Genomic DNA, 64,755 nt, shown 5'->3' with positions numbered 1-64,755 from the left:
CGGAGCCAACGTGCCGTGACGTCCACCAGCGCTTACCGTGTTTAGAAACATGGAGTAGGTCTATACAATGTGTTTTTGACGTTGGGCCGCGAATTCCCGCGTACTCAACTCCAGAACAACAGCTTGTGAGTGTTGCCGGTGTGCCGAGCGAGAGTGCTTTCGCGATGCCTTTCATTCATAGCAGAAAGAGATTGTGTGGTCTGGAACGCTTTTATTCTTCATGGTCATGTTGTGTAGTTGGTACGAAAAGGAACGGGCCCAACGAGGAAGTGCAGCGACGGTGCACGAGGAGTCACCCGAGTGCACGCGCACCATCCACGTACATGCAAAAGATTGGTCGGAGAAAGGCTCGTGGCACGCGCCCGAGAAGAAAAATTCCAGAGGGTGAGTTTGCACTGTCTGTTAGGACGCCGAGCTGTGAAGACGTGGGAAACGAGCGTCGCTACTGCGATGGTATGTCCGCCCGGTTCTGAGGATGTCGGCACGAAGAGCTCGGGAAGTGGCGGTTGGTCTCGGAGATAGTCCCGAGTGAGGCTGCCCGGACTTGCCGCATACTGCCCAACAGTTCCTGGTGGAGTTGCAGCTTCCCTACCTCACATTAGGAAGGGAGCAGCACACACCAATGAGCAGAGTGGACGCGTCGGCGGGAGTGTTCCTGACGAGTGGGGCCTAGAAAGCTCGAAGATTGAGACTAAGACCGGGACGCCGGTAATGAGAAAAAGCGGTTCGCGCGGCGGGAGCAACAGACAGTGACTGTAAGAAGTAGACCAGCCCGTCTCTCGTCTGTCTCAAATCTATCCTTCGGAAGCGTTCCCGATCCCGAGATAAAATCGTGACAGTACTACAATGTGTTATATAGAAGCTCCTAGTACATGTAATCGGCACCTTGTATCTGCTGTGCCAATATGTCATCGTTATCGGGTATCTTGCATGCTTGAACGTGCCTGTTTACATCGTCATGGCGTATAGTGGGTACCTTGCGTGTGGTGTGCCACGATGACAGCGTCATTGCGTATTTTGCATGCTATAATGCGCACATTCTTCATCGTCATGACGTGCAATGGGTACTTTGCATGTGCTGTTCCATGATGACAGCGTCATCCATATCGGGTACCTTGCGCGCTCTAACGCGCCCATTCTTCATCGTCATGGCGTACAGTGAGTACTTTGAATGTGCTGTGCCATGATGGCAGCGTCATCGTTATTGGGCACCGGGCGTGATTTAACGCGCCCATTCATCATCGTCATGGCGCACAAGGAGTACCTTGTATGTGCTTTGCCATGATGACAGCGTCATCGTTATCGGGTACCTTGCATGCTCTATCGCGCTCTTTCTTCCTCGTCATGGCGTACAATGAGTACCTTGCATGTGCTGTGCCATGTTACGCCTGGTAGTCTAGACCGAACGTCATTGCCTCTTCTCAACAAAGGCAATCTGTGTCAAGGTCAGTGGGCGAGCCTGCTTGATGCCACAACTTCAACGGCGTCATCTAACCCGACAGCGGCGGTGTGTCTTACGCAACGCACAGCGAGCTCCCTCAACCCACGGGCCCCATAGCAGCCCGATGATGCAATCGGCGCAATCCAGCCTGGCGAGTTTTACGCAATGCGTGGCAACATCACTCGTCCATGGGTTCAACCCAGCGCCGGTTCTTGACTGGAGGATTCCGACATCACGACCAGCGGCGGTTCTGATTGGATGTTCCTGACGTAAATAATCACACGGGGCCTATAAAAAAAGCCAAGCGGCGCGTCGCTTAGCAGCCGACCTATGCGTGAGTTAGAAAACAGAGTTAGTGCGTCCGAAGACGCCTCGGCTCTTCGAGTCCCTAAGCTTCCCAGTCACAGTTCTGCTCGTAGCAAAGAGCTCTCGGTATCCATTTCAGAACGGAATGCATACGCTCTACCGGATTAAATTGCGGGTGATGTATCGAGCTGTGCACTACTTTAATTCCGCATTTATCCAAGAAGGTAACGGTAAGGCAGCTGGTGGAGACACTACCGTTGTCGCATTGGATTTCAGAAGGAAATTCGACGCGTGCGAATATAGAGAGCAGATGTCAGCATCCACGACATGAAGAGAACTGAACTCCTCAAGTGGTATTGCTTCTGGAACTTTCGTGGCTACACAGAAGGCTGTAAGGATGTACCGACAACCTTGCCTTCACTCTGGTAATGGCCCGAGGATATCGATTACTAACCGCCGAAAAGGTTCTGTGATAATTGGCACAAACTTCATGGGTGCTTTCCACTTGTCCATGAATTTCTACGCTGTCTGACAAGTGTCGCATGAGCGTACAAAGTCTAGCTTCGATATCCTTCCAGCAATTTGGCCAATAAAACTCAAAGGAAACACTAGCCTTGGTTGTCTTCATGCTGAAATGCCCCGCCGACGCGTTTTGATGCGCCAGTTCCAATAGTTGGCGACGATACTTACGTGGCACCAAGAGCTGCTCATACTTGCGACCTTGCACATTTGTGTACCTCCTATACAGGAGCCCGGCTTTTGGTCCAAATCCTGTGCTTTCCATTAGAGAATTAATCGAGAGGTCCTCACGATGCTCTCGAATGAGCGTTTCTCTATCAACGCTCGACAGCTCACTCCACTTTCCGCTACAGGCGAGAGCGTTTAGGAGCCTCGTCAAGCTGCTAATATAGCAGCTTTTTGCTCCTATCCTTGCGTTTTCTTTTTCGCAACTCCGTGAAGAAAATGCTCAATAAAACTGAAACTGAAACTGAAACCCTCCCGCTCTCACTCAATGGCGCCATGTCGTCTCCTCCGGCGACAGAAACAGCGACAGTCGCTTCGGCGGCCGCTCGAGTGACTGCTCGAGTAACTCACCCAGAAAATTTCATGCCCGAGGTTCCGTTGACTCGCCGCCAAGGTCACACAAATCAGCAGCTTTTGCAGGTTGTGTTTCACTACATTGAACGAGGTCAAGTTTCTGCGAAAGCTTCCGCGCTTGTGATCGCGTGAGGGTCATGTGTGTGTTTGATGCCTGGGTGTGTGCGTGTGTGAGTGATCGTGTCGTGTCGTGTGTTCGCGCTCGAAATAACTTTTAGACATGTACGCTAAGTTGGTAGAGAACGATTTACCGTGCTCTTTGAGAAGCTGCTCAGAGTTATTCGAAAAAAAAAAAGGAAAACGATCGGGAAGCGCGGCAGACACAGCCGCTTCGGTGCAAAGCTTACCGAACGGGCCTTCAATGACAACTGCAGCGATTGGTAAGCAAGCACTCGGCGACTTGCCGGATTCACGCGCACTCTCATGTAGGGTCGTCTGGAGACACATACGAAGAATGAACAACATCCATGGTTGCCGCTGAGTCTCGAAGTACTCGACACGTTTTCCCATTCACACTAATTTCCTGGACGTGCGGCTCTAACAACCGCATGTTCTTTTCTGATTCTGGGATCGTTGCGAAAGCGAACATCTGTTTACAGCTTACCGCGAGGTGCCCTTCCTTTTTGCAGTTATAGCAGATAAGCGGCTTCCGTGACTCAAACGCCCGTGTGGTATCAGTGCGCTGTTTGGGAACCTCACTCGATTTCTGCGCTTCCGTTTGCCGTTCCCCTCAGTGTCCTTCGTAAGAGGCGGGTCCTTTCTGAAATTACGGTGCTCAGTGGGTTTACATTCATCATGTTTCTCTGAAAAGCTATCTTTTACCCTTTTCAACGCGCATTGCCCTGATATGCAACTTTCGGCGAGTACAATACTCCTCAGCTAACTCTGCTGCCTTGTTTAGCTCTACTTCGCCAGGCTTGTCTTGCAGCCAAAACTTGACGTCATCCTCGATGCAGCGGCACTGCGCCGAGCTGATAGACGAGCGGACAAGACGACGGTGAGTTAAGGCAAGATTTATGTACAGCATAGAATACAGGCGTTACATGTTCGGCACTGGGGCCTTCGGACGCTCTAACTCAGTCTTTTCACTGACCCATGGATTGGTTGCTCGGCGACGCGCCGCTTAGCCTTTTTCATAGGCCCCGGGTGATTTCTTACGTCAGCAACGTCCAAGCAGAACCGCCGCTAGCCGTGATGTCTGAACCCTCCAGTCAGGAACCGCCGCTAGGTTTCACCCATGGACGAGCACATGTTGCCACCCATTGCGTAAGACTCGCCAGACTGGATGACGCTGACTGCATCATCGGGCTGCTATCGGGCTCGTGGGCTGAGGATGCATGGTCACCGTGCGTTGCGTAAGACACCCCGGCGCCCTGGGTGAGTTGTCGCCGTTGAGGTGATGGCGTGAGGTGGGCTCACTCGCTGGCCTTGACACAGATTGCATTTGCCGAGGAGAGGCAATGACGTTCGGTCTGGACTCCCAGGCGTAACAGCCATGATGACAGCGTCATCGTTATCGGGTAGCTTGCATGCTCTAATGCGCCCATACTTCAGCGTCATGGCGTATAGTGGGTACCTTGCATGTGCTGTGCTATGATGACAGCGTCGTCGTTATCGGGTTCCTTGCATGCTTTAACGCGCCCATTCTTTATGGCGTATAGTGAGTACCTTGCATGTGCTGTGCCGGGCAACGAACAAACCTACCCCCTAAGGGTCATCACTCCTAATATTACGATTGCTTAGTGATAGTGGTACTACTGATAGTTTCATTACGCTATCCATAGTTTTACAAGAATGACTGGTGATATCGATAGTTCGTTTATCGACAGTTTTGCACCACTACCGTATACTCACTGCCGTGTAAGTCAGGCGGCCTGGTGTGATCAAGTTCCTGACGTAGCAGGTGGCTTGGACGGCCCGCTTGTAGCCCAAGGCACATCCATGAAAAGAGCTTGAGGTGGGCTTTCCGCACTGGCGTAGAACAAGAGCTCGAAGCGCCCGCCAAGTGAGCGCCTTGGCACACGTATGCCTCTCCTAGTTACTTAGTACTTACACAGTCCCTTAAAAAAAAAGCATTGAAGGACTCTGGTACTTACATGGCATATCCAGTAAGGTTAGTTATTTTGACACCAAAATGCTTTCAATTTTAGTTCTCCACTGGGCATGACTTTTATGAGCGCGTGTGATTGGCGCAAGCCAATAAACATTGTACTGAGATAACATCTCCCAATCTCCCAGCTTTTCTGAAACTTTTAGAGAGTAGAAGTCGCGAAGATCCTGCAAGGTGATCGCCTCACACCTACTTCATTAACAGTGTGTTCTCACGAGAAACGCACAGCGAAAACGAATTGCTTTTTTTTTAATTCTCAATGCCACAAGCTCTTTAAAGACTGACTGATTGTTATTCTTCGACATACTTTTAACTTTTTTTGTTACGCTTGCAAGCTGAGGTTGTAGCACGTGTCGTTTTTTTTTATGTAAGCACATGTACACGACGAGAACGAAAGGAATGGCTTTCACGAGGAGTCATGTGTATGCAGTGAGTAGTATGCACAAAATGGTCGGCAGTAATGCAGTGAGATGATTATGAAGACAGTTCAGACGACGTGTGCGTCGTCAGCTTCACTTGAGGTTGTACTTTTTGGTTCCTCTGCTGTACTGCACTATGGAAATGACGATCCAAATGAGGGCGATGAGAAAGCTGTAGGCTCCCAGCAGGAAGTAGAGGCCGTCGTAGGTGCCTATCCGGTCCCGGAAATAACCTGCGCAGACAGTAACCAACTTTGAAGCTTCTTCGCGATGGACAGTAGGCATTCGCTTGTATTTCCGAACGTAGCTGTTGTCCAAGCCAAATATTCGCGTGACGTATAACACCGTAACAGCACCACAACGAAGGAGAACGCAGCATTCTCAGGAATAGGTTATAAATGGCATACATTCTTGCTTAGTGCATCGTTCTGTGTCATTAGGTTGCGCATGCGCGCTGCCGGAATAGTCCTATTCGATTAGTATGATCACCGCAACACTTTCCTGTCTGGAATATACATATAATCGACTGAAACGCTCTTCTTGTTTTCTATATGCACTGCATGGAACAGCTTCCACTTGGTTATGACCAACGGCACGCAAAGGCCGAGAATATTAGGGCATTTCACATTATAATAAAACTGTTATTGTCGACATGAATCTACAAGGTCAAGCCAAGTGATACACCATTATAAGCGCGTGCACCATTAAAGGGCCACTCACCAGGTTTGACAATTTTAAGCTGACAAGCGCAATGCGTAGACGAGCCGTTCATGATCACGCCTACCAAAATTTGCAACGCTACGCGCCGCGGGAACGGGTCAAATTTCAAGATGAACGCTGCTCCCCCTCCCTTCAGCCGGCGCGCGCTCAGAGAATGAGTGCATGACGTGCGCGTATGAATGACCCAACGTGCACGGCAGTGCAGTGACGTTGCTCCTCTACGTAGACTACTCTGTTCTGACGTTGCAAACAGTGGCACGTGACATGGCGAAAATTAATTACTTAACACGGCATGCGTAGCTTATGTAATTTGTTGCCTGAAGAGATTAGTAAAGCTCTAGGTAAATGATGAGACGCAATAAGGGAATGTGAGCGTCTTTTTTCCATTTTTTCCCGTGAATTGGAGCGAGATGTGGGGCTAATCACGGCCGGACTCGACGCTCCTTCTCCGGCGCTCCCCTTACGCTCTTCGCATTGGGGCGTTTTGCTGCCTGCCGCCACAAGTTCGGGGTGGCACTGCTAGACCACTGTTGCTCCGCCGCCTCCAAGCGCGTTCACGGGCGCAGTGTGCGCGCCACAGCGCTATGGCCATCATAACAGCGCTGAGTACGAGGAACAGAACCAACTGCGGCGCCTGAATTCTTGAAGATGAACGTTTTATCCACACAATACAGCTCGGTCGTTGCATGTGATGAGGTTAAAATGGTATAGTCGACCTCTGAGAGCACCGCTTACCCAGTCGCAACCATTCCGGCAGCTTTCCCGGATTTTCGCACACACGTGTTGTCACAAGCAACAGTAATCCATTACAGCGCACAAAATTCAAAGAGAAAAAGCAATATTTATTTTGTCGTAAGGTGGACTAGAACTTCCCGTAGGTAGACGGCGATGGCTTCGCTTTCCGTTTCGTCGGCTGTCGAGGAGCCGAGGTGGCCGAGGAACCACGCGCTGCAGGTTCTTTACGCGGCCTCTTCGTAGCCGGGACCATATACGAAGGATACTGATCGAAGACCGTGGGCACGGCTCCTAGACGCAGTTTCCGGATACGATATCCGGGAACATAGTCATTTTCCGTGAAGTGTTTGCTGCACACTACAGTCGATACGGACTTGTCATTGATGACGAGGTTTTCACGTGAAACATTCACGGCACGTCTTTACGTCGCCCTTCTAAATAACCCATGAGTGGTAACGGCTCAGGGTCACTGCGCTGCTCTCGCACAACAGTGGCCGTATGTTGACAACTCCCAAGAATGCCGTGTCAATGATCTTGTCATCAGGAGCAACAGGCTCGACTGGTGACCGTGAGAAACAGGAGATGTCGGTGTGCCTCTTCCCAGATTTATAGATGATGGCCATGTCAAACTGTTGAAGCTTAAGACTCCAGCGCGCCAAACGGCCAGCTGGATCATTAAAGTTGGTGAGCAAGAATAGAGGGCGATGATAGCTAATAACTTTGAATGAGCGGCCGTTCAAATATGAATAAATTTGATGGCCGCCCATACCATGGCGAGGCACTCCTTCTTGGTAATCGAGTAGTTCTCCTCCATGCGAGAAAGAGTTCTGCTGGCGCAGGTTATTACTTTTTCACGGTTATCTTGCCACTGCACCAGAACGGAACCCAAATCTACATTGCTGGCATCAGTGTTAAGTGCTGTAGGGGCTTCCTGGTCGAAGTGCGCAAGGGCTGTAGGTGTTTCCAGGCGTTGCCGTAGTTCATTGAATTCCATTTGCTCCTGTTCACCCCGAAAAAAGGGGACGTTTTCACGTGTGAGTCGTGTCAATGGCGCCGCAATGGGCGAAAAGTCCTCGCGATAGATTGTCGGTAATAGGCGCAAAACGCTAAGAAGCGCCTCACGGCCTTTTTGTCGCGTGGTGTAGAACATTTCGCTGCGGCGTCTATTTTGGCCGGTTAGGTTGACCACCCTCGTAACTGACAACGTGGTAAGCATGTTCGTTGAAACCAAAATGAATTTCCGATGGAGGCGGAAATGTTGTAGGCCCGTGTGCTCAGATTTGGGTGCACGTTAAAGAACCCCAGGTGGTCTAAATTTCCGGAGCCCTCCACTACGCCGTCTCTCATAATCATAGAGTGGTTTTGGGACGTTAAACCCCACTTATCAATCAATCAATGAAACCAAAATAACATTTTTCCAGTTTTAAAGTAAGGGCGGACGAGCGTATGGCTTCGTGGACAGTGATTAAACGGTTTAGATGTTGCTCGAATGTTGCCGAGAATACAATAACATCGTCCAGATAGACCATGCATTTTTGCCACTTCAGGCCTGATAGCACGGTGTACATGAGATGCTGAAAAGTGGCTGGCGCCGACCACGACGCAAAAGGAAGCACCTTAAATTCGTGAAGACCAGCGGGTGTCGCAATGATCGTTTTTTCACTATCTCTCTCGTCGACTTCTTATCTGCCAGTAGCCGCTTCGTAGGCCCGATGTTGAGAAATAGCGCGCATGACGCAGCCGATCGAGCGAATCGTGTATGCGAGGAAGTGGATAGACGTCTTTAGGTCGACTTGCGATAATCTATAAAGAAGCGTGAGCTGTCGCCTTTTTTTTTTTTACCAAAACCACGGGGGACGCCCAAGGACTGTTTCGAATGTTGTATGACGTCGTTCTCGAGCATCTCCTGCACTTGTTTCTGAATATCTTCGCGGTCTTTTGGAGCCACATGATAGGGATTCTGCCGAATCGGTCGGGTGTTGTCTTCAGTAATTATTCAGTGCTTGGTCAATGGATTTTGCTGGACCTTCGACGTACACGAATAAAAGTCCCAGCTTTGTTACAAAGGCGATACAATGAACGCAATAGCAACAAATCGGAAGATCACGCGCATAATGGCAAGCAGATCGAAACATGCCTCGCGTTTCTCACGCACAAATGACGCACGAAACGTGCTCACAAGTATAGATGAATGCAAATAAGTGTCTTCATTCGTTACTTCGCTGTGTCCTAAAAGCGAGCTCTTTTCGCAAACAGAGACTGTGCAACAATTGCAGTGAAGTTTGGGTGCCCGGTAACTATAACAGAAGCGCCGCGGTGGTCTAGTGGCTACTCGGCTACTGACTCGCAGGTCACGGGATCGAATCCGGCTGCGGCGGCTGTATTTCCGATGGAGGCGGAATTGCTGTAGGCCCGTGTGCTCAGATTTGCGTGCACGTCAAAGAACTCCAGGTGGTCGAACTTTCTGGAGCCCTCCACTACGGCATCTCTCATAATCATATGTTGTTTCGGGACATTAAACCCCACATATCAATAGACTACAACAGAAGCGCTCCGGCGAAACCTCAAGGCCAGCCAAGACGTACGATTGTCTACACCGCGAGATAAGCGCGCATTAGCGTCCACCCTGCTCCCTCACCGCGTGGATAAGTACACGTAGGAGATGAGAGCGCGTGGCGCCGCGTCGTGACGATGTGGCGACGCGCACTCGTTGTCATCTTGCTGGTAATTCTGGAAACAAGATTGTTCTCCTCGAGGTGCCCGTCACCAGCGCTAAGTCGTAGATATGAATAGCTTGCCGTTTGAACGTTGAACGTGGTGCTCCTTCGTGACTTGGTGGTTAACGCCTCGCGCTCACAATTCAGATGTCCCACGTTTGATCCCGCGCTCCTGAGTTTTTTTCTGAATTATTTTTTCTTGCGTTTTGATATAAATTGTAAACGGCGCCCAGGACCGTCAAGACTCTTTATTGTCTCGAGTATGTGCCCCACAACCCAAACTGGAGTGGTGGTGATGAGTATGTGGAGATGAGATGGGACGCATAAATAATGTTCTCACTTACTTTCCCCGCGCACTTGAGCGGCCGGCACGGCCGAGACTCAGGCGGGAAAGGTACGGCGAACAAAGGGTTTCAGACGTGAAACGTAGAGTATCTCGGAGGCATGGTAACGACGGTACGAGGAAGCCTTGACGGGAGCGACAAGGTATACTGACAGTAGATGTTCGTTCGCAAACAACGTAAGGTCCGAGAAAGCGTGACTGAAACTTTTCCGGGTGTACGAAGATCCGGGTGTACGAAGAGGTGTCCAAAGTAGTATCTCCAGGACGGAAGGTGACGTCTTGACGAAAGCTGTCATAGAGTTGCTTGCGGTCTTGTTGACTGGCCTCCATGTTGAGTGGAGCACGTTGTCGTGCACATGTGCCAGCGAGCCTGGAGACGAAATGTTCTGGTGTAGTTGTGGACGTTTTTGTCGTTACATTGAAGAGAGAGGTGTAAATGTCGGCGCATGACCGTAGATGAGAAAGAAAGGTGAACATCCGGTGGTTCGTTGAACAGCAGTGTTGTGTGCAAGTGTTATGAACGGCAAGATTTTGTCCCAGTTATCGTGGTTCGGTCCGATGTACATGTATATCATGTAGATTAGAGTCCGGTGAAATCGCTCTGTGAGGCCATTTGTGGGTGGTAAGCTGATGTCGTCCTATGAACTGTGCCGCAAGTTTTTAGAATTTCATCAATAATTGTGGACAGGAAGGCCTTGCCTCGGTCACTTTGACAAAGTTTTTTTTTGCTCTAAACCACAGTGGAGTATTACTGGCGCAATGACTTTTCGAGCTGCTAATTTCAAAAAGAAACACGGCAGCCACACGCGCGTACTTTCCCCTCGGTCCGGTCGTTGTCACGACTTTCTGGCAAATACTGTTGTATTGTGGTATCCGTTGTATGAGCAGTCTGGGCGGGATTTTACCGCCGGCGTCACCGTCATTCCCAGTATATGTATACGTATTTATATATATGAACATGGAAAAAAGAAAATAATCCGGAGAAAGATTCTGGCGCGCGCGGAAGCGAACGTCCGTCCTTTCGTTCGCAAGCGCGCGGCGTTAGGCACTGACCACGGTATTCTAGAACGCCCTTTCACTCAACGCGCCACCTTCACTTGAGAAAGCCGATGGAGCGCCATCTCTAGGCAGGGTAAGTCATTGCATATCAGGGATAATTTGCAGCTATTGTTGAGTAGCCCAGCGTATTTCTGCCGAGCAGCGGCGCAGTGCGCAACTCTGTCAAGTGAAGGGTGAAGGTTGAGTCGAGGAGCGTTTGTGAATACGGGGGTGAGACACGAAAAAGCACCTACCTCGATGTTGGAATGGCAAGATATTTTATGTTCTACCACTTAGCGCTGACAGCGCCTGTCTCGGGGGAAATAGCGTGTTTTCAGCATAGAGATAGTGCGATAAGCGCGCTCGGCGTCCAGCTCAATTGGCATCCCGGGTCTTTTCACTCAAACATGCACTATGCGGCAACTTTCTCGTATATTATCTGTAATAAAATGTTTCCTACCACCATTAGTTCATCGCAATGCGGCGATGCGTGTTTTGCTGCGCGCGGGGAAGCGGCCTTATCGTGTGGTGGGGGAGAATGGCGCGCTTTCGGCGAGTGACCGGAGGAATCGCGTTTAGTTGCCGGGCGCACAAAAATCACATCGCTCGCTCGACAGGCCCCGTTTGCGAAAAAAGCGCGCGTTTCAAACACAGCGAAGTAACATATCTGGTACACTTCTTAGTTCGCCCTCATATTTCTACCCGTGATTACGTTTCGTGAGCCGTTTTAGTTTAAACAGCGCGTTAAGTGTCGAGCTGTAAACGCTCTTAGCTCTTGTCCTGTGTGTGTTGTTTGCGTGCGTTATTCGCGCGTGAGCAGTACGCTGCACGTTTCGATATGCTTGCAATTTTCAATGCTACATTTCAAGTTGTTGCTATCGCGTTCATTGCTTCGCCTTCGCGGCGAAATCGACTATTTTAGGCGCTCCACTTATCAAGCGCTGACACGTGCCGCCGCGGCTCAGAAGCGGGCTCGGGCGCGCAGTGTTCCCGTGAGCGCACAGGCGAGTGCACCAAAGCTTGTGTTTTTTTGTCCTGATTTGATGGTTATTTCAGCCTTCGGTGATGTTGAGAAATGACTACAGCGTTTTTGGCTGCTGAAACACGTACAAGAACTGGCCAGGAACGCACTTTTACAAGTTTTCTGTGCTTTTTCAAGAGCAGAAGCAACTGCGGTGGTGGATTGCGGCTGCCCGGCGCAGAAGGTAAGCTATGGCGCTTTGTTTAGGGAAGTCTTAGAACGATTACCGCGCTTTCATTTCTTCATTTATGTCAGTACCTCTTCAGCGAAAGCTACCACGTTTACCCTAGGTCACAGTGAACGCGAAGTTGTTGTTACTGATGAGAGGCGATGCCTCTCTTGAAAAACAAATGGTGTGAAACCAGAGAATGTGGAGCAGGTGATGGCTGCTTTACAAAAGCGCCGTGCAATGACACGTGTAATGCATGGAATCGGCAGTATTCTATACCTATTCATGGCACTGCAATGCGATCATCGGTTCAGAATATTTGCTGTGCACTCGTCTCGGCTATATACATATTGGCGGTACAACATGGCATTCTGAAAGTACATTCAAGCTCCTTCTGAATGGATCGTACTTGATTCTAACGCCCGGACCAGATGTCGAGTTATTGATGTCTCCCACTAATGCTCATTCGCTTCACACATCGTGTGTTAAGAATGGGGCTGTAGGCATTCCCACAGCGCCAGGGGGTGCCCTCTCTCTCTTGCGCATTGACCCTGCGCACACCTATGAGTGTTTTCTTTATTCTTGTTGGTCACGCCGCGTGACATGTTTCTTATATTATCACGTGATTGTTCTCACTGAACCACGTACAGTTATCTATCTCTCTTGATTTTCTACACTGTCTCACTGAATGTGCCTGTTTTCATCACATCACCGCAACCGAGCATTAACCGATCCTTCGGAAGGATGCCGTTCATGTTCACCCCACCGTCGACACGAATGCTTTTTTTTTCTTCTGCGGGCCTGTTTACACACGATACAATGAGTCCTGCTAACTCACCGATGAAGAAAGGCCGGATGAGAGAGATGATGCCCAGCACCATGCGGTACATGGCGAACGTTGTTGGCATGACCCGCACGCCCAGGTAGTCTGCCAGCAGCACCGTGTTGAAGATGCCTCCGCTGCCGACGGCCATGCCCAGTGCCACCGTGACGGCGAAAGTGAGCTCGTAGCTGTTGCACACGGGCAGCGCGAAGAAGGCGGCACTCCAGACGGCGTACGTAAGCACCATCATGTGGTCCTTGCGCAGCAGCTTGCGGTCGGTTAGCACGCCACTGAACAGGCGGCCCACCAGGTCGCCCGTCGAGAAGCTGGTGAGCAGCAGGGCGGCGCGATGCCTGGCCACGCCGCGGCTGATGGCGAAGTCCACGATGGTCACCGGGAACACGACGAACGAGAAGGAGAAGGTGATGCCCGTGAAGACGATCACGTAGAAGATGGGCCGCCGCAGGAACGCGAACACGGCCAGCTGGCTGCGGAACCAGCGCTCGAGCTTCTCCTCGACGTTGCTGTTGCCGGCGCGCTCCACGGGCAACTTGATCTTCTCGGGCGTGCACTCGTTGTCGACGGCGACGAGCCGCAGCTTCTTGTGGCGGTCGATGCGCCGCATGCGGCTGTACGGCGACTCGAGCAGCATCGAGCCCGGGATGGCGTTCAGCGAGATGGCGCCCAGGAAGAGGAGCGTGGTTCGCAGCCCGTACGTGTTGATGATGCTGAAGAGCATGGGCGGGAAGAAGAACGAGCTGAGCGTGCCTCCGGCAAAGTAGATGCCGTTGCCCGATGCTCGGTGTCGCTTGAAGTACTGGTTGATCACGATCGTGTTGCAGAAGTACATCATGCCTTGGCCAATGCCTGCGCGAAGGCGGTGCAACAGATACCTAAGCAAGTATCATACAATCGGCTTCTAATCATTCATTTTAATATGCCCTACAATACACGGCGATATGTGGTGACGCGACGTGCGTGACTTTATGCAGGTGGACCCAAGCACCCTTTGGCTCAACAGAACTCGGTGTGATGTTAATCCAGCTTTTTCCGAATGGCGTCAAACGAAACAAATGTGCGAGATATGACGAACTAGTGAAAGGAATCCGTAAACAGGGCTTTGTGTGCTCGAGCCGACGTTTGCGGACTTGGATTCCTGCAACAGAACGTTTGCTCATTATGTCCGTGCCCCAGTTGTAAATAAAACTGCTTTTATAGATTGACACTTTCTCACTACGTCTGTACAAAACGTGCAATAAATAGTTTCGCCTCTTCAGAAAACGGGAGCAAAATAAAAAAAATAGGTTAACAAAATTTCATGGCCGCATTGCCCAAGCGGCCAGCGGACATGAAACAAGGCACGAGCGCATTCCGCTTGCACATGCGAAGAGGGAAAGAAGGGAGGAACCATCCTCTTTTCGATTTCTCGTCTTTCCTCTCTGATACGGGATGTCATGAAAGAAATTTTCTGTTGACGATTTATTTCTAGTAGGCCCGGCAACCGCCAGTGGTACGCTTTCAATTAATTAAAATGTACGCTTTCAATTATGTGTTGCCTGTTTCTTTATAAGCGGCCTTTTAAATGATACATGCATGGTGGTACACATGGTAAGCGCGAAGAAGAAGAAGTGTGACAAACCTATGATGGTTCCCAGAACGACTGTAATTACCTGGACCCGAAAGGCCAGGAAGCAGAGCATGCAGGCTCCGGACACTATGAGCGATCCGATGATGGACAGCTCTCGCGTGTCCACCACCTTGTACACCACGCTGCACACAATGACTGCGTAGGAGAACGTGTCTCTTTAAGGTACGCATCACGGCGCAAAACACTTTTGTTCCAAACTCTTGGTAAAATGAGGACAAAATTAAAGAACTACGCATAAACAAACGATAGGCAGCTCTAGAATAAAATACATAAACTGCGTCAGCGTTTGTGGCCACTGGACATGCGTCATACGCTACTCTCTTGGATGGGAAATGATGCATTGCCTAACGCTGCCCTCTTGGTTAGATTACGAAAATAGCATGCGCACGCAACTAACGCTATCTTTTAGTACCTTATTTTTTAAAGGATGCTTAGTTTACGAGGCTTCTTAGCTGAGTTCATGAACATTTGCGGCAGAACAGCGCACAAAACGGGACACAAAAGACATGACAATCAACCGCCCCAATGTGCTTAGCTGCTGGCCGCGTGCATGCAGTGCGCCCGATCACTCCTGATGACTCGCAACAAATGTATTTTTTTCTAGTACGCTCTTGCAGAAGTGCGTCATTATGCAGAGTGACGTGACACTTACGTGGCATAAAAGTAAGCTCGGAATAGTCATGCCTATCTTAGTTACAGAATGAGTCGATTCTAACCAGCCAAAACCTGATTTGTTTGCGCCCCGCCGCGGTGGTGTAGTGGCTAAGGTACGCGGCTGCTGACCCGCAGGTCGCGGGATCGAATGCCGGCTGCGGCGACTGCATTTTCATAGGAGGCGCAGCCCGTGTGCTCAGATTTGGGTGCACGTTAAAGAACCCCAGGTGGTCGAAATTTCCAGAGCCCTCCACTACGGCGTCTCTTATATACATATGGTGGCTTTAGGACATTAAAGCCCATATATCAATCAATCAATCTGACTTGTTGGCAGTCGCATAAAACTTTGCAAGAAATCTGAGTATACGACACCTATTAATGTGACCAACGAATAATGGTAAACTTATAAACGCTCACTCATGTTGGATCTTTGCGATCGTGCTACATTCTGAAAAAAAAAAATGGCCGCGTATCTGTTTCAGTGCAAACATTACCGAAATACGAGAGTGTTTCGTCCGGAGGGAGTGAATAAAACGATGTTCTTCGCGAAAAAATCGATGAATGGGATCATGAAGGCGCTGCGTGAGACATGAGCTCATCTCGCAGTAACCTTGGAAAAACGGAAGTATCTGTACATGGGCTCCGATAAGGCGAGCGCCATATCGGAGTCAATAATTTGTAGAATACAAGGCCACGGTTAGGTGGCAGCACCGTGTCGTCTTAACAAAGCGTAAAAAACACCCGCCTTTTCATTCATAGATGCTACGGTCTTTAGAAATACTTATCTGTGCTTTTCTAGCATGAAGAAACACACCACAAAATAATGACGTGTTGATATTGCGCATCAGATATACGCAATATGTTTGCTTTTTAATTGGCAATAAGCACAAGTACAAAGATGTTGAACGTTAGCCTAGTAGCTGAACCGCCACGGTGGGCAGACAAGTCGAACGGCAGACAGGCTAAAATATTTGCGTTGAAGCACCCTAAGGAAAAAGTTCCAACTTGCCACGTATAACCTTTTTGAAAGAGTCGCCGCAACACTCCTTGGGGGTCACTATACTTCCTTCGGAGAGTCGTGTGAACGCGCAAAAGAGAGTTAACGTGGTTCCTTTCTAAAACGGTCATATACTACCCCGAAGGAGTCGCACGTACTTTCTTGGAGTGTACTAGAAATTACCGCGGTTTTTGTGGCACACGGACAGCGAAAGACGTGACACACACAGGCACTGCCTTGCAAGAGTGTCGAGAACAGGGAACCACATATATATGGGCAGCATAGCTTTTTATGTGTTATAAGCGTACTGCAACTGCAGCTATCTTTACGTAGATATCCCAAAGAAAAGGGCAGCCGACAGTGTGGAGATCCTTTTACTGCCAGGTTATCAACAACGTCAGCCTCGATAATTTCGCAGGTTTGCTGACATCTGCTAAATAAAGATAGGACAACGTGCGAGCATGAAAGTATTATTTTCGGCTCCCACAAAATCGCAGAGCTTGTGCAGACCTGCCTCATCGGAGAAGCACGGGTGCCAAAAGAAATACAAGATCACTTTACGGAGGTGTTCTGCCATACTGGGTCTTTATTTTCTGCACCTTTAACAAATAAACAAAAAGTGTCACGGTACACGCAGACACATGAAAGCGGTTGGGTTGGTGCATACACGATGTTTCATGACCTTATTATTACAAGAACAAGGAAACATCGGCAGCCCAAAATAGCGGCGCCCATATGCCATAGGTAAAGTAGTCTATATAATGCATTGATGTAGTAGTGTATAAGGTTCATTTAGCATGTGGATAGAATTCCGTGGGTCGAATCGGATGGTGCGTCGACGAGCGTTTCGCAACGTGAACGAAAAAAGATGCGGGTTCTTCGATTTTCACTGCAGCGGATACAATTGACGATGTTCGTAGCACGTGCATGTCCATTTTTCAGGTATGTTCAATTATCAGAACCAGCAGGTATCAGCTGACCCGCGAAATTATCGAGCCTGAATTTATTGATAGGTTGGCAGATAAATGTGTCTCCACACGGTCGGTTGCCTTTTCCTTTAAAGAGTTTGTCTATCTATGCAAAGGTAGCTGCATTCGCAGAGGGCTTGTAATGACGTTGGTTGAAAAGCGATGCTGCTTATGTTTTCAAAACGCACATTGTTGCAAACTGTGTGTCTTTCTTTGTCCGTGTGTTTTCGTGCGCTACAGTATATGGACAAAGCAACCCGCCCAGAACACTACGCGAACAGTTTTCTAAAACTGAAATGACATTTTATTTTTAGCTAGGAAGCCAATGTAAATTGCAGTTTCAATCTTGAGCATATTGTCGCGTCGTGGTGAAGTACGTAGGCCGGTAAGAATTGAGCGCTTATTGCACCCAGCAGAAGAAGTAGCACTCAACGACAGCAGCGACGGCAATCGTCGGCTGCTCATAAAACCGATCATTCGTGAAACGCGTCGGCTTGAACGCATTCCTAATGGATAACCTCAACGCTTCCTGCGCGCATTCTTAGCAGGACACAATCGCACATACGCTTGCTAACAGTTCTGGTACAAGGGGCAGGAAGGTATAGAACGGATGCATATCACCGAGTTGAGCTCTTGAAATGCTCACTGGTGAAGCTGGCCAGCGTGTCTATGAGGCTGAAAGACCAGGCGGCCTCCTGGCGGCTCACGTTGAACACGTCCAGGATGGCCACGAAGAGGATGCCACTAGAGCGGTTCACCAGCGTCAGCCAGAAGAAGTTCCAGGCGCATGCCACGCCCACCACCCAACTGCGGAACGTGTCCTGGTAGGGGTTCGCCTGCTGGCCGGGCGCCGCCGACGAGCCCTTCTTCTCCAGGAGCCCGGTCGTCATGGCTGCCGGGGGGCCGCGCGCGTGCCAATCTGTAAAACAGTGGCCGCCAGGAATTACTACGCTGCGAATACTAACGTATCTTTGAAATAGTTGTCCCACCAAGAACGCGACGCGCCTGCCGCAATGAAATCAGCGCGCGCTTGAGCCGCCGCCAAACCGCATGTGTATACGCACGCGGAGAACATGCGTCGGGTACAGCGTCTCTGTCAACAATTATAGGCGCAATTTTTTGTACTTCGAAAGTGTTCATACGTCCAACCATGACACTGCTGACGTCCATACTTTCTACCAGTCGCGTTCAACGGAAGTGCCAGGCAGAAAGTAGGAAGAAAGCAAAGCGTATAGGCGCCGCGTAACAAGCTTAGTCAGAAGTAAAAAAGAAAGATGTTTGCGTACTCGCCACGCGATGAGCAAGCTTAGCAAGGGTTTGAAAAATAAATAAAGGCCCGCCATATGGTCCATTCCCTCGTCGACAGCGTTACTATAACGTTAGCTTCAGTCGCAGACGCTTTCGTTTACAACAGGTCCATAAAGTACGGTTAATATGAACAAAAGTCAAATCATTTTTTGCTTCACATCAGCCTGATGGAAACGAGGAAATGCTGGGAGATCTTCTTTGTTTCTTTATTTTATATTTTCTTCTGCGTTTATTTGTTATATTTTGACCTGTCTTTGTTTCATTTCTTTCTTTCCCGCTCTATGTATTCCTTTCTATTTCCCTCTCTTTTTACTTATCTCTATCCTCATTTATAATTACATCTGTTTGATTATCACTTCACGTCTTTCTGCTTTCCTCTCTGTTTGTCTTTTTATCTGTCTTTTTGTCTCTCTCCCGTCCTCACTTGGCATACTATACTAAACAAAGCTATGTTGTGCGCAGTTATGCGTGGATAGCGGTGAGTGTGCTCACCGTCTGATTGCGGGTACGCGGGTTCGAGTAGTCGCGATTTCTTTTTCGCCAACAACTTCTGTCTCTCTCTCCATACTCGATCTCTCGTACGTCTGCGGAGTCCGACTAATTGGCGCACGGGAGCGAAGATACCTGATGAAAACCGTTTTCTGTTCGCCTATATTACAGCCGACGGTCGGAGTATAACAGTTCTGCTCTAAATGAACGGAACAGCTTGCGATATCTTAGCGTTGAACTACGTGTACACAATAATGATATTGTGAAGCTCGGAACACCCGAAGTACTGCGGCAGCCCGGATCTTGCATTCTTGTTTGCAGCGTAGATAATACCGGCATTTTCAATCGCGATTAGTACCGATCTGGATTAACTGCGATCCGGATTACGTTCTGCTACGTGGTCGCTTTTAATTGCGAACAGGCCTGATCGAAATCAAGACTATCGCGATCTGGCGAAGAGATCGCGATTTTGTGTCGTCTGCACTCTCGGCCGAGCTGGTTGAAAGCAAAAGAAATAAGAAAAGCAAGCATAGTTTTGTAAAAACAGATTTTAAAAGCTAGACTTTTATTTTTAAAAGAAATTTTAAACTGTTTTATTTGGAAAATATTTATAATATTGCATATAGAGATTCGTATTGACTGCATGTAGTTATGGAATAAGTATACGATAAGCAGACGATGAGTTCTACTCTCGCACCGTCGGAGCAGTTGGAGCTGTTCGACTACCTCGCAGCGCACGCGCACTTCGTGGTCGAATGAAGACACTCTGACTGACCACTGGTATAGAAGCAACTGGGAGACTTGAGGAGCCAGAAGTGTAACTCTGGGGTACGATCTTTGCCGTTTCGCGGCGACTGCACGGCTGGCTACGGGCCATAAAAATAAAAGTGAAGACTCTCGCACAGCAATACAGTTAAGTGCAAAGAAAACTCTACCGAATGATGGATTCATGAAATTACTTTTCTAGTGGCAGCAAAGTTGTTAACGTTCAAGTGGTTCTTGCACGAATACCATATTGCTGATAAATGGCTCTATTGAAATATCGTACGCTGAGTTTTGTCAATGACATGTTTTACGGCACGCAAGAACCACCTGGTGCATTTGATCTAACCGAAGGTCAAACCAATTAGCTTGGGCCGTGAAGCCATAAAGTTGATCGCGATCAAGAAGAACGATTCGCGTCACCCTGATCGCGATTAAAAGCGCCCGAGTGACACCGGTACAAAGGTTTTCTCGGAGGGAGAAAAACGATGCAGCTATAGAAGCTATTTTTCAGGAGTCCCTCTCTTACACGAGTTCGTAGGTGTCCGTGCGTGTAAAATATGCGTACAAAATAAACAAATTAAGGGGAGAAAATAAACGTGGAGCCAAGGAGAGGTCTAGCTTGAGTCTCGTCGTAGGCCCTCTATCGAGATTGCAGCTTTGGCTGATTGTCGAAGGTGGCCCCCTTGTGGCCAACGGGCCAAGTATTCTTTTGAACCTACGCCGCAGACATGGATGCGAGTTTCGCTCGGCTATGCCATGGCTGCAGTGACCGGGCCATGCGGGAAGTGCAGTGCAGCGCCATTGGTGTTGATTTGCTTTACAACAGGGCGCGGCTGTAACGCTCAGTGTTCGACGAACCTGGCTTCAAACTAAAAATGACAGTTATATTCAAAGGAGGTGACAGAAATACTATGAAAACTACAGACCAATTTCGATAGTGTGTTTTCATAAGTTTTTGAACAAACTATTAGTGCAAGAACTACTACATTCTGCACATAAACAGTGACCGCTTTCAGAAAGGTAAGTCTAGCGAAAGGGCGCCTTATAACTATCAAAGAAAAAAATTATTCTGAATTTTGAAGACAAAATGCATACACGATCAGTCACGGGTTCCTGCGTGTTGCATGAACCACGTTTCGTCTCCTGCGCTTATTCAATCCCACTGACGTGTAAAAAAGGCTATACTGGTCAAATGGACGAATCCCTAAATGAACACCATAACGTACGGTGCTGGTTTGCATCGGCATTCATTGTCATGACTATGGGTGTGCAGCCTGCTTCAATCAGAGCAAAGCGATGGCAAGGCATAGAGTTCAGCTAACTAGCGAAGTTACGGAAGCTCATTTGATACATAAGTCATAAAATAGGTGATGAGTATAATATCTATAGCGCTTTTAAATCAAGAATATGATTACCTGGCTGGCTTTCGGGGCACATGTGGTGTCGAAGTATGTGAAAAAGATGAAGCAATAATTGCGGAACCTGTACATTCTTTATTTTTGTCAAGTACCCTCTGCTTTACATTGCATATATGCTGTAGTTATCGAAATGATACTAGTTGAAAATCAGCTCTCTTTGCCTCTATTGTGTCGTTAGTTTCCAATTGTTCCCGCCAACTTGCCCAAGCGTCAACCTTAACAGATTACGACACCAAGGAAAGTATAGAGGGTGTTATTAGAAGTAAATGTGAAAAAACAGGAAGACGAAGCTTGGTTCAATCGGCTGGCATTTCGACTTTCTTTGATATGTGGAGTTTAACGTCCCCAAACCGCCATATGATTATGAGAGACGCCGTAGTGGAAGGGTCCTGAAATTTTGACCAGCTGGGGTTCTTTAACGTGCACCAAATCTGAGCACACGGGCCTACAACATTTCCACCTCCATCGGAAATGCAGCCGCCGCAGCCGCGATTCGATCCCGCGACCTGCGGGTCAGCAGCCGAGTACCTTAGCCACTAGACCACCGCGGCGGGGCATTTGGACTTTTTTTTCCAAACCTAGAAATAAAAAAAGCGTTATCGCGATATATGGGATCTCGCAAACTCCTGCCGTCTCCAGCAAATTATGACAGGTAATTGTTGGAACAAATAAAGTGACGTCTGAAGTGTCAAACGCGATTACAAATTTACCCTCGTCAGTTCCTGATGGTATAACAATTCCTCTCATTAAAATTTTATTCAAGTTTTCACCTGATGACGTCCTCAATCTTGTAAACTGTTCTTTGCCTGGATATCGCTTGACTGGAAAATAGCCCGAGTAGTTTCCATATAAAAAAAAGAAACAAGGGTCAGGATTTAACATCGAAAATATCAGACACATTTCTAACAGCTCACTTGATTAAAATTACAGGGAGAATTTAAAATAACAAAATAAACGTTTGTATGGCAGACAAGCCAAAGCAAATTGGTTTTTGTAGTGAGTGTGTGCTGATGTTGAGAGCCGAATACAGTTGTCCAAAAAAGACGACACTACGCGGTGCTAGTAACACTTGACGTAGCTGAAGCTTATAAAATCGTTGGGCGCTCAATTTTACTGAATGTGCTACAGGGATTAAATATTCCGCGATATGTGATTGTGTGGTTAGCAGAATTTGTAAAATCAAGAAAATTTTATTGTGTAAAGGATGAATGTCGCTCATCTAAATTCAAACAGAAACTTAGACTTTCTGAGGGGGCTGTCCTATCTCAAGTATTATTCAGTGTTCTGATGAGCTCTATTCCCATTGACCAAGATATCACTTTCTACGTTTATGCAGACGATATCGCGTTTTTTTGGGGGGGGGGGGAGGGGGGGTAGAGTGCCATTTATTCTTTACATCAAAAATGGTGCAGGCAGAGTGCGACACCCGAAACGAATGACGATGTGCCGACAAGGTGCAGGTCTTATCTCTGTTCGCTTAGTTTATACCGTTCAGCCAACACCGATCGATGGCAAACCACACATGCGTACAGTTTATTAGGCGCAAACATCTTGGCGAAACACATCGCGTTAGGAGAGGCAGGTACGGCGCCTACGCCAAAGTGCTACGTCGTCTGCCCAGCTGCGCGCGCGGCTGCACCAAGCCGGCACCGTAGGAGGTGCAGGAAAATTGTGAACCAGCGCTGCATTTCTTCTGCACCTTTTAAAACGAATGGCAGGGTTCAGAGGTCACCAATGCTACACCGCTGAAACAAATGGCAAGGTGCAGCACCTCATGAACTGGTTCATGTGGTGCAGGTGAATCAAACGGACCTCACATCAGCAGTTCCCGCACCCAAGCTACACCGGTGCTCTCCCCCTCCGCCAGCCGCGATGCTAGACTGGTTTGCACCCACGGCGCAATAGTGCTGACACTCGAGGCTGGGGCGTAGCCAAGGGTTGGCACACCGCCCCCCTTCCCCAATATTTTTCTCGCAATGGTATAGAAAGCGAAAAAAAAAAGGAATCGCAGCATATCCACGGGTGTCACAGCTCCCGTTAATTAGGGAGGCGATCGCCGCGCTAATTCCAAGGGCCGAAGTATCGGCCCCCTGAACCGCACCACGAAAGCGTGGAAAATTTAGAAGTGGTCCTATTTGGCGCACCAGCGGACGCCGGCTGTGGCCCAAAGAACAAGTCAGAGCCGAGAGTTGAAAAACAAAACAAAATTATATTCTCAACTATGGCAGATCAAGACGATACACAAGTATGCACACTCGACAATAGTTGAATACCATATGTCACCAATCAAACAATGTACTACACAGTACAATCAGCCACACTCGAAACAATGGACACAGACAACAATACACACTACAATGCAGTCGCATGCATCGAACAACCAAGACACTTAAAGACTAAAGAGTTAGAAAACTTATTCAGTCCAAAGTTCTTGGAACAAAAGTCTGAATGATACTCTTCCGAGAATCACTCACTCAAAGTCCAGCGTTGTTGTCGTTCCGCTGCCCCCGAAGTTTCTCTTCCAGGAAACCTCGCGTCTTCACTTGGCCGCTCTCCAGGCTCCAAACTTCTTCGCCGGAAACACGTCGGCTTCACACACGCAGCTGTTGCCACGCGTCTTCGCTCGATAGCGGTAGACACACACTTTTGCCTGTAGCTCGAGTCTTCACCCCTCAGGTGGAAATCCTCTTCTTCTCCCCCTTTGTCACGGAAGACAAAAGGCTTCGCCCACAAGGCGGAACACCCTACGCACTCTGGCGCATACTTTCTTCTTCTCCTGCTTTGTCACTAAGGACAAAACCTTCACCGACAGACGCGGCGGAATACCCCACGCACACTGGCGCTAACTTCCTTCTTGGTGGTTTTGGGACGTTAAACCCCACAAATCAATCAAACTTCCTTCTTCTCCTGATCTCCCATCTCGGCTGCTCGATTAAATACCTTCCGCGCGAGATTCCAGAAAATTCTCATCATTTCGTCGGCGCGATCCGCAGCGAAGGCTGGGGGAAAAGGCGAGACGGTACGAGGGCCGTCCGCGAAAGATGACGCAACCCTGCATCACCACGCCCCTTTCCATCGAGAACTTTCTAGGGCTTGCTCGGCCACCGATGCGAGGAGGTTCGTTGGCGAACCTACGCTTCCGAGGGGAGAGGGACGCGCGCCCGGGGAGTCTTTGGATGCTTGTTTTCTTTTTTTATCGTTGACCTCGCGGCGTAACTCCTGCTTCGTCGCGAAAATTTGGCGGCGCGCCCTTTTTGAGCGCTCGTTTTGTGACAACGGGGTGAATGATGAGTAGGCGAAGCTCCGGAGGGAATCATCGGCAAACCGTGAATCTTCCGTGTAATTCACCGAGTCGATCATCATTTAGAGACGTGAGAAACGCTGTGTGTGTATGCCGTGCCGCTTGGGCTTCCCGCTCTCGTACGGCAGGATCTTTGTAGCGGTGTCGCGCATCTTCACGGCGCGCCAACAGCGAACGAATTTTATTACAACGCTAGCCCTAGCGTACGTCACCGCACTAAATCGAACGATTGCCTCCCACCAATGAGACGTGCCTTATGTGACATCATTCCTATTATAACATCCCGCATACTTCATTATCAGCTACAAGTACCGCTATATAGTGAACACTCCAAGTACCGCCACCTAGTTTTCTAACATCTCGCATCGTAATCGTAATCTACCGTAATCTAGTGAACACTGCAAGAACTAAACTAGAAGTGACTGCCTACTACTACTACTACGTACCTCAGAGGATGTACAGACCCACGGCTTAAGGAGTTTCGCCGCTAAAATAATCATTTCAAGGGTTTCCCCCTCTTCACAGAAAAACCAACGCTTTCCTCCTCTCTGGTATGCGGGCGACTGCTGTGAGTATATGTGTTGATGCTGGTATATGTGGCGTTATCGAGTAATTTGCCGTGTATGAGGCCATCCCGTGGATATTGTTTTTTTCTCGTTGATATGACGGCCAATAATTGGCCGTCAAGCAACCACTGCGCTGTTTTGGGGTGCAGTAACAACTACAGAAAAGGGAAACTGCTGTCGGAGGAAATATGCCATGTGCATCACCAAACGTGAAGTTTTTGTGACTGTGGACTCAAGTTGCATCGTTTTCTTGTTGACGATGAGCAGCGGCTTGTATTGCAAGCAAACTTAAACAAGAAAAACTGTGTAGTTTTTGTGGGTACTTGGGTATGTTCAGAGCACTTCCTCTCAGGCGAACGAGCCGCAACGACTTCGACACCGATGCTCAACTTGCTCGGCTATGAACGGAAGGTACGCAGCCTACAACTATTCGAACGATGACAATACTTTCCCGATAAACAGCCCCACGTAATATTTCTCTATATCGCAGGTCGAAGTACCACGGCACGAGAGTCACTCAAGTATCGCAAAAAAAAAGAAGACTAAAAAGGGACGCGCAGGCACGTCAGCGTCGTTTGATGTAAGGGCTGTATCAAGTGCACACCTGTAAAAACAAACGAGCGAGTAAGATACTGTCCCTCCTTCAGAGTTGAGGAACAATTTATGCACCAGTTAGTGTGCAATTAACAAAAGTCATCAGTGCCGCGAAACAAAGACGAACCACTACACTCGATCAAACGGCTTCATGCAAGAGCGGTAGACGATACGACGGCGTGGCGTGAAGAAATGTTGTCATAAAGCGGATGAATACATCTCAAGAGAGAGAAAGATATTCAATATGTTCTCAAAGGGTTGTTGCTCTTTCTGGAAAAGCAAGACCTGAAAATACTGCGCATTGTTCGAGCATAAAGTCGGTGCTGTGAATATGCTGCATCAACAGAGGCGGACTCGTTCGTGGCACTGTAGAATAACAACTGGAACCTTGTCAGAACGTCTCATAGACTCATTTTCTAAAGAATCTGCATCACTTCAGTCGAAACTCACCACGTAAGGACTAAAAAAGAACGATAAAGCCGAAGCCGCACGCTTGCATTCCATGCAAACAGCGAGCTTCTCGCACGCCAGATGGGTTGCCAGACCAAAGTATCTCTAAACGTTGTCCGTGACTGCGGCTGCGTGCCCCTCTTTGGGCGATGCTAGGAAATAGGCAAGCACCCCTCGCAGGCCACGCATGGGATAATTGAGGCCTATCACATAAGTAACTTTGACGGTATACGTGTGTAAGTTCCCTATCAGTTGCGCTATTGCAAAAAAGAAGGCGTATCTCGATAATTTTTAAGCCATGGACTGGTTTCCAACTGAATCAACAAGTGACAAGAGTTTTGTTCACATTGTATTGCAGTGGTTGTTAACTGCACCCTTCTCCGCATGTCCATTTTTCACCTATACACGCACACCACTCCGCTATCAAATCGCTGTTGAAAGTCAGTGCTCTTTCCTGCCATTGTTTCTTGTTTCCGTAGTTACGTTGTAACTGCTACTAGGGTCGTATTTTCAGCTTCAAGCCATGCGAAGTCAAACGGAACGTAAAGTACGAAGATTCGGCAAATCATGCCACGCGCTGCGGCTCCCATAGCGCCAGAGTTCCGTCTAGTGTATTAACAGGACACAACCGAGTGCGCCTTCCCAGGGTTTGGAAGGAGAAAGCGTCCTTGCATCTCGTCCCCATTCTCTCAAGCTCGTTGCGCGGCAGCGAGCGCGATAACAGCTCGCGCAACACTGGCGGCGTGCAGTAATAAAGGAGGGAAAACGTGGGGTGTTGGCCTCGGATAATGGACGGGCGCCAAGGAAGATAGGTGACTCACCGTCCTTCGCGAGTGTTTCGGAAGCCGAAAAAACATTTAACGCGTTATCCGCGGAAGTTATCTGCCGCGCAGTGATGGAGACCAATTGCGCGCCGCTCGGTCGGCATCGTGCCAAGGACATTGGCTCATCATCCCGAAACGGATTCTGCCAGGGCAAATCCTAAAAAAGAAGCGCCCACTTTATCTCGCACGCGTTGGTCCCAGAAAGTATACATTCTAGGCACTATATACTGAGAGACACAACGATAGCTGTCCGCAGAAAAGTACTGTTGCATCAGCGTACAGGGTACGTCACAAGTTCACAGGCCACGGTGTACACGGCATGGCAAAACTTTTGACGGGCCCTGTATGACGCAGCTAGCTCATTGATGTGTATTGGGCTCCAGTCTTGCTGTAACATGTGTGGAAAGAAGGCAAGCAAGTCGCGGACCTATATGTTTGAACCCTTCCATTATTGTTTAACCTGAGGACATTGCTCTATCGGTTGTTATCAAAAGCACCAGACAATACCTCTCAATATATTCAAGCGCGACTCTTTGGTCATGTTGGTGGCCTGCGCAGCCGCCAATTTTCACTCCAGAATACGCAAGGCTCACTTCCAACGCCACCTACCGTCACGGCTTGTTGGAAAACGCGCGAATATAGGAAAAAATGCAGTAGTGGACTCATATTGTCAACTATGTCCTGATTAGTATCATTATAAGCACGTACATATTTTGCTATTCTGTAGGATGAATGCATTTTTTCTACTGCGTCTTTCGCGCGGCGTCACAAACCAAAATACACTAACCTATCGCGTTCACCTGTTAAGCGGGGCAGTGCAGGGAGTTTTACTTAATTCTTATCATGTGTGCTTGTTTCTTCCAAGGGGAGGCCGCCGTGGGAGGAAAAGACACTGCAATACTCAGCTGGGGAAGTTTCTCGTAAGAAGCTCACAGTCGGGGCATTTTTGTCTCGACCCTAACAAGAACTCCTGAAATGCAGAGCAGGAAGAGCGACTCCTCGCCTGCAGGGCAAATTTTTCTTGAACGCCGGTTATCTTGCACGCCAGCAGGACGACGGCGAAAAGGGAGTGCGGGAGACATTTGAAAGTGGCGTGAATCCTTCGAAAGCGCAGGGCACCTCAGTGATATCCCCGCAGAGTACGGCTGTAGCGGCCTCTTCGAAGCTAAGGCTCTCACCTCGTCCGGCCGGTGCTCGCGTGCAATAGCAGCGCCGAGCGGTCGAGGAGGAATTCAGTGGGTCAATGCGGCCGTACCAAGAACTTAGTATTGCGACTACGCGCCTCCCGTGCAATGCGTGGAACTAAGGCCTCTTTGTAGACACAAGACAGACTGATGATAGGCGCTATACAACTTGAATGAAAAATTCATCAACTTAATGCTGTTCTAACATTTGCAAATGTGGAGCAACGGTATTTATACAACCTCACTCTACACATTCGTCTACCACGACACGAGGAATATATTGGAGTGTATGTTTTAAAGCTCAGATTGAGGATGCTTGTCAGGAAGGCCTCTCCAGTGGACTTGAGCGAGGTATTGAGGAAACTGCGCCGACGGCACATTGATATGCTCTACGAGGAGTTTATCCTAGAATTGGAAGGACTTGGTGCAGCCTGTCGTCGTCGTGCCGAAAGACCCACCAACATACAGAAGATACAAAGCCACATCGATCAATTAGTGATGGATGATATGTTTTGCGTCGTTGGATTCTGCTTTGTCTGAAATACGGAGAACTGCTGTGCGACGCCTACATTCCGTTTCGAAACGGAACTCTCTGTTCAAGGTCGCCACACAGCTGCCAGCGTCGATTGCGCTACCATTGCTGGCTAATCAACGTACACATTTAGGCATGCATACTTGAAACAATATTCCAAACTCGGGGTATTCAGGCGTGGGTACACCGTTCACGGCAAAAGAACTTGGTGCGGCTTTCGCTCTATTTTACAGGTCGTATCCAGTAGGAAAAAAGAAAACTGCGCTCAAAGGCGGGACGACCACGGCGCTGTTCCTTTTCTTCGTCCCGTCTTTCTTTCTACTAGAGATCATGAAGCAACCAGCAAACGTGCGTAGCCTACCGCAGCGCCGGGCCAGGATGACAGATCTTACTTTGATAAAAGAGCTCATTGCGCGCTCCTTCTACAACGAGTCCTGGCATAACCAAAATTACGACTCCTATGTGCAGAGATCCGCAAACTTCGACCTTCGGGAGTTTTTTAAGGTGTGCTGACATTGCACAATACACACATTTCATCGGAATGCTATTGCCACGGCTGGGATTGAACCCGTGATTTTCGCTTTGACCACTGTTCTATCTGAGCGAGCCCTGGTAGGACGGCAAAGTGAAAGGTCAGCCGCTGGTAATTCTTAAGCCTGGTAAGTCTGCCATAGAGATTACTTACTTCCGAACAGTCACGCTGGCAAGTTTTGTTCGGGAGGCAATTGAGCGAAGGGTCCTTCCTCGCCAGACTTGAATGGTACTTACTTGAGTGGAGTGTGTGACGTTCTGTCTACCGTTCTTAATCGATCGTGTTGACGTTTGATGAGGCATCTAAGGCTGTTGCATGGTAATCGTGATTACTCGATACGTGGTAATCGTCGCGAACTGCAATGAAGCTAATTAAGACATAAACGAAGATTTCCTTATTCCGCCTTACAGTGTTCACGCTAAAGTTCACATGGCGAAAATGTTCATAAAACTGGAGAAATAGTTCCACCTGTAACATCAGCAAGTAAGTATCGGCATTCTCAATGGCCGCCGAATGAGAAGTGATGTCCAGATATATAATGGGCTCCGGAATGTGTTTTCAGGGTTCCTTATAATAATCGCATTGCACGGCAATCGTAGTACGACCGTTATAAGCACGGGGGCAGGGGGGGGGGGAGCGCAAAGTTAGCCACACACATTTACATGATAAGGTGGAGTGTCACTGCGACGAATAAGGCGACCATCGTCGACACGGCCTTCAAAGCGCTAGTTTTCTTTGTTCCCTTCGAGTACGGAGGATGCGTCGCGATTTTGCGCTATGAAACGGTACGGAAAGGTGCGCAGTCCGTTTACATTTACGAGGTGGAAGATGCAGTTATGTCGGGATTCCGGGTTAGCAATCTCGCGCCAAATGGACTTCCTTATACCACCCCATCTGGCGACGAAAGCTCCAGTCTGACTGCATGGCTGCTTTCTGGGTGTACGCGTTGCACTTGTAATTCAGCGCACAGCCACATTTATATGTTTTTACCGACACAATACAAGCTTCTCTGGCGTGTTGGCAGATAGCACGAAATGTCACAACCTTTTTGCATATCCAGAATCGTAATATTTCGTTCAAGATTAAAAAGTATTGACATGTCGCCTTAGAAGACGACATTAACGAAGTGCGCGCGGGGCACTGGCGCTGTGGCACGAGCGCGAGCCTGGCGTCGAACGCTGGCCAGGAGTGACTCCAACGCCTGGGCTACGCTTTTGAACTTGTTCACGTTTCCTGTCCTTTAATAAATCGTCTACAGTCACAAGCGGCTGTACAGACGTAACAGTTGGCGACGAGGATGGGATGGATCGACTCATCGGCACTCCACCGACGTCAAGGAAATAACATGGCGACGCCCGACTTCGGTCGGCTACCCGAATTCAGCGGCAGCCCCAGCTCCTGGAGATCCTGGTATGGGAGGCTACAGTTCTTCTTCGAGGCTAACGAGATTACGGACGCATCGAAGAAACGTGCTCATCTGCTAACGCTGTGCGGGGAACAGACTTATGACATCGTCTGCGCCCTCGTTCAACCCAAGCAGCCCAACCAAGTGAGCTACGAGGACATAGTCAAGATGCTCAAGGCTCACTTCGATCCACAACCGTCTGAGGTCTTCTGCAGGGCACGATTCCAGCGACGTGACCAAAAGCACGACGAAACGGTCAGTGATTACGTCACGGCGCTCAAGAAGCTAGCAGCAGATTGCAATTTCGGGACAAGCGCAGACACTGCAGCGAATCCGACAATGCTGCCTATGGACGTCATGCTGCGTGATCGTTTCGTTTGCGGTCTTCGGAACGAGCAGGTCCAGCAACGGCTCTTCGCAGAAAAGGACTTGACGTTCAAGAAAGCTTTCGACCTTGCACTGCGAGCCGAAAACGCCATCGAAGACCAGAAACGCGTGAAAACCGAATTTAAAGAGTTTCACGAATCCTGCATAAGCACATGCAAGATAGACAACCAAGGTCACTCTAGTGCCTCTGCCCAAAAGAAGAAACAACGCTGTTGGCGTTGTAACGCGCTACATAATCCGGACACTTGCAAGTTCCAGACAGTCTCCTGCAACTACTGCAAGAAACGCGGACACATTGAAAAAGCCTGTCTGAAAAAGCGGAAAGAAGCAAAAACGAGCAACAGCATCGAATATCCCCAACAAGGAACTTCGACAGCTGCCTCAGCACCAGTGTCGACTCAGCAGGACTCATCAGACGTGGCCCTTTACGAGCTCAACACCGTAACCAACGCGTTCAGCACACAGAAGGTCATGACTCGGCTACGCGTACATGGCAAGTTCTTGGATTTTGAAGTCGACTCGGGTGCAGCCTGCACACTCATCAGTGAGGTCACGTTCAAAGCTACGTGGACAGATGATCGACCACGGCTTCAGACCGACAACATGCTCCTACGCACATGGTCAGGACAGTCTCTTCGAGTTCTCGGATGTGCAACGGTGATTGTTACGCACGGAAACAAAACCATGACACTACCACTTGTTGTCATCAAGGGAGCAGGTTGTAACCTCCTTGGACGAAACTGGTTTCCTCACCTGGGTATACAGATCACGGGCATCAATGATGTATCCGGCGATGAACTTGTTTCGAAGCTTCTCGACAAGTACCAATCTGTATTCGACGAGGACATATCAGGACACATCGGTCCAGCGGTACAACTAGACCTCGTGGAAGGAGCGAAACCAAAGTTCCTAAAAGCACGGCCGGTTCCTTTCGCGCTCCGGTCAGCTGTAGAAGCAGAATTGGATCGACTGCAAAGTCAAGGCATAATCGAGCCAGCACAGCATTCGGATTGGGCAACGCCTCTCGTACTGGTTCGAAAGAAGAATGGCTCGTTGCGAATATGCGGCGACTACCGTTGCACAGTGAACCAGGTATCAAAGAAGGCAGACTACCCACTTCCCTCAACTGATGAAGTGCTCAGCCACTTGAGGGGAGGCAAGGTCTTCAGCACCCTGGATTTAGCACAAGCGTACCAGCAACTTCACGTGACGCCAGAGACAGCAGAGATATTGACCCTGAACACGCTGAAGGGACTATACAGGGTCAAGAGGTTGCCTTTCGGAATTTCTGCAGCCCCAGCCATTTTTCAACGTTTTATGGAGACAATGCTGTCAGGCATCACAGGCGTGTGCGCATACCTAGATGACGTGATCATCAGTGGGAAAGACGCCACGGAACACGCCGAGAGACTGGAAGAAGTGCTGAAGAGGCTACGAAACTACAATCTGCGCCTCGGAAAAAACAAGTGCTGCTTTGCGGTGCGACAAGTCTTCTTTCTGGGACACCGAATCGACGAGACAGGCGTCCACACAAACGAAGAGAAAGTTCGAGCCATAACGGACGCTCCAGCACCAAACTGCAAACAAGCGCTTCAATCATTTCTCGGAATGCTGGCTTTCTACGACAGATTCTTGAAGAACAGGGCAACAGTTGCCAGCTGCCTATACCAGCTTCTTCAGAAGGACGCCACGTGGAGATGGGAGACAAAGCATCAAGAAGCCTTTGACAAGCTTAAGGCATTGCTGCTCAGTCAGACCGTACTGGCACACTACGACGAACAGAAGGAGCTTCTTGTCTCTTGTGATGCTTCACCATATGGCATAGGAGCTGTTCTGTCTCAACGTGATGACCAGAATAGAGAGGCGCCAATCGCTTTTGCATCTCGGACGCTAGGGCCGGCAGAACGCAAATATGCTCAATTGGACAGAGAAGGCCTTGCTGTGGTGTTTGCAGCCCACAAGTTCCACAAGTATATTGCGGGAAGAAAGGTGACTTTCGTCACTGACCACCAACCACTGCTCGGCATACTGGGTCCACAAAAGCCAACGGCTCAAGTCCTTTCTCCACGGATGACCAGATGGTGCATCAAGTTATCGGCGTATGACTACAGCATAATCTACAGGCGTGGCAAGAACCATCAAAACGCGGATGCGTTGAGCCGTTTGCCATTACAAGAACGTCTCGATGAACCCTGGCCTCCAGGTGACGTACTATTGTTCGAAGCGTTATCGAGACCTCCGTTGACTGCTGCCGAGATAGCACGCCTGACACAACAAGACAGCATCATGCAGAGGTTGTACAAGGCAGTGCAGGATGGTACAGTGGAGAAACTCACTGGAGATGAGTTTGCTCCTTACCGACGACGAGCGACCGCACTAGCACTACAGCGCGAGTGCATCACACTTGGATCCCGAGTGATCATACCGAGCTCAGCACGATCCCGTGTTCTGGCACTTCTGCATGCGGGTCACAGAGGCATGGTAGCCATGAAGAAGTGCGCAAGGAGCTACGTATGGTGGCCCGGAATGGACAAGGTGATCGAGGAAACGGTGCGACAGTGCCGTGAATGCCAAGCAACGCAAAAGAGCCCACCCAAAGCTCCTATTCCTACGTGGGACCGTCCCCAGACAGCATGGAACACGGTGCACGTTGACTTCGCGGGGCCACTACTCGGACGCACCTACTTAGTTGTTGTGGACGCATACACAAAGTGGGTGGAAGTCCGGCACGTGACACAAGCAACATCCGCGGCTGTAATCGACGTGCTCCGAAGCCTCTTTGCAACGTTCGGCATTCCCCGAAAGATCATCTCCGACAACGGAAAAGCATTCATCTCCAACGAGATCAAGCAGTTCTATGCGTCGAACGGCATACAGGCTGCAACCTCACCAGCATATCATCCGGCAACAAACGGCCAGGCAGAACGCTATGTGGCGGAGCTGAAAAGAGCGCTGTTGAAAGATGCAGACAAGTCCATACAGTGCCGACTTGCAAGATTTCTGTATCGGCAGCACACGACAATACACACTACCACAGGTATGACACCGGCGAGAGCGATGTTCGGACGAGAATTGCTCTGCCCTCTCGATCTTCTTAAGCGGGAGACGGATAAGCGAAGTCCTGAGAGCCAGGAGGCATTGCAAAAATCACGCCGCTTCGCTATAGGGGATAGAGTGCTTATCCGGCAGTTTTTGAAAAAGCCAGATTGGATTGAAGGCGAAATACTGCGCCGCGTCGGACCACGATCCTGGCTTGTAAAAAGCGACCAAGGAAAGGTTCGGCGTCACCTCAATCACATGAGGAAAACGAGTCAGACCAGACAAACAACCCAATCGCGGACAGATTGGAGCGCAGCGGACGATCTCTTGGACGCAACGCCAGAAGAGACGCCATCGAGCTCAGCTGCTCAACCGCCTGAATCGCCCGAGATGCAAGATCACACTCCCTCGCAACCGTCGACGTCACAGGCAGTGGCCACTCGGCAACTGCGACCACCAGAGGTTAGGCGACCTCCAGACCGCTATGGAGACTTCGTCTAAGGGAGGAAGAGTGACATGTCGCCTTAGAAGACGACATTAACGAAGTGCGCGCGGGGCACTGGCGCTGTGGCACGAGCGCGAGCCTGGCGTCGAACGCTGGCCAGGAGTGACTCCAACGCCTGGGCTACGCTTTTGAACTTGTTCACGTTTCCTGTCCTTTAATAAATCGTCTACAGTCACAAGCGGCTGTACAGACGTAACAAGTATATACATGATGCGCTTCTTATCTACAAATTTTTCAGTAAAATGAAAGGGCATGGCTACTTATGGCTACTTTTAGCCGAAGTTTCTACTCGTACACAAATCTGCTTTCAGGGCCTCTGGCTAAACCACCCCGAGTTAAAAGGCAAGAGAGCACTTTATTTCTCGACAATCCTCTCTTCATGAAGCACGGGGAATGTCAAGCGTTGAGCCAGTCATGATGTCGCGCTTGCGACTGCACGCTGCCGTCTCCACTTGAAAGCGAAGTGAAACCGGTTTATCGAGCACGGTATGCGAGACAAGGCAGAACGAGCATGCGACTGCATGGCAAAGAAACATTTATCTCTCGTATAATGTTGACAGTGGGGGCAACCTTACCTAATTCGTTGCCGAAATAATTATATATATAAATATATATATATATATATATATATATATATATATACGGGAACTTGTATTATTTCGCTCAGATCCTCCGAAGAAGGCTGGTCCACCAGCTAAAACTGTTAGGAATAAATAAATATTTTATTGTTTTGTTTCCTATACTGCACCATTCTCGAAGTTCATAAATTTTATTACATTAGCCGGAGAAAAAACTCTGATCATCTATTTCATATATATATATATATATATATATATATATATATATATATATATATATATATATATATATATAGTCAAGTAGATCCTCCGTGTGAGCAGTCACAACGTGGTTTATTTCGACGTTTCAGCCACGACAAGAACGCTGCATATCAACATATTCCAGGAGCCCCGCATCCACCCAACATCGCAGATGAGTTCCCGACGATCGGCGAAACTGTGACTCTTGCTAGCCACAAGCACCCCCTCACCATCATCAACAGCGCACCACTACTAGGGGGAAGTCTGCTGAACAGCCAACACGCGTCCCTCCATTGCGGATGTCGAGACCAAAAGCACTAAACGACAGCACCACTACACCACTCCTCAAAGAGAAGCCTGCGGAACCACGAAGCCGCGTCCCTCTATTGCGGGCCCCGGAACTCCCTACGAACACGTTCGCCGGAAAACCAACACCGAAATCCTCCCTACAACGACGAAGGCCTGCTGGACATAACTACAATCTTCGGACTTCATCGGTGCCATCCCCGCACCCAAAAGAAGATTGACCTCTGAAATGTAAGTCCAGCTCATCGCTTCCCAGTTGCACTGTCACCTTCCTTTATGTACGAAAACTTTCTGACAAACGAATTAGACATTAAATGCATAAATCAACATTGCAAGTGTACCTTCGTGCTAGAATAGCCCCCAAGGGTATGACATTCTCCCTCACACCAGCCGCTACAAACCTAGACGAACACGACCAAATAACATGGAAAAATGTCCTACTAGAGACATCTCTTAAATAATTAGAAATCGCTCTTAATCACAGTGATAAGCAGGTAAAGAAACTGGTCGCTATGACCAACACCATTCTCCGCCACAACATTTTATCGAACGAAGAAATGACGCGATTAACAGAATTTGAACAGAATAAATACCAAGCCATCATGACAACAAAAATTCATAAACCCAAAAAAGACTATGTGCCCAACCCCGCGTTCCCTGAGATGGTTCCTTATCACTACAACACCACCACCCAGGGAACCACTAATGGTACAAACGAGCGCCCATCTATGAACACACCCTGTGACACTCTGATTGTAAACCTATAGGACACGAGTTTGTCACCTGACGAAGAAAAACTGCTATCTAAAGGACTAAGCTTCTGTCCGACCACAAAATATTTCGATGAATTCCACTTGCTCTGAGACCTCGACAACTTCCCTAGAAGCTTGAGGTAGCGCGCATATATCTTGGACAGGCCTTACGTTGCAGGGACAAAACGTCAGGCATGTTCTGTCTTTATTGCTGAGGTTAGTGGTGCTTGTTCTGCCATGCCTCCTAAGCCCTTTATCCGACAAAATGCGAATGAATCTTGAAAACACTGCAAAATACCAAAGAGTACATAGCTCTGGAATGTTCGGGACGCAAATATAAAGCGAATAAAATGCATTGGCTGCGAACATACGGCCACACAGCGCAGAATGACGACGTGAAGGAAACTGCATCCGCAGCTGCCGCCATGTCGACGGCGCTGCCCTCTGCTCGTTTTTAAGCGGGATGGTACGATTGCGGATGTGATTTGCCGTACGGCACACCGCAGTCCGAGTTTCCGCATGGGGCGGTTTGGGACACACGGTACGGCGTTCAGGCTCCAGCCACGTACGGCGCCTCAGCATGCACGCTCGGCGGGCATCGTATCTTCTTTATTAGGCACAAAACAAACACGCAGCTATTCCTCGCTGTCTAGTAGCACCGCCAGCAAATGTACGAACATCGCCACAGCCCACATTCATTCTCGACTCCGAGCGTAGGCCTAGCAAGGCCGACGTTCTCGGTAGCGCCGCTCTCTTTCCTACGTGAGTCATTGCCGAGAGCTTCTTTTTGACAACACGATAAAAACTCGCGTGACGCTTTTACACGTGCAACTGGTTTTATCGACGGCCTCGATGTAAAGAGCAAAGGTGGAAGGGCCGGTTTACCGCAGCTGTTTGTTTACCTGCAGATGGCCTTCTCGTTAGTTCGAAAACGGGTGTGAACTTCAACCATTGAATAATGAGTTATTTCACGTCGTAAACAATTCATCCAGTGTTTTTCATGCCACCGGCGATATCCACAAATGCCAGGGTAGAGTGTACTAGAACTGTTACCAGGGCGAAGAGAGCGGCAAGGCACAAACATGCCACGTGCGCCCACCAGTGGCGCCCCTTGTCACGTTCCTGTACTGCCATTGGCTGATGTCGCCAGAGCGGTGCGGTCGCCGCGCGGCTACATTGAGCAAGTTCAATGCCGCATGCTGTTGCAACCGCTTGGATGTCTGTCGCATGTATCTGTTGGCACGAACAGCCGTACGGCAAATCGCATCCGAATTCACACGTGGCTCCACTATGTACCCCAGGAACAGTATTTGAGTGAAGTGCTTCCACGAGCTGATTGGCTCGCCAGCAAGTTCCCTACTCTTTTTTTAGCCCATTTGGCTCTCCTTGCTTTTGTTGTCAAAATTATCAAGCCCAACTTTTGTACCTGAAGATGCGCGAACATGCAAACTTTCCAGGAGCTATAAGACACCAAAAAAAAGTTTTCACGCACCAGTATCCGATAATGCACTAATGAATGAGCGGGACAATTTCACAGGGGATCGTTCCCACGCAGTTGTCGCTCAACTTATAGAGCAAATGCACAAAAAACACGTCATGACTGGAAGCTAAAGTCAGCTCTCTGAAAAACCAGAATAATAGATTATCCGGCATTTTTATTGGTAAGTATGTCAATCTGAAGAATGGGAAAATTCATAAGCTATCTTCGAAAATTCACTGCACCTACACGAAATTGTAACACGACAGCAAGGTAAGATTGTTTTTCTTGGCATTACTAAGACATAGGTAAGATATAAGTGACTTTGCGTAGCGCAAATTGCAACGGGTGATGTGAGAGAAAAGATTTCCTGCAGATTGTAACGTGCGACGTTAGTGTCCCACTGTCGCACATTGAAGCTGCGAAAACGAATGGGCTGTTCTCTCCGTTCTTCTTTGTTTTCATTCGTTAAAAAAAAAAAGCTTTTTTTGGACTGTTACGTGCGAAAGCGACGATGTGATTGAGGGACGATGTGATTGTGAGGCGGTTTAATCTTGATCAGCCGAAGTTCTTTAAAGGGACACTGAATCCAAGTAATAATTTACTTCATAGTAAAATATCAATGTACGACAACGTCTAAAATTTGACAACGTTATCAACGGCAGTGTTCTACTTCCCAGGAAACTAAGGTAAATGCACAAGAATACATGCGGCGCAGTAGGACATTCTAAAAATGATCCAGATGACATCAGACGAACCGCCTTCAATTAATCACCAGTAATCACTCTAGATGCACTAAATAAAGAACCTTCCGTGCATCAAGAGACGCAATAAAATGTCGATTGGTCGTTTCTGTTTGATTCATGGAAAAAAAGCACCACCGGACATAACTATAGGGAATGGCGCGAGTGGCTGCAAAATTCAATTTTTGCGTGGTTAAACTGGACAAAATGTGCAATCTAGCGGGGCGTAGTGGAACCAAAACACGTCTGTCGTTTCGGAGCCAATGGCACGAAATTGATCAATGACCGTTGTTTCTGCTGTGGCTGCGCTGCTTTCGTTCTGCTGCTACTATATAATAATGAAGGAAAAATTAAATTATTGGTGGTATGAACATCGAACTACTTTTTGTTGCGAACGAATCGACTGCAAGAAGTGTCGGTAGACTCCGCAACGTTGCACATGATGTGTGAAACAGAGTACAGTGTCGGCGGCTGCGCAGTAAAGCCGGGCAACGTTCTGCACGGCAACAGTGACGTTAGACAGCCCGCTTCTTGAAGTGGGTAATTTGAAGCGAACTAACCCGATGCGAACTAAAACGTAATATTATTTCAAAATAAGCCCTTCCTTGGCACAAAGTAACACCACGAGGTTTTGGACCACTGTTTCAAGAATCAATGTCGACTTAATAGTTGCCTTTAGAGACCTTTTAACGCGCCGATACTGAAAAGCACCCATTTGTAGCACAGAGGTACGGTCAAGTCCGCATGTGAAGACAAAAAAAGTTAAATATTACGTAGTAGTGTGGGGATCGATTGCGGGACAAAGTCCTTTTCTTTTCATAACATTTCCCACCACCTGACGGCTTTCCGCAGGACTCGTTCGCAACATCAACGCTCACATCAGTACACGGGTGTTCTTGCATGTTATCTGCTGCATCAGACAGGGACCAGGAGTCGAGCGCACGCTCAGGAAACACGTTAGGTCGACCAGTCTTTCGTTGGGAAAGTATTGCGGTTATCGTGGGTGTAATAAAGACGTGGCACAGTTTTGGGTGGGCACGACGGAGCGAGCAGAGTGTGGCCCTGATGTTGCTGACTCGTGATAGGCGGGTTCGCATCCCTGCTGCGCGAGGCGTCGCGTGCTGCCATGTTAGTGCACGCTGAACAACACTGTGTGGCCGAAATTATGCGGAGTTCTCCACTTCAAAGTCTCTCATAGGCTGCGCCACTATACAACACCATAAACCAACCCAACTAGAGGTCGTTTCATTCTCCGCTTTGTCCTCGAGCGGCGAACGAGACGCGAGTGCACGTAAAGTGCAGCCGACTGACCTGTGTTTCTTGGAAGGCGTCCGGACTTGCTCTCGTCTGGCCGACTGTGCAGGCCGCGCTGGCCGCTATGCGCGACGCCGTCCCGGCACGATCCAGACTGGCGAGCGCTTACGTCAAAAGAGTCTCGTCAATGACAGCGACTCTGGCGGGCGACGCTTTGCACACTGCGTGCACGAGTGCCGGCGAAGCCCGTTTCTGGTCCCCTCCTCGCAGCGAGGAGGAGCTTCCGCGAGATCACTCACCTCCTCGGAGCACTGCTCTCTCCGTATCGCCGCCGCCCGGAGAGAAATGAAACGCGCCGCGAGTGGTCTGCATGTTTCCGAGGCGCGTTTCAAGGTGGCACTGCCAAATGCGATTAGATAGCAGCCGCCGTTTTCACTTCTCAGCCCGGTTGCGGAGATCCCAGAGAGCGCCCTTCCGTATTCCCAGCTGTGTAGGACAACAAAAGAGCTGCACACGTTCCGATCGGTAGTAAGATCGAGGAGAGGTACCAACAAGAAACACTACGTCCAGTTTTCTACATTGGGAGGCGGACGCTTCGGAAGGGATTTATGCGTACACATGCAGCGAAACCCCAAGATTCTTCCTTGGGATCGGTCACCGAGTCCCCTACACTGCGCATACATGCTGACTCTTTTTCAAACGCTCTCGTGTGTAGAACCTGCTCCGTATGTCAAAGGAGTACGGCACAGTAAAGGCCGCGGCTCTGAACTCGTTTCTTATCAAATGCGAAGCATTTCTTAGCGAACTTCGGTGACTTTGAGCGTATCTATCTATCTATCTATCTATCTATCTATCTATCTATCTATCTATCTATCTATCTATCTATCTATCTATCTATCTATCTATCTATCTATCTATCTATCTATCTATCTATCTATCTATCTATCTATCTATCTATCTATCTATCTATCTATCTATCTATCTATCTATCTATCTATCTATCTATCTATCTATCTATCTATCTATCTATCTATCTATCTATCTATCTATCTATCTATCTATCTATCTATCTATCTATCTATCTATCTAGGCGCCTGCGACTTCTAGCCCTCCTATCCGTTTCGATAATGGTATCAATACCGAAAATTTCATTTCATAACATGAATGTATGAGGAGCATAACTGCCTAGTCATACCATGAAAGTCGTGACATGTATGTCATGAACGTCAGAAGTGTTTATGTATAAAAGGAAAAGAAGAAAAAAGTGAGCCCCGCAACTGTCTACATCAGGGTGCGACACATCAGCAGTAGCTCACCAGGGATAAGGGTGAGGAGGGATTAAAGGGATAGGAATCAAGGTGTAGAGAGAAGGAGACATGAGGTAAGCCAGCGAGCGACGACATATCGAGGAGATATGAGAGATAGGAAAGATGGAAACACGGTCACAGGAGTCCGAGGACGGGGCACCACTTGCGAGAGCTCTTGACGGCGTCAGGAGATGGCGTAGGGCAAGACCAGTAAGTCAGAGCTAGGCTGTCGTCGGAGATCGGTGTCACGAGATGACGTAGGGCGAGCCCAGTCGGCCAGGGCTAAGCTGACGTCGGAGATCGCGAGGGCACAACCGGTCGGCACGGAGTCCAGCGAGCGAGTCCCCGCGCATGGCGTAAAACTAGAGTGTGCTCGCGTTTTGCTAGCGTCGGATCGCTGCGTCCAGCGCGTGCGCGCGTCAACGTTACATCGGAGTATATTGGGCCCTTCGTGATGCGCTCGCCGCCGTTCCCCTAGCGCCACATAACCCAAACTTGGTATTACGGGACGTGAGTGAACGACGAAGGTATGTGACGAGTGCAAACCTGATATCGTGACACGCTCTCATGCAACATGACAACTTCACTCGCTAGCTTCACATATACCAAATTTGGTGTTACGAGACGGCAGTGGATGACGAAGGTGTATGACTGGTGCAAACATGATAATCATGACACGCGTGTTATGTAAGAATATGACTACATGCTACGCTCATAGCACGCTCGCGGCCATTTTGCTAGCTCAACATATACCAAATTTGGTATTACGTGACGTGAATAGACGACGAAAGTAAATGGCACGTCTAAACTTCATAATCATGACATGGAAGTGATGTAGGGCATAATTTACGTCCACCTCGTGACGTTGTGCTCATATTAAAGTGACATATTAACCTTCCTCATTCGTGCTTCTCATATCATCGATTCCCACTGTATGTGGGATCTGGCAAATTTTTCAGTGTCTTGTGCACTATTCACGCTGCTCGGTCGATCGCGAACACATTTAGGTGGAGGCGAAATGCTAGTGAGCAGTGTATTATTATTATTATTATTATTATTATTATTATTATTATTATTATTATTATTATTATTATTATTATTATTATTATTATTATTATTATTATTAATATTCGGCGTCCTCATTACCATCGATAGTTCACTAAAATCCGTTTGACAGGAAGACCTGGAATCTTTCGAAGAATCGATCTGGTTAGAAATCAGCCTTGAGCGCCCGGACAAATTGTCGATTGGATCTTTCTACTTACCGCCCAGCACGTCCCCTGCCTCGCTTCATGACGTCATGTCTTTCATTGGACATGTGACATCTGCTCATGGTGGGTACAGAATTATTGTTCTTGGTGATTTCATTGCACCTAGAATAGACTGGAGCAACACTTAATTTTTCTAATTACAATCACTCCATTTGGAAAAAGTGCGGCCTGCTCTTAGATTTTGTGGCACTTAATTTCATACTGCAACCTAACACAGTCGTCAATTGCAGAGGCAATGTCTTAGAACTCTGTTTGTCAAACGATCAACCCATTCAGATTTAATGCTCCGACATCTTTTTTTCGTCCTGACAAACTCCACCCACCACTCACCGCAAGATTATCTGTACGTATCAAAACAATGACCACAACAGTCACTTTAACCTATCTCCGCGATTTGCTTTCATGATAGTTGACTACACGGGCTTGTTTCATTACTTGTGATCCGTCGATTGGTAACAGGTCACTGACAAACCAATTGTTAATGACCATGTTCAGCAGTTTAACGGAGCTTGTATTCTATAGCGCGCGAAATTTTATTCCGCAATATCGCCACTGCTTCTGCCCTGAAGATGTAAGTGCACTGAAGCATGAAGATCGCGCATACAAGAAGGCTAAAAGTTCTCTTTCTAGTAAGTGGAAGGAAGACGTCAGCTTTTGTCGGAACTGGACGTGGACGGTGCTGAAAGTGCAGGCTGTCGCGGACTGTTTTGCCTCGCATTTTTCATCCGTTGTTGGGGACTCACTCTATACCACGAAGATCGGACAACAGCCCAAGGCAATTAGCACATCGGTCGCTCGATGAAGAGGTTATCTGCCCATGCATTGGACGCTTGAAATTGTTCTCATCGTGGGGCCCAGATCGAATCCCTTACGCCGCGCTAAAGGCTTATGTAGTAAATTTGCCCCGCCATGCTTTTACAGTATTTAAGTCAAGCTCAAAAACTGATGTTTGTAATGACCGCCCGATTTTTCTACTGTAAGCCACATCGAAGATCTTTTAGTTGGCTTTTCACAGTTCTTACGTGAAAAAATCACGTAATTCATGATTAGTTATGAACGCGGGTTTCTCCCTGGCTGATCTATTAGCACAAATCTTGCTAGTTTCATGACGCAAATCTCCCCACCCATTTCTCAGAGATAACAGGTTGACGTCGTCTACTGTTACTTGAGCAAGGCCATTGACGTAGTCTGCCACTCACCGATTCTGGTTAAACGTGCACACTTTGGTGTTTACTCGTCTGTTGTGAATCTCCTGCATAGCTATCTGCTTAATACATCATGTTATGTTGCCGTAAATGGCCAAGCGTCTTCCTTATCCGAAGTTAGTAGTGAAGTCCCTCAAGGGTCGGTATTAGGCTATCTCTTATTTTTAATTTACGTTAACGATATTTGTTTTTCCAATTAGTTATTCTTATTTCCTGTTGTATGCTGGTGACATCAATATATTTAAGGAAATTTGCTGAGTTAACGACTGTCGCTTGCTGCAGTCAGATTTGTGTACTGTTTCTGATCGAATGGTGTAACAGGAATTACTTGTCTTTGAATACCTCAAGGTCCAAATTCATCAGCATACCTCACAAAACATCCATCATGTCATCTTCATACTTTGACAATACCGTGTTGTTATGTAAGGTTAATGAGATCAGTCATCTTGGTGTTGTTCTTGATAGCATGCTCAATTTTTCTGCTCACGCTAAACGTGCTGTCATGCGAGGCCTTCGTTCTCTCGTCGGTGATTGTAGAATCTCCTGAATATTCAGTTCTCCGACAGGCTTACGCCAGTTGTACACTGCTGTATGTCTTCTGCAACTTGAGTATGCATCTGTGATGTGGAATGCTATTGGTAAATCTGGCAGTAATGCCACTGAGCGAGTCCTGAAAATTTTCAAAAGCATTTACAGCCATGTTTTCGCTAGAAATGACTGTAACACTGCTGGGTTATTGTCAATGCCGACGAAATCGAGCTGACCTGTCATTTCTGTACAAACTAGCTCATGGTGTGATCACCTGCCCATTGCTTCTCAGTTGTGTAAATTTACGAATCCCACGTAAAGACAGAATCGGCCGTTACATGTACCTGCCAACTTTTTCAAACACATCTATCTATCTATCTATCTATCTATCTATCTATCTATCTATCTATCTATCTATCTATCTATCTATCTATCTATCTATCTATCTATCTATCTATCTATCTATCTATCTATCTATCTATCTATCTATCTATCTATCTATCTGTCTGTCTGTCTGTCTGTCTGTCTGTCTGTCTGTCTGTCTGTCTGTCTGTCTGTCTGTCTGTCTGTCTGTCTGTCTGTCTGTCTGTCTATCTATCTATCTATCTATCTATCTATCTATCTATCTATCTATCTATCTATCTATCTATCTATCTATCTATCTATCTATCTATCTATCTATCTATCTATCTATCTATCTATCTATCTATCTATCTATCTGTCTGTCTGTCTGTCTGTCTGTCTGTCTGTCTGTCTGTCTGTCTGTCTGTCTGTCTGTCTGTCTGTCTGTCTGTCTGTCTGTCTGTCTGTCTGTCTGTCTATCTATCTATCTATCTATCTATCTATCTATCTATCTATCTATCTATCTATCTATCTATCTATCTATCTATCTATCTATCTATCTATCTATCTATCTATCTATCTATCTATCTATCTATCTATCTATCTATCTATCTATCTGTCTGTCTATCTATCTATCTATCTATCTATCTATCTATCTATCTATCTATCTATCTATCTATCTATCTATCTATCTATCTATCTATCTATCTATCTATCTATCTATCTATCTATCTGTCTGTCTGTCTATCTATCTATCTATCTATCTATCTATCTATCTATCTATCTATCTATCTATCTATCTATCTATCTATCTGTCTGTCTGTCTGTCTGTCTGTCTGTCTGTCTGTCTGTCTGTCTGTCTGTCTGTCTGTCTGTCTGTCTGTCTGTCTGTCTGTCTGTCTGTCTGTCTGTCTGTCTGTCTGTCTGTCTATCTATCTATCTATCTATCTATCTATCTATCTATCTATCTATCTATCTATCTATCTATCTATCTATCTATCTATCTATCTATCTATCTATCTATCTATCTATCTATCTATCTATCTATCTATCTATCTATCTATCTATCTATCTATCTATCTATCTATCTATCTATCTATCTATCTGTCTATCTATCTATCTATCTATCTATCCGCTTACGTTTGGGTGCTCTCGCGGTCAACCCCTTAACTTGGCGTGAATAAAAATTAGCGTGCGGGAGTAAACTATTTTGACGAATATGATGCGCTGGTCAAGACATCAATAATGTCGAAATCCCGTCGCGTACGTCGTCAAACACTTCCCGCCAGACAGTGGCGCATACCCACGGGCGAATATGTGCTGCTGGTATGTGCCAGCAGCACATACTCGGGTATGTGCAGCAGCACATATGCGGGCATGTGCCACAACTAATTAACGATTAGTATCTACCCAGAAACGACGAGAACACACGTGGGCAATTTGAATGCGCGAGCGTTAAGAAATATTATACATCGGTAGCGTCGACCCGATGAATGCAAAGAATAAATGCCAGGTTCCCAGCTGGAGTCGAGTCCAAGCATTCTGCGTTGCAATGAAACATTTTACCACAGAGCTACGCCAAGTCTCGGAACTACTTTTCAAATAGACGCTAATCTTGGTGAAGTGTCAATAGTAGTTGCAGCTAGGCAGCACTAGCGCTGCCCACCCAATTTCATAAACATTACATATGTACTTCTTTGATAAAGCCACCACGTCGGGTTAACGTCAATTGTGATTAGTTGTCATGCGCTGAAGTTGATTCATGTAGTAGTGTACAGGAAGAGCATCTTTGCGAGCGTTAGTGCTTCATAACAGCTTTTGATGTTGCTAATAGCATGCTAATACGCATGTTACAGGTGGTATTATTGCACAAGAGCAAACAACTGGTTATATAAACATCTGCAACTCTTCAACACATGTTTGTGCCTGCAACATTTGTACATATATTTAGCGTCATTTCATGACGTGGCGCGTAATAAGAAAATTGCAACACGGAGACCTTCCCTCCGCATGTTTTGCATCACGTCGATTCCCAGGTACGTGGGATCTGCCGAATTTTTTTTTCATCCCCCACTTCATGATTATCGTTTTGTGTTTTTATTTCATATTTTGCGTTGATCTTTTTTTGTCTTTGTGTAGTCGCTCTTTTTATTTGATTTTTTTTATCTGAAGACGTTCTGTATTTTATTGTTTATTTTTATAGTTAGATTTTTCTGGAGACCTGCACAAAGACCATATGATTTTTCGCTGGCACGTTAAATGAATAAATGATTGATTGATTATTGGCTGGACCTTCGAAACAGTTTTCTTGCAGTGCCTTTACTACCCACCAGAACATTAAGCTTGAATAGTTGATTGTGTGAATTGCTCATATTTACCTTCATTTCAATGCAAACCATCTTTTGTGGTTCCAGCTCTCTTTCGGCATTAAACAATCGCACCTGACAGCGTCTTGTCAATAACTGCGCGATCTCGTCCTTGCTTGCCGTATGTGTCGATTTACTAATGAATGCACTGAAAGATTTCTGTCGCTCTGTTCTTGCCGTCGTCGCTATGTTTGGTCACTAGTATACGTGTACGTACAGGTCGTCATCTTAATCATCAGCCTGACTACGCCCAGCGCAGGGCTAAGACCTCTCCCACGATCCGCCAATCAACCCGGCTTTGTGCTTTCCGTTGCCACGTTATTCCTGCGTACTTTTTCGACACTTGAAGCGCCTACAGAAAATAATAAGCTATTTTACAGACAATGCATACCATTTGCCCTTTGAGAAAACCACAAAGTGAAAAATAATGTTACTGCTATCAATCCGGAAGTGACGCAATTTTAGAGCTGCGCAGTTCTTCAGGAGGGTCTGTTACTGTTCGTGGCAGTGAAGTTTTGTACGCCGTCCTAGAAGTTGCTGTCACTGCGCGCTTCTGGAAAAGAGTCTTATCCCATCGGCCAATCAAGCGAACTGCTGGCGTAGACCAAAGGCATTTCCGACGGCACATACTACACGAGTCAACCTCCTCATCAGGAATTTAGGCAGTATGAAAATTTCCGGTCCGGTCAAAGGATAACACCGCTTGAATGTAGCGCCCTGACAAGTGTTGTCTCTGCCACAGGCTGCGCGTGTTCTTCGCAGCCGGTGAGCTAAGCCAGCTCTGTTGACCCCGCTATCGAAGATAAGAAAGTGGGGCGTGCACTCATCTTGAAGAAAAAACCGTGTCGTCGACGCCACAAGATCGGGGCTGCCACTCACCTGGTGCATATTGCACTCTGCGATCGCCGCATTCGCATTTGTGGAAACGATCCACACAGGAGGAATTTTTACCTCACGACATTAAGGATGCAAGTACATCGACCGCTAAAAGACACTTGGCTGCTGGCGTGAACGACAACTAACGAGATGGGATGCGCCTCTTGACGTTTGTTTACTGCTCAGTCAATGGCGTGTTCGTGGTGAGCGTCTCTGCGCAGACAAAGGGCGCCGAGGCCGAAGCCGAGCACCGTGTGCTGGCACGTGGTCTTGCAGCGAGGCTTGTCGGGAACATCCGGGGTTGGACGCTTTCACGTTCGGCGAGTTAGTCAAATTTTGTAGGGGCGGCATTTTTAAACCAATAGAAGGGCCGCAGCAGCACTGGCTGCCAATGGAAGTTGACAAGGCGGCTTGCTTGACAACTTGACAGAGTTGGAAAGTGTTTAGAATAGTGGACCACTGCACTTAATTTCCCTAGTTCAAAGTGTTTAGACAGCCGCGTGCCACTGTTGAACGCAATGTGCCACACTTGAAAGGCATATAAGTGGCTGCGAAACCGCTTACGTCCCCCTCGATCCTTACCAAGAAAGGTAGTTCATAAGAGAGCCAGGCCTCCCGCAGTATTCTTGAAAAAATAAGGAAATCCCACGTACCATATAATTCGTACGTCCAGCGTACTAAGGACGCCGCCAGGAGATGGCGTAGGGGTAGCCCAGCCAGCCAGAGCTGCGCTGTTGTCGGAGATCGCGGGGGCACAACCGGTCGGCACGAAATCCAGCGAGCGAGTCATCTCCTGACGCCGACAAGAGCGAGTGGCGCCCCGTCCTCGGACTCCAGCGACCGTTTCCATCTTTCCTATCTCCTCTTTACTTCCGTCGTTCGCTGCCCCTGCGCATCGCTCTCTCCTTCCTCTCTCTCTACATATATCTTATAATCCTATTCTTTAATCCCTCCTTACCCCCATCCCTTGTGAGCTACTGTTGAGTTGTCGCACTCTGGTGCAGACAATTACGGGGCTCACTTTTCTCTTTTTTTTCCTTTAAGAACCACATAAGGACGCCATTGTAGTGGTAAAAAAAAAACAATGTGGTACTTGAAGAGGGAACGACACGTGTGAAACGAGCCAGCTCACGAACGCTTCTATAATGTTTTGTAGCTTTACTGATCTTTCCTTACCGCTCGTACATTTTTTTTTAGTTTCTTCAAATGACGGCGCCCGAAGCATCGCTGGCGCGGTTCCTCCAGCACGTGGTGTTCGGCGCATATTTTGGCCAGCTTTGCAGTTGTTAAACTGGAAAAGTCAGAGAGCTTTATTCTGTGCCACTTTGAGTGAAAAATTATGCTTATGAAAAAAATAAATCTAATAGCAATAAATATTTTGATGCAATGGCGCGATCAAATTTAACGTTACATTTATCCAATCATATGGCGACAACCTTCCGGCGTCATTTCCGCTCTGAGTAGTTCTGGAGAGTGGCACTACGAGTCGTGTAGTCGGAACCGATGTTTTCAAGCGTTAGAGGGAATCTTTAAAGGGCCACTTACCAGGCTCTGTCTTTTTTTTACATCCCCCAAACAAGCTCGCACATTTTATTCCACGCGTGACCAATCTGTTTCCACGCGCAGTGATGTCAACACAGCGATTTGCGACGTCACGCAGCACGCAGCTCGTCGATTGGTCTAAACCAGGTCTCAACAAACAGTAATGAAGGCAACGTCACTGATCGCTAAGCTGACGTCACTGCTCGCGTAAAGAAGTTGGTCAGGCGCATGCGCGAGCTTCTTTGGGGGGTGTCCAAAAAGTCGGAGCCTGTTGACTGGCCCTTGAAGCACTTACTGTGCACAACATGCAGTAATGTCATGCTACTGCATTTTTCCAGCGCTTTAGTACGCGGTGGTAGTCCGAAGGGTCGTCACTGTTCTACACGTTTCTCTGTATTGTTCCCATCAGTGCCGATGCGTACTATCCAATATAAGATTATATCTATATATTTGTGATGAACCATGCGAGAACGGTGTGGTGGAATAGTAGAGAAGGAGGAAGACGAAGACAAACAAAGACGGGAGCACTGACGTTTGCCTGCTCTGAGGGTTTGGCCAAGGTTCGGCCAAGGCGCTCGCACAGAGATCGCCATTGCAGGAGTGGTTCTTCGCGGCGCCACCTGTCGGCAGCAAAGAAAAGAGATATCGCAGTGACGACCCGCTCCCGTGCCGTCCTTTTCGTCGCAGGTGCTTGACCATGAACTACCGTCGTGCTCACTGAATATGAATAAGCATATAAAGAAGGCGTGGTCAACACTATGAGAGATAACTGTAAAAAAAATGTAATTTCCCATACCTCGTCTCACGTGAGCAGGTCTGTGTTTGTATATATACTATATGCGTGGGTCAGAACGTGTAAGTCCGTGTTTTAACACGTGCCTTTTCGTGTTTGAAAGTCCGACGAGGCTGCTGCATCACATGCTGCACAATATTATGCTTCGATGAACAAAAAGCATTTTGTGATGAGTGTACTCAATAGCCACTGGTATTTCATTTTTTTCCGCAATGGCGTGCATGCGAGTACTTCACGTTACTCGTGCTTTTCAAAATTTCAATCTCTGTGTGCTAGGAATAACTGAAGGCTCAGCTATACGCATTCATTCCGAAAGAGACAGAATGTGCCAACGCGAGATGAAAATCAAGGCACAAACAACCGCACAACGACGAAAATAAAAGAAGGCATGGAAACCTATTTGCGCACGCAATATGCGAACCTATCAATATGGCACGTGGTGCAATCTACATGAAAAAAAATTGTGAAGGCATTTCGCTTCATCGTTTAGGTGGTCAAAATTTCCACTACAGCGTCTCTCATATGGTGGTTTTAAAATGTTAAATTCCACATATTTGATCATAGTGAACCTATGGATAATGAGTATATATCTGCAGAAGCCATACTAGCACTACTGCTAAAATTAGATGACGAGAAATCGCCAGGCATAGGCGGTATTCCAAATGCATTTTTAAAGCGGTATGCTTACTGGTATTCTAAATATCTGTCTGTTGTTCAAGAAATCTCTTTCTAATGCGGATCTTACATGCGACTGGAAGTACGCGAAAATCACGCCAATCCCTAAAACAAACTCGCCATCAACTCCGTCATCATATAGACCAATTTTCTTATTATGCACATGCGTGAAGGCACTACTGCACATAATTTTACACATACATCCAGTTTTCTTGAAAACAAAGGCTTAATTGGTTTCTTCCAGAATGACTTTCGCCGTGGTTATTATACAGTCATTCAGCTCATCAAAATTGTTCACGACATAGCAGCGGCCCTAGACATAACCAGGTCGACATTATATTTCTCGACTTCTAAAAGACATTCGACCGAGTCTCTCATCGAAAATTATTATATTTAAAGCCAATACTCATCAACACCACATTGCTAGCTTGGATAGAAGCCTACCTCTCATGTAGACGACAAGTAGAGGCCATTGATAACGAAACTTCGCCTTTCGGGAATCCCGCAAGGCTCTGGTCTTGGTCCTTTATTTTTTCTTGCATACATCACTGTCATCGTTCAGAACATACCCGTTAAAATAATGCTCTTTGCTAATGATTGTATTACATACTGCGAAATTACCACACCCCCAGACCAGATAACATCAAATAAATCTTTGGACCTAATTCAAACATGGTGCACGGACTGGCAAATGACCATCAACAAAAAGAAAACTGTTGCAGTGACAATTACTCGCAAAAAGCACCCTGTAACGTTTTCTTAATGTTTTGATAATGAAACTCTGGAAGTAGTAACTAACTATAAGTATCTAGGAGTTATCATTTCTCACGATCTCAAATGGAATGACCACATTGACTACATACATAGAAATGCGATGAAAAAACTCAGATACTTAAGGAGGCGCTCGAGTAAGTCCTCTTCAGAAGTTAAAATATTAGCCTATAAAACATTTATTCGACCACTCCTGAAATATTGCGCCGCTGTTTGGTATCCATACACAAAAAGAAACATTTCAATATTGGAAAAAATACAGAGGAAATCAGTTAGGTTCATCTTTAATCAATACAGCTAGAAGGCATCAGTCACATCTCTTTTAGAAACCGCTGAGCTCGAAATTTTTGCAAATAGCCAATACCGTGAACGAATGAAGCTATTTTGCCTTCTTTATTATGAACATTTAGGTATCAAAAAGGATACATATCGTTACGTCTACTAGAGGGGTTTATTCAGAGTCGACGTAACGGTCGACTCGGCGGTATACAGCAGTGAACGCACACCAGCGAACTCTTGCCATCAACCGAACGTCCTCTTCTTTTGCCACCACCCTGTTCCCCGCTACACAGGTGCACACACCTAAATTACATATGTGGTAACATTTCCCTCCGCGCAGACGAAGCCTACTGGCCGAGCCAAGCAGTCTCTCGAGGAATAAAGCGCTTCAAACGTGCAACATGGGCAAGTTCAGTTTTTGCAGACCATCGGCCGTTCGAATGGAGACGTGCTATGCGGTAAACTAAATCACTGATACGGTCTACAACAAGATAAGGTCCCACATAGTGTGCTAGCAGTTTCGCGCTCAAACCGTGTTTTCTACTTGGTGTCCACAGCAACACTAGGTCACCGCGATTGTACGTCACGTGTCGGTGTCGGTGGTCAAAATGTGCCTTCGAGCGGTCTTGCGAGGCAAGGGTGGGCAAATAAGCAAGGCGTCTAGCTTCTTCTGCCCGACAGATGATCTCGGATATGCAGGGATTATGGTGGTCCAGACACGGGAAGATGGTATTGAGGGTATGACGAGGTGGTCGAGCATATAGAAGAAAGAAAGGACTGTAGCTGGTAGTTTCATGCTGTGCGGTGTTGAATGCCTATGTGATAAAAGGTAGAATACTGTCACAGTCCTTGTCATCTGATGTGACATACATAGACAGCATGTTCGAGAGAGTTCTGTTCGTTCATTCAGTTAGACCGTTCGTTTGGGGATGATATGGTGTAGAGTGCCAAAACCTTGAAGCCTAGACACGAAGCATCTCTTCCGCCATGTCTGCTGTGAATTGTCGGTCACGGTCACTGATTACAATTTTGGGAGGTCCATGTCGAATAATTACAAAACATAGCATGAAGAAAGACACATCGGCTGCAGTTGCCGATGGTATGGCAGCTGTCTCGCAGTACCGTGGTAAATGGTTGGTGCAGACGACTATTCAGCGATTTCCATCAGAAGACCAGAGAAAGGGCCCAAGGAGGTCAATCTCGACTTGCTCGAATGGAGTTCTAGGGGGCGGCACTGGATGTAATCGCCCTAGAGGAGCACTTCTTGGGCGCTTATGACGTTGACACTTGTTACAGCTAGACATGTATTGTTCCGTCGCCTGGTGCATTTTGGGACAGTCGAATCTTTCTTGAAGACGGTAAAGAGTTTTCGCTGTGCCTATATGACCGGATGTTGGGTCATTATGCATAGCCTGCAAGACATAAACGCGAAGACTCTTTGTAACCACCAGAAGATATCATGAACTGGTGCTGGTGTAGTTCTTTTTGTAAACTAGCCCTTATCGGATGCAGAAGCGCGTAGGTGATGATTTCAGTTTGGTAGCAAGAAGTTGCTGTATGGTGCTGTCCCTTTGTTGCTCATCCTTAAAGGTCTTGGTATCGTGAAATGGTTGGTCCAGTGATGCGATGTAGATGTCGAAGTTGTCCGCGTCACAATCCGTCGTTGAGAGCGGTAGTCACGAAAGAAAATCTGCGTCAGCGTGACGTCGGCCGATTTTATAGGAAACCGTGAAGTCATAGTCTTGTAGATGAAGTGCCCAGCGCGCCAGCCGACCAGATTGGTCACGCATATTGATCAACCAGCAGAGAGAATGATGGTCTGTCATGACGTTAAAGGAGCGAGCGTACAGGTAGGACCGGAAGCGCTGCACTGCGAAGACTACTGCAAGGCATTCTTGCTCTCTGACAGTGTAGTTACGCTCGGACTTGTTGAGCGAGCGACTTGCATATGCTGCGACGTGTTCTTGGTTATCCAAGCGTTGAACCAGGACAGCACCTACACCAATACCGCTGACGTCTGTGTGAATCTCAGTGGGAGCTAGAGGATTGAAGTGTCGAAGAATCGGATGAGATGTCGAAAGAAATTCAACTCCGAAAAAGCAGACTCACATTCCGGGGTCCAGTCAAACTGTGCACCTTTTTGAAGCAGACACGTGAGCGGTTATGCGATATTGGCAAAGCCAGGAATGAATCGGCGAAAGTATGAACAAAGCCCCAAAAAGCTGCGCTGTTCTTCCACAGAGTGAGGTTGCTTAAATGCCTCCACTGCGCCCGTCTTGGCGGGATCCGGTCGTATGCCTTCTTTGTCTACTAAGTTTCCAAGTACGAGTGTTTGGCGCTCTCTAAAACGAAATTTCTTTGAGTTGAGCACCAAGCGTGATTTGCTGAGGCAGTCCAGCACGAAGCCAAGGCATGTGTTGTGCTCACAAAAGGTGCGCCCAAAATTACAACGTCGTCCAAGTCACACATACACACTTCCCACTTCAATCCACGCAGAATGTTGTCCATAAAGTGCTCAAAAGTTGCAGGCGCGTTGCAGAGTCCAAATGGCATCACATTGAATTGAAATATTCCATCTGTTGTGACAAATGCCGTTTTCTCCTTGTCTTCCTTGTGCATTGGAATCTTCCAGTAGCCTGACCTCAAATTCACAGGCGAAACGTAAGAGGCCGATGATAGACAGTCAATAGCATCATCAATTCTCGGGAGTGGGTATACGTCGTTTTTAGTAATGGTGTTGAGACGGTGGTAGTGAACACAAAACCGCCATGTCCCATCCTTCTTCTTCACTAGAATTACTCGAGCGGCCCACGGACTACGTGATTCTTTAATTACATTTTTCTTGAGCATCTTGCAAACCTGTTCATTGATCACTGCGCGTTCCGAAAGCGATACACAATATGGTTTTTGTCGGAGAGGTCTGTGAGATGTCGTGTCGATTCGGTGCTTTATACGAGAAGCAGGGAATGACAGTGGATCTTGCTGAGCGAAATAAAAAAAATACCGGCATGTTTGCGCAGAATACTCGCCAGTTCATTACATTCCTTAGTGCTGAGTGACTTGTCAATCATAGCCATAATGGGGGTGTTCCTGGCATGCAGATTATCGCAATGGGTCTTATCCGGGATTGATTAATATGTGGGGTTTAACGGCCCAAAACCACCATATGATTATGAGAGACGCCGTAGTGGAGGGCTCCGAAAATTTCGTCCACCTGGGGTTATTTAACGTGCACCCAAATCTGAGCACACGGGCCTACAACATTTCCGCCTCCAGCAGAAATGCAGCCGCCGCAGCCGGGATTCGAACCCGCGACCTGCGGGTTAGCAGCCGAGTACCTTAGCCACTAGACCACCGCGGCGGGGCATCTTATCCGTGATAATCGCTGCTTTCTGCAAGGATGGCAAGCGAGAATACTTGGTGTTCACGAATCTCTGCAAGTTTCAGACCCTCCGGCGGCACTGTAGGTTCATCAGAGCAGTTAATCACCCATAAAACAGTATGCCTTTGCGCAACCAATAGCGTGCAATAGAGTATTAAAACTGTCTTCTTTATGCAAATGAGATTCACGGGTTCCACAGTTGCGTCAAATGTTTTCTCGCTTGCAGGTAAACGGACAACAGGGACACATTTTGCAGATGATGGCGGCACAGTTGTGTCCACGGACACGCAAAGAGCACTTTCCTGACAGGGCTAGTTTTCCTTAAACGCAACTGGGATATCGGAATCTACTGTAATTTGTCCTGTGCGGCAATCTAGTGTGACACCACATAGCTTCAAGAAATCAAGTCCCAGAATGACGTCATGCGTAGTATGAGGGAGAACCGCAAACTCTGCAACAAAGTTCTGGCACGCCAAACTAACAGTCACAGTCCAGACACCTACAGGTTGTAACACCTCTCCGCTCACTCCACGAAACGTATCAGGACGGTCCCAACGAAACATAACTTTTCGTCCAAGGAGGCAGGTGAAAACTAAAGTCATCACTGACATGGTTGTACCTGTGTCCACCAACGCCATTGTTGGTACACCATCGATAAGCACTCGAACATTATTTCCAAACATGGAAGCTAACGGAGGTATATCTGTTGAAATCGAAGACTGTCCAGCGACCTCACCTCCACCGGCTGCGCCGGCTAGTTTTCCGTAAGAGGCGAGGAGTGGCGGCGCCGAGGAGGCGGTGATCGGTTGGCGCGAGGGGCAGGCGGTGGTGTCACACTGCGGTCAGAGGCCGGAGATTGGTTTCGTTGCGGTCCTGGGATCTCGTAAGACGCGCTTCCCGGGAATGTCGGTGCTCGGGTAACGTCAGAACGGTTTATATCTCAGTGATGGTCGTACCTTGGCGGCTGCCGGTAGTTGCAATACCTGGAAATCCGTCGTCTTGCCGGTCTGCCACCGACAACAGTCGTCATGGCCCAGAACGAAGGTCAGGAATCAACCGCCTCAACTTCGCGCAGGTCTACGCTGGCTACACCTAGGCATCACTACATGGAACCCCGCCCGTTCGTGGGAATGGCAGGAGAAGATATGGGCGCGTGGCTAATGCATTACAAAAGGGTGAGCCGATACAACCACTGGAACTCTATCGATCGGCTGGATAACGTCGCACTGTTTCTCACGGACACTGCCCTGATGAGGTATGAAAACCATGAAGAATCCTTGACAACATGGGCTCTTTTTGCTCAAGAACTGGAGAAGTGTTTTGGTGACTCCGACACAAAAAAAGAAAAGCGCGGAGCAGACTCTTTCTGGAAGAGCTCAGATTCCTAAAGAAACGTGCACTGCTTATATAGAGGACGTTCTTAAGCTTTGCAAGACTATAAACCCGCAGATGTTTGAAGAAGACAAGGGTCGCACACCTCTTGAAAAGCATAGCGGAAGGCGTTTACAATTATCTGATAGCCAGGGATGACCTCACCTCTGTCTCCGACGTCCAACATCACTGCCACACGTTTGAAAAACTGAATACTCGTCGCATTGCCCAAAAATTTGGTAGGCTTTCAAATGTGACAACGGTCGCCAGCGTCGACGTGAGCCCGCCAACCGACCTTGCCGCTACTATTCAGGCAATAGTGCGTGAAGAGCTGCAGCTACAAGGTGGTGGGGTTGACGAAACTATTCCTCATTCACCTACCAATCCACCCAACTACACGGCGGTTCCATTAGCTCCTTTGCCACCACCCTGTTTCCCACTACACAGGTGCACATACCTAAATTACATATGTGGTAACAATATCTAAAATACTCCCACCGGCGCCCTATTCGGTCCCTTCGTAATAAAAAAGTAACCGAGTTCTCTAACGACACCAACATTTTCCAGTATTCTTTATTCCCGAGAACTGCAACCAATTGGAATTCCCTCTTCTCAGCTGTGGTGGAATGGCTGTCGCTATCATCCTATCTGCAGGCCTTTCAGTACTATGTGTAGCTCTAACATAGTTTTACATGAACCCTGACGCTCTTGTTCTGCCATATGTTTACGTATTCATGTTTTCACTGGTTATTCAAGTATCTTGACGCGTTGCTTGTGTGAATTCGTTCTACTCTTCTTCTTTTGTTACTATTATCGCCACAACGATTCATATGTGTTTGTTGTAACTTTTTTTGTATTCACTTGTACCCACTCCTGCCTAAGGTGTGTACATCAGACCGGCTGTATTGTATTTGAAAATGGGTTTATTGGCGACTGTTTCGACGGTGGTACTACGATGAAACCCGATTGGGAAAGAGCAATGGTCAAGCAGATGCCGGCGATGATCAGCACGAGCCGAGCGAGTGAAGCTCAGCACCCAGTACCCAAGCGGTGGCGATGTTGCTTGCCAACAATGCGTTTTCTTCTTCACAATTTGCCCCCGCCGAAAAAGAGCCATCCTGGCGCCCTAAGAGTCTGGAGGCAGAGGGCTATGATATGGCTTAAGGCGGGCGACGTGGACGATGTCACGTCCACGCCGGCGCATGTCGTCAGATGGGGAAAGTTGTTCAATCAAAAAATTCACCGGCGAGGTTTGCTCCAAAACGCGGTATGGGCCCTCGTACTTTCGAACGAGTTTTGAGGAAAGGCGGGGGTTTGGTAAGGAACAGCCAGATATAAGTGATTCCGGGGAATAGCTGTGGCTTTGTGAAGAGTCGGCGTTGTTTCCTTTCTGGCGCTGCTGTTCTTGTGGCGTAAAGGTGCGTGCGAGTTCACAGCACTCTTTTGCATTTCGGGCAGCTTCGGACACAGATGGGCATTCGGATGCGTCAGGACGGTATGGAAGGAGAGTGTCGATGGTGTGGGATGGTTCGCGTCCATAAAGAAGAAAGAAAGATGAAAATCCAGTGGTAGACTGTGCCGCGGTGTTGTATGCGAACGTGATGAATGGAAGAATGCGATCCAAGTTAGTACGATCGGATGTCAAATACATCGCGAGCATATCGCCAAGAGTGCGGTTAAATCTCTCCGTGAGCCCGTTAGTCTGCGGGTGGTAGGCCGTGGTCTTGCAATGAACAACATGGCATTCAGAAAGCAGAGACGTGACGACTTCTAAAAGGAAAGCTCGACCTCGGTCACTTAGTAGGTGCACCATGTCGTAGTATGAAGCGATGAAGGACGAAGGATGCTACGTCCCGCGCAGTGGCACTTGGAAGGGCGGTGGTCTCAGCGTAGCGTGTTAAATGGTCCACAGCGACTATGATCCACTGATTTTCGTCTGATGTTGTCGGTAGAGGGCCACAGAGATTAATTCCGATCCGATCGAAAGGTTTGGCAGGGCACGGAAGCGGTTGAAGCGCACTGGACGAGTGGAAAGGCGGTGACTTGCGGCATTGGCAGTCAGGGCAGCCCATAACGAATTTTCGAACAAAATTATACATTCCGCGCCAGTAGAAGCGATGGCGAATGCGTTCATAAGTTTTGAAATCTCCGGCATGACCACATTGGGGATCGTCGTGAAAGGAGGCGCAGATTTGTGATCGCAAGCTGCGCGGGACAACCAAAAGCCACTTACGACCTTCAGGGGCGTAGTTGCGTCGGTGTAGCAGCCAATCACGTAAGGCGAAATGAGCAGCTTGACGTCGGAGAGATCGTGGTACCGCAGTGGTTGACGATCCAGAGAGACAGTCAAAAAGGGAAGCGTTCCACGGGTCCTTGTGTTGTTCACTGGTAAAGGAGTCGAGGTCGAGAGATGAGACGGAGTCGGTACCAGTGGTTCCACAGGCCGAGTCGGGAGGTAAAGGCGAACGCGACAGGGCGTCGGCGTCAGAATGCTTGCGTCCGCTGCGATAGATGACGTGAATGTCGTACTACTGGATTTGCAGGGCCCACCGAGCTAGGCGGCCAGAAGGATCCTTCAATGTGGCGAGCCAACAAAGTGCATGGTGGTCCGTTACCAGGTCGAATGGGCGACCGTACAAATAAGGGTGGAACTTGCGAAGCGCCACCACTAGCGCCAAGCACTCTTTTTCAGTGACGCTGTAATTGGCCTCAGCTTTAGTAAGTGTGCGACTCGCATAAGCGACGACGTATTCTGAGTAGCCCGGCTTGCGTTGGGCGAGGACGGCGCCTAGACCAACCCCACTAGCGTCTGTGTGAACTTCCGTTGCAGCTGTTGGGTCGAAATGCCGAAGAATGGGAGGAGATGTTAGCAGACTACCGAGCGTGGCAAACGCAACGTCGCAGTCAGGAGACCAGGATGAAAGGTCTGCGTCACCGCGTAGGAGGTTGGTCAGTGGTGACATGATCGACGTAAAATTTCACACGAAGCGCCGGAAGTACGAGCATAGTCCAACAAAGCTGCGTAATTCTTTCAGTGTAGTAGGTTTCGGGAACTCAGCGACTGCTCGCATATTTGCAGGGTCGGATAGAACACCATGCTTGGACACGATGTGTCCCAAGATGGACAGCTCTCGCGCGGCGAAGTGGCACTTTTTAAGGTTCAGTTTTAGCCAAGTGTTGGTTAAACACGTCAGAATTAGTTGGAGCCGAAGCAGATGTGTAGGAAAATCGAGAGAGAAAACGACAGTGTCATCGAGGTAGCATAGACACACAGACCACTTCAGTCCACGCAGTGTGTTGTCCATGAGTCGTTTAAACGTGGCAGGAGCATTACAAAGCCCAAATGGCATTACGTTAAATTCGTACAGGCCATCTGGTGTAATGAACGCAGTTTTCTGGCGATCAGCTTCTGCCATAGGAACCTGCCAGTATCCCGATCGTAAGTCTGAGAAGGAGAATAATTCGGCTCCTTAGAGGCTGTCAAGGGCGTCGTCGATGCGCGGTAATGGATAGACGTCTTTCCGCGTCACCTTGTTTAATCGCCGGTAGTCGACGCAAAATCGAATCGATCCATCCTTCTTTCGAACTAGAACGACAGGAGATGCCCAAGGACTGTGCGATGGTTAAATGACGTGACAGCGTAGCATCTCTTCGACCTGATCGTTGATGACGTGACGTTCTGCAGCAAAGACACGGTACGGTCTTTGACGCGATGGCTGGTGCGAAGCAGTGTCAATGTAGTGGTGCACTGCGGAAGTCCGACCCAATTGCGGCTGAGAAAAGTCGAATGAATTCGCGAAGTGCTGGAGGAGATTAAGAAGCCCGGTGCGTTCATGTGCACTTAAGGTGTCGGCGATGGAACTCGAGAAGGTGTCACTCGACGAGCATTCCAATGGGGAAAGGGCATGAAGTTCGGTCAAGGCGTTACTGCACGATTTGTCTGGCATGTCAAGAAATAAAGAGGAATCGAGGTACTCCACTCGACCGAGACATTCGCCGGCAAGTAGCGTAAGCGGTGCAGAAAGGTTGTTGTGGACGAAAATATTGCTTCGGCCAGCAGTGACGTCAAGTGTAGCGAAAAGCAAGGAAACGGCTCTGCGGCTCATGAAAATGCCGGAAGGTGTAAACAATTCTGTGGCATTGTTATAGTCATCGCAGCAAACAGGGACAATGGCAAGAGAGGCTGGCGGAATTTCAGTGTCTTCATGCACGACGAGTTTTGGGCACCGCTCAAGAGTTTCGTGCAAAGGTTCGTCAGACAGGTTTGAAAATTGAACTTCAGCGCGTGCGCAGTCGATGACGGCATGATGATGTGACAGGAAGTCCCACCCGAGGATAACGTCATGCGAGCACACCGAAAGGACGATGAACTCGACAACGTATATAGAGTCTTGGATGAATATGCGGGTTGTACAGGTGCCGAGAGGTCGAACTGGTTGTGCACTAGTCGTACGAAGCGATAGTCCAGAGAGCGGCGTGGTCACTTTGCGTAGGGAGCGGCCGAGCTGGGAGGCTATAACAGAAACGGCAGCACCCGTGTCAATGAGTGCAATGGTAGAAACACCATCGACAGATATGGCGACAACGTTAGCAGGTGAAGTGCGAGGACTTGGGCATTTCGACGACGCGGGTCGAAGAAGCGGGTCGGGGACGCATTGGAGACAGAGATCGCCTGCGAGGAGACGGCGAGCGGGGAGAGTGAGTCGGAGGTGGGGGCTGGGGTGACTGAGACTCGGGAAGGTTAGTGTAGCCATACTGCGGTGAGGGGTAAGGAGCAGGTAGGTGCGGGTCATATGGTAACGGCCAAGTAGCGTTGTGTTGCGATTGGAAGCGACGACGACAATATTGTGCCACGTGTCCTGGAGTACCACAGGCGTAGCAGATTGGTCGATTGTCAGCAGTGCGCCAGGAATTGCTGACTCGCGGTGGGGCCCAAGGTGTCGAAAGAGGGGTAGAGTGGGAAGCAAGTGCAGACATGGGGGGCAAATGCTGCTGGCGGGGTCTGCTGCGTATCACCTGGGCATAAGTAAGAGGCGTGGCCACGGGCTGCATAGCCGGCGCATGGGGAGCAGGCATGGCCACAGGCTGCTGGTGGGCAGCGACGGGAACAGCATGAGCTACGGCAATAACGTCGCGGAGTGGGGAGGGCAGACGACAGGACGGCGGCTGCTGCGTGAAGGGAATCAACGACAGCTGCCGAGCTACTTCTTCACGCACAAAGTCTTTGATCTCTTGCAGGGTTGCTGAGTAATCAGGAACAGAAGTAAGACTAGATAGTGAGTCAGTGTGTGAGGAAAATGGCCGAGTCATGGCGCGCTGCTTCCTCAACTCGTCGAAACTTTGACATAAAGTCACAAGTTCCACAACGGCGGCAGGATTGCGCGCCAGGAGCATCTGCAATGCGCCGTCATTTATCACTTTGAGGATGTGTTGAATCTTCTCCGATTCGGGCATGGCGGTGTTCACACGGTTGCAAAGACCAATAATGTCTTCGATGTAACTGGTGAACGATTCAGATGGCTTCTGTGCGCGAGTCCGCAAGCGTTGTTCGGCTCTGGACTTGCGGACAGCGGGTCGGCCGAAAACGTCAGCAAACGACGTTTTGAAGATGGACCACGTCGTAATGTCGTTTTTGTGGTTGTTATACCACATTTCGGCCACGCCAGTGAGGTAAAAAATGACGTAAGTCAACTTGTCCACGTCATCCCACTTGTTATCGCTCACCAGTTCGTAGTTAGCGAACCAGTCTTCCACGCCTGTCTCATCAGCTCCGCTAAAGACCTTGGGCTCTCGCAAACGAAGAACGCCAGGGTTGCTGGGGGATGGAGGGGAAGAGCCAGGTTGCGCGTTGTTGGTAGCCATGATGGGAAGTAGCGTTCGGTTGCGCAGCTCCAGGTTTAGGCGACGGCGAATGGCAGCACCCAGGTTCAGGCGACGGGGAATGTCAGCATCCTCCACCAATTGAAAAGGGGTTTATTGGCGACTGTTTCGACGGTGGTCCTACGATGAAACACGATCGGGAAAGAGCAATGGTCAAGCAGATGCCGGCGATGATCAGCACGAGCCGAGCGAGTGAAAACCAGCACCCAGTACCCAAGCGGTGGCGATGTTGCTTGCCAACGATGCGTTTTCTTGTTCACATAATAAATAAATGAATAAATAAATAATAAATAAATAAATAAATAAAGAAATAAATATCAATCAGCTTCATCTTTGTGCCAGGTAATCAAAGGTTGGCGGGATCTACCCTTCTCCACGACAACTTCAATCATCAGACGTGTTTTGTCATTCCTATATGCTGGTACGAAATTGCACATTCATCAAATTCCGGCGTGCACCTACGCTCTACACAGTGTTCAGATCAGAGGGTGAGCCCCCGGTCAGCGATCTCTTGTGTTGGAATCATCATCGTCAGCCTAACTACGCCCACTGCAGGGCAAAGGCCTTTCCCGTGATCCGCCAATCAACCCGGTCTTTTGCTTTAACTGCCACGTTCTACCTGCGTACTTTTTAATCTCATCGGCCCACCGAACTTTCTATCTCCCCTTCGTGCGTTTGCCTTCTCTGGGAATCCAGTTGGTTACCCTTCATGACCAGCGGTTATCCTGCCTACGTGCTACGTGTCCCGCCATTGTCCACTTCTTCTTGATTTGGACTATGATATCCTTAACACCGGTTTTTCCCTGACCCACTCTGATTTCTTCCTATCAGTTTCCTTCCATCGCTCGCTGCGTTGTCCTCAATTTAAGCTGAACCCGCTTTGTGAGCATTCTGCTCCGTAGGCAAGTAAGTGTTCCAGTAATAACTGCTTAATGCCGTCTGTCCTACGTGCTGTTATGAGCTGTATTCCCGTGAAGTGAGTCGCAGTTTTACGTAGCGGGGGCCGCGAAAGTGGACACCGTGTTTCTCTGAAACTTGGCAGTGCATTCTGCCCAGTTCACAGAGATGTAGGCAATATCTGACGGATGTTAACCGCGGTACGCAACGGACCGCTTCCTGCCGCTTTTGAATACTTCCCTGGCATCCACTCAACTTTGCAAAAAAAGCGCGTTGCGCCACGTCTACGAAGCGTTGCCGCCACTAACCTCGCTACAGTTAACTGTTAGGTGACGCAGTGACACCGAACGAAGTCATGCGCTTCCGTGTCATGAAGAACGCAGCAGCACAGGCAAGATAGTCGCGTGACTTGCGCAGGAAGGTCACGCAGGACGTGAACGATAGAGCGGCACTTCTCCGTCAACAGCCATCATCAATGTGAGCCTGTTTTAGTTCATGTACAAATACCTCTTCCAATGATGTCCCATATTGAGCCCATTCCTTCTAAATGCGAAGCATTTCTTAGCGAACTTCAGCGACTTTTAGCGTATCTATCTATCTAGCCGCCAACGACTTTTAGCTCTCCTGGCCGTTTCGATAATGGTATCGATACCAAACTTGATATGGCATAGCATGACTGTATGAAGAACAACGATTGGCTAGTCATAACATGACAATTATGACATGTATGTCATGAATGTTATGATTTACATTTCATTGTCCTGCAGTTTTTGCGGTGGTTTCATTCACGTTACATGTCGCAAAACTGGTATAGCATGACATGATTGCATGGTGACCACAAGCGACAGACCCTAACATGAAAATCATGATACGTGTCATGCAACAACATGACTACTTGCCACGCTCATGATGCGCTCGCGGCTGTTTCATTAGCGTCACATATCCCAAATTTGGTATTACGGTACGCGAACAGATAGATGGTGAAGGTATGATACTGGTGTAAACATGATAAACATGAGATGCATGTCATGTAACAACATGACTACATGCTACGCTCATGATGCGCTCGCGGCCGTTTCGCTAGCATCACATGTAACGAATTCGGTATTACGCGACGCCAACGGACGACATAGGTAAATGACACATCCAAACATGATAATTACGACAGGAGTGCCATGTAACTATATGATTACATGCCACACTGGTGATGCGCTCGGAGAAGTTTCGCTACCTTCACATATGCCGAATTTGGTATTACGTGACGCCAGTGGATGACGAAGGTATGTGACTGGTGCAAATATAATATTCACGAGATGCGTGTCACGTGAGAACATGGCTACATGCCACCGTGAAGGCGCCAATACATTTCGACATGACGCGGTGCGCGTGCTCGCCGGTGTTCATTTCGTCGCGT

General features: G+C 48.1%; 1 protein-coding gene across 1 annotated transcript; it reads right to left on the bottom strand.

Moving 5' to 3' along the window:
• Positions 1-5,187: 5,187 nt before the first annotated feature.
• On the bottom strand, positions 5,188-40,092 carry LOC119184152 (monocarboxylate transporter 12-B). Its single transcript, XM_037433888.2, has 5 exons — positions 39,914-40,092; positions 17,854-18,126; positions 14,580-14,723; positions 12,956-13,807; positions 5,188-5,607 (listed from the first exon to the last, which is right to left on the bottom strand). The coding sequence occupies exons 2-5, from the start codon at positions 18,095-18,097 to the stop codon at positions 5,468-5,470; spliced, it is 1,380 nt and encodes a 459-aa protein (XP_037289785.1). The 5' UTR covers positions 18,098-18,126; positions 39,914-40,092; the 3' UTR covers positions 5,188-5,467.
• Positions 40,093-64,755: the final 24,663 nt, after the last annotated feature.

Source organism: Rhipicephalus microplus, unplaced genomic scaffold (genome assembly GCF_043290135.1).
Source record: "Rhipicephalus microplus isolate Deutch F79 unplaced genomic scaffold, USDA_Rmic scaffold_90, whole genome shotgun sequence".
Taxonomy (NCBI): Eukaryota; Metazoa; Arthropoda; class Arachnida; order Ixodida; family Ixodidae; genus Rhipicephalus; species Rhipicephalus microplus.
Note: the sequence above shows the minus strand (reverse complement) of the source record. Positions and strands in the feature narration are given on the sequence as shown.

Excerpts from the sequence above, each read along its gene's own strand:
- LOC119184152 (XM_037433888.2), bottom strand. The coding sequence starts at position 18,097 with ATGACGACCGGGCTCCTGGAGAAGAAGGGCTCGTCGGCGGCGCCCGGC. Across the intron at positions 14,724-17,853 it reads CACGCTGGCCAGCTTCACCA|TCATTGTGTGCAGCGTGGTG; the intron begins GTGAGCATTTCA and ends TCTCCTACGCAG. Across the intron at positions 13,808-14,579 it reads CGTTCTGGGAACCATCATAG|GCATTGGCCAAGGCATGATG; the intron begins GTTTGTCACACT and ends GCCTTCGCGCAG.